The 60,948-nt window shown below is 35.2% G+C and overlaps 3 protein-coding genes across 11 annotated transcripts in view; all 3 read right to left on the reverse strand.

The window, feature by feature from the left end:
* The window catches only part of LOC109109487 (Down syndrome cell adhesion molecule-like protein 1 homolog), a 130,693-nt gene extending 130,190 nt beyond the window's left edge, over window positions 1–503 (reverse strand). For 3 of the 8 annotated variants that reach the window (XM_042739189.1, XM_042739187.1, XM_042739185.1), the window contains exon 1: window positions 1–499. This exon is cut by the window's left edge and continues 213 nt beyond it. In XM_042739189.1, coding sequence (XP_042595123.1) covers window positions 1–37 — 37 coding nt within the window. In that variant the 5' untranslated portion in view covers window positions 38–499. The other 5 variants (XM_042739191.1, XM_042739190.1, XM_042739186.1 and 2 more) reach the window with 4 other exon arrangements.
* Window positions 504–29,987: 29,484 nt separating this feature from the next.
* On the reverse strand, window positions 29,988–43,944 carry LOC109063421 (FXYD domain-containing ion transport regulator 6-like). The gene is made up of 10 exons (XM_042739195.1): window positions 43,783–43,944; window positions 43,577–43,675; window positions 35,930–35,983; window positions 32,767–32,790; window positions 32,621–32,656; window positions 31,226–31,300; window positions 30,783–30,819; window positions 30,639–30,688; window positions 30,513–30,551; window positions 29,988–30,410 (listed from the first exon to the last, which is right to left on the reverse strand). Exons 3-9 carry the CDS (start codon window positions 35,976–35,978, stop codon window positions 30,523–30,525), a joined length of 300 nt encoding a protein of 99 aa, XP_042595129.1. The 5' UTR covers window positions 35,979–35,983; window positions 43,577–43,675; window positions 43,783–43,944; the 3' UTR covers window positions 29,988–30,410; window positions 30,513–30,522.
* Window positions 43,945–44,712: 768 nt separating this feature from the next.
* LOC109066621 (transmembrane protease serine 13-like) lies at window positions 44,713–59,086 on the reverse strand. Of its 2 annotated transcripts, XM_042739193.1 has the most exons (14): window positions 58,930–59,086; window positions 55,505–55,685; window positions 52,529–52,636; window positions 52,220–52,420; window positions 52,028–52,177; window positions 51,400–51,526; window positions 50,958–51,053; window positions 50,814–50,857; window positions 50,447–50,609; window positions 49,390–49,559; window positions 49,100–49,198; window positions 48,081–48,223; window positions 45,605–45,760; window positions 44,713–45,495 (listed from the first exon to the last, which is right to left on the reverse strand). In XM_042739193.1, exons 1-14 carry the CDS (start codon window positions 58,945–58,947, stop codon window positions 45,481–45,483), a joined length of 1,671 nt encoding a protein of 556 aa, XP_042595127.1. In that variant the 5' UTR covers window positions 58,948–59,086; the 3' UTR covers window positions 44,713–45,480. The 2 variants fall into 2 exon arrangements, with proteins under 2 accessions (XP_042595127.1, XP_042595126.1); XM_042739192.1 differs by having other exon boundaries at window positions 52,028–52,420.
* Between the last annotated feature and the right edge of the window lie 1,862 nt (window positions 59,087–60,948).

Below are 60,948 nucleotides of genomic sequence, written 5' to 3' on the forward strand. Positions count from 1 at the left end.
CCCGCCTCTCGTACCCTCCCCTCCGCGGGACCGTCATCCGAGCGGCCCCTCCTTCGGTAGTCTAATGGTATGGCGAGATGGAGAGGTGCTGGTGCGGGGCCAGAGAGAGACGCGGCGAGGACGGCGCGCGGAGTTTTGTTGGTGGGGGTGGGTTGAGTGCATCAGGGAGGACAGGACTTAACATGTTGTTGTTGTTGTTGTGAGCGGTCCACGTGGCTGGAGACAGCCGGGGCATTCTGTGGCACTCAGTGTTACCATAGCGCACCTGGGAACTTAATGGCTTCTTTTTACGCACATCACTTTTCGCGATGACAACGGCTTCCTTTTACCTTTTACCGCCAGAAATCTTACACTGATGCAACGCTGCTGACAAAAACTGTTTAAATCTTGTCCGTTCTCCTAGCGTGATCTGTTGACTGGTTTTAGGCACTTTTCAACAGATCAGGACGGAAAAGTCCAGACTGGGAGACCACCTTAAACCATTTAAGACCCGCGGATCATATTTAAGCTGTTTCAAAGTTCGTCCAAATGTTGTGAGTAAAAAGCCTCCGCGTACGTTCTTTTATGTCACTGTTCACTGAGTGACACGCGTGCGTCCTTAGAGACTCTGCACGAGACCCTGTCACGGTCTCTCTATGCGTTAATGTATGCGAATGAGGGAGAACGCGTGCTTCAGAGGCGCACTGATGAATGTCTGAATCGCCGGCATTGTTCCGTGCTTAAAATAAGAGGAATGACATGTGAGGGGCGTATCATGTATTGTCTCGAGTAGCGGAAAACGCTTACAGACAACCCCGGCTTTGTCGGTCTGTCGACTATGTCTTTCTACACCACCCAAGTCTGCAAAAAGAAATATTCATAGGAATAAATTTAATTAAACAGCGGAAATTGTAATTGGACAGCATTGTTAAACCCTTATAATTCAGATAAAACAAATCTGTACAGCATTTGACAGTTTTTGTTTGTGGAAATTGGCAAACCCTTCATCCTAAAAGGAAAAAAAGCAGTCTGATGGATTTCTATGGATTATTTTGACAATGATACGTAACAATGCCAGAGTACATGTCTGGGTGTAAAATTACAGTATGGCACACTATCCCCAGGGCAACTTAAGAAATGACAACAATGTGTAGAGAGATAGTTTGCTACCAATGGTTACAGTGTTTGGCTTGATGGTTCCGCTCCAGCGCTCTCTGGCTTCACACACCCACATCCACTTCGGGTAATTATTGAACTGTAACGTGCTGTACTGCTATTGATTACAGGCTATGTGCAGCCCTGTCAGAGAATCAACCGATACAGAAATCCATCAAACTGACATGTGATTCTACACATAATGACAGCGATGTATCCTTATCCAGCCCCAGACACAGGCTATGCCTGACCAGTGGGCAACAGAACAGTTCATCTAATGGCATTTCATCCAGTTATTTCAGATCATTTAAATGGAATAATCATTATTGAAGATATGTTGTCATTGCAGAACCTTTCATGCTGTAATTAAGTGGACAAGGCAAGGGTACATCAAATGTAAATTATGACTACTCTGCTAAAACTCTAGGTAACTTAGTTTGTGCCCACAGAAATTTTTTTTTACAAAATCTGAACATTTTAAAAAGTTGCATATTTTGGTTAATTTCATTATGTATGTAAAAAATATGAGCAGTGTTAATTCAGTTCTGCAAAGGTTTATTTATTTATTTATTTTTTCCTATTTGGGAAAAGTTTGCATATTGGAGAGTACAAAATTCACTGCATGAAAATAGTTAGTTGTAAAGAGTTAAATGTAAAAATTTCCCGACAAAAAAGTAAAGCAAATTTCCAGACAAAGCCAAATACCTCACATGTACATTTTTGGGAATCAGTAAAACCTGGGTTTTAAGTGGAATAAAGTTGAAGTCTAAACAATTAAATCACTTTTAACAAAAATCAGTAGGTTCAGTGACCCAACTGCCATCTGGTTTGCGACAATGTCATTGTAAATACTACATCGGGGCCTGGGACAATTTTTTTTTCTATCACCCAGTGATGCTATACCATAGAGTAACTTTGCAGGCCAAAAGAAAATTTTGGAAATTGTAGAACTACTTAACACAGGGGCAGTACCTTCAAAGAGTTCACAGTAGTACCTTGATTATACTTTGAAGTAATAACATGTGCCTTTTTAGGTTAGATAAGGTGCTAATATGTACTTTTGAGGGTAATGCCCCAACAAGCGAAAGGTACAATTTTTTTTTTTTTTTCTTTTTTTTTCTGAGAGTGATGTGGCCACAACATTCATTGCTGTCCTCACCTGATAACTACCCTAGCTTTGGGTTGGGTTAAGTTTGAGAGCAACAAATCCAGTTTGAAATGAATGACCAAAAGGGTCAAGCACAGTGGCACAAAGATTTGGAATACATATGACACTTTTGTGTTATAGGGTACAACTCCTGACAAAACACCTTGGGGCAGAGGTGTCCAGAGGTGCCACTGTCTTGCAGAGTTAATCTCCAACACCATTTAAACACTCTTGAACCAGCTAATCAAGGTCTTTCTAGGTATTTTGGAAACTTCCAGGCAGGTTTTTTTAGGCAAGTTGGAGCTACTGTAACTCTACAAGACAGTGGCTGTCCAGTGCCCTTGCCTTTCCATTAGGGGTCACTTGTCCAGTGTCGTAGTCTAGACCAGCTCATTCGAGTCCAAGTCAAGATCGAGTAGAGAGTTTGGTCCGAGTCTGGGCAGATTCAACATGATCATGTGTTCTGCTATTAGAAAGAGCTGTTCTCAAGTACAACTCTGCACTTGGCCATTACACAGAGGTTTACCTTGGCTACACGCATTGGAATGATCCTGTTAGTAAGCTCCTGGATACCTCTGAAATTCAGAAATGTATGCTGAAGATTGCCGGTCAAGATTCCTGTATTGGTTTGTATGGAATAGAATAAGCAGAGAAGAGAGCAGTTGAGCAGATCAGCCGGACTCTTTGTTTCCTACCGAGGCCTCTCTCTACCACTCCTCTCAACTCTTATGTAACAAGTGGAAATATAGAAGATGGAATGCTACCCTTACCCTCCCACACACTTATGGAGAAACACACACACACTCAGAAAGAAAGTACAAGCCACACTGGCTGAAAGAAATCTAGATACTGTGTATATATCTACACAATGTGCATCAGAGAGGAAGTGACCACTGACTTGCAGGCAGGCAGCTACTGCTGAAATCATTGCTAATACAAATCATCTGCATCACTCTCTCTCATCTGTTGCCTGGAGAAAAGCAGAAAATGAGAGAGAGAGTACGCCAATGAGGAAAAGGAAGGAGAGAGCGCGGAGACGGCAGAAGCGGGTGGGCTAATGAGAACGGTAATGCTAATACGCAGACAATCAGAGTCCCCCCTCAGGCCACGGCTACATGGTAGAATCATATTAACGCTAATGTATCTGGTATTAATGCAGAGAGCCCCCTCCCTAACCAAATGCCTACAAGGTCACTGAGGGTAGAGGGTGGTAGCGGTGTGTAAAGGAGGGGGCAAGGGATGGCGCCTTCCCACCTCAGCCACACGCAGGTAACAGGAGGGCACTAAATGCTAGTCTTCTGTAATGGTGGCTAACGTGCTCGTTTCAGTTCCTCCTGCAGTACGGGCTGCCTATTAGAGTGCTCTATGCAAACTAGCGCCATGCAGATCCAAAATGGCGGCCGAGGAGGCCCAGATGGTGAGCTGCTTTGGTTTAGCATGGCGGCGCAGTGGTGCACGGCTTGCCCAGTTTTGCTGGAGCTGCACTGGCACTAATTAGTCAGCCTGATACAGAACCGTACGCCATGTTGCGCTCGCCAGCATTAGTCAAATGAGTCAGTGAGCTGCACCAAGTCAGTCAGCTGAGGGAGGGACCTGTGCATCTGCGGCTGCGCGCCAGTCTGTTTTTTACAAGACCAAATGTTTTTATTTCGTAATGTTTCTTTTTCTTTCTTTTTTTTTTTTTTTGCATGCTGAGGAGGGTTTTGTTTTGCATTAGCAGAGATGAGACTGTTGAACCCGAGCTTTCGGGATGAATTTGGTGTAATAGAGGGTGGGTGTGATTGTATCTATGTGCATGAGGGAGTAAGTGAATGAACGTGTGTGGAAACAGGAGGATATTTCTGGATTTCTCTCTCTCTCCCTGCAGCCTGTTGAGGGGGGGAGAGATTGGGGGGAAGAGGAAGGTGGTGAAGCGAGACGTCAGGGGGGTGTTAATTTATTCAAATGAGCAAGGGAGGATAATGAGAGAGAGAGGGAAAGAAAGAGAAGAAGAGGAAAAAAGAGAAATGGGGGGTTGGTTGTTTCGCTTTGCAAATCTCTCATCTCCTGATCTTCCTTTTTTTTCATGTGTTTATCTTACAAGAATCTCTCACCATTATGGACAGCAGAAACAGTGTAGCAGGAACTGGAGAAAAGGAGGAGAAAAGTCAGAAAAAGGTGAAGCTGGGAATTTGTGGATATGCAATTAAAATAATGTTTAAGCTGATTTATAAATTCTAAAGAATATATATATATATATATATATATATATATATATATATATATATATATATATATATATATATATATATATATATATATATATACTGTATATTGAGTCATAAAATTTGAAGTCTTATAAAAATACACAGCAGATTTAGCCTTAAAAATGTGGATGATCATTCATCATTCTGATGATGAATGAGAATTTATCATCAGAAAATGTGATGATTATACCTTGATTAATTAATTTGAAAGGCATGGACTTCTCTGACCACAGAGGACCTAGTGTATGATCTTTTATATCTTTGCAAATCAAATTAATTTAAGTATTCTTATCACAAAATGGGATCTTTTTCTTGCTGATGAGGTCAAAACAGGATATTTTTTTTTAACTATGTTTTTTCTTTCTTTCCCTGGACTGGGTGTGTATGTGAAAGTGAGTGATAAGATATGCAGTGCATTTGAATGAATTAGAATACTTACTGACATCTAGTGGGAAGATCGTACAATGCATATTCTATCTATCTATCTATCTATCTATCTATCTATCTATCTATCTATCTATCTATCTATCTATCTATCTATCTATCTATCTATCTGGAATAACAACATTCATATTCATTAAGCCTTGTGCTTCAATCAGGGCTCCAATCAGTTATCTTTTGCAGTACGATGTTCTTTCCATCCACAGTGCAAGTTTCCATCCAGACCGGCGTGTTCAGATTGTATCTCCATTCCCATGCTAAAGTCGCCCCCCCCCCATAACTCCCCCCCCCTCCAAATTAACAAAGCCAAACAAGTGGATTTATTTTCACTATGTTGAACCAGTATATCCTTAAGCTCTAAGCTGGGGTGTTAAAATGCTGACCAACTGCAACAAGACCCAGTGCACTCATGTGTACTCTTTAGGCTTGAACACCACTCTGTGTGTGGGAACATACAGGTACTGACCCTCTCACCATTACGTAAGCAGACCACTATTTACACTTTATTCTGCAAGCTCATTGAGATGTGGTCACATCAAAACTGCAACACTTTTTAAGGTTAGAAATACTTGTTTCAGCTTATTTCCATTGCAAAATTGTAGAAAAATAACGAATTTGTTCTCTTTAAAATTATATGCTCATGGAATGTGTATTGTATTCTTGATATGCAACGTGCTTGGAGATATGAAATGGGTAGTTCACCCAAAAATTCATGTACTCATGAATCATCATGTACTCGTTCCATCATGTACTCGTTCCAAACCTGTATGAGTTTCTTATTTCTGTTGAGCACAAATGTTTGAATAAATAAATAAATTACTATGGAAGTTAATGGCTACATCAACATTTTGTTTACCAACATTCTTCAAAATGTTCAACAGAAGAAACTCATAAATGTTTGAAAAAAAGTGGAGGGTGAGTAAATGATGATAGAATTATTATTATTATTATTATTATTATTTGGGTAAACTATTACTTTAAATATACTCAAAATATAGTCAATTGTACCTTGTTTTGTGCCATTAATTTTTACAGATACTAGGTTGTCGTTTTGATAAGATTGGTAAGTCAGTAGAAATAATAAGACAACGTCTAACACTGGGCTAAAATAAATTTGAAAACCAGAAGTGACTATTACATAATGAAAAACTATGTATATATATATATATATATATATATATATATATATATATATATATATAAAGCTACAATTCAGTTATATAAACATGTTTATTTACAGTTTTAATATAATGGTAATTGAAAGTTTTTATATATTTTTATTTTAAAAATGTACATTTTTAACACTATAATTTGTATCATATCACCTTTGCATCAAAATACAATAAATAAAGTTCTCTCTTCTGGCTGCCATTCTCAGTCCCTCTCAAAGCCCCCCCCCCCCCCCCCATACCCCCCACCCACGATGAAAAAACTATCGTGGAGATTATCTTGTGCTATTTGAGCAAATGAGAATGCAACACATACATCTGTGGTACTCTCCCATTCACTGCTCTTCAAGTTAACCCTAAAGCCCTATTCGCATGGGATTAGTATTATCTGGGGACCTTGTGTGATTTAGAAATTCCCCCCTTCAGCCCCCCTAAAACTATCTGAACGATCAGGCCAGTGCTGCTTCCTCTAAATTTATCATTCGCATGTGTTTTAAGGCTTGTCAGTTTAAACATTTTAAGCTATTCAAGCACAAGATGGCATGAAAGCCATTAGTCCAACACAAATCTCAATGCGGTTCTTGCGCGCTTTTATAGTGTAGATCATCTCTGTTCGTGCACACACCTGAAGTGCGCACACAAGGAATTCGTCTCTCGGACAGCAAGCAAATACCAAACTAAGTTATTTTTCACGTCTTGAGCAAATTAGCTAATTTATCTCTGAATGGCTGTTTTGACAAGTATCAACATAAAAACTGTCTTAAGCTAACATAAATAGAAACATAACATAAATAAACCTTTAATGGATATTTGTGTATATTTACTCCATACAATTTAGGTAATTTGGCTATCTATCTAATAGTCTGTCTGAGGGCTCAGCTGCCTGTGGATTCAATCCTAGATCCGCCCCTGTGTAGCGATATGACCCAAAACCCAAAATACTATCAAAACACTCCAACACAGCCTCCATTCTTCTGTAAAGATTGATAAGGAGCACATGAAACAAAAACCTTGAAAAATTATATACTGTACGACCCCGCAAAATCACAGAGATGCGATTTGCATGGGACTAATATTATCACAGTGTTCCTCAGTGTTTGGTGAAATATGGTAGGTTATTTGCGGGGGAATTTTTACTTACAATTTACAGACATGGCTGATTTGCACAGGATTAAGATCACAGACAACCTCCGCAATTATTATACATGACTAGAGGTCACCAGGTAACACTAATCCCATGCAAATAGGGTTTATGACGACTTCCGCTGCCGAGAAATCCGGAAATGTGAAAGAAAAGGTCCGACTGGGCTATTTACACAGAGTGGCTCCTTTCACAGTAAATGCTGCTCCACACCAACTGTTGTCATTTACATGTGTGGATCCTTTCAAACTCCATCATCTCTGCATATTTTTGTGAGTTTGGGTTTATTATAATGTTCATCTGGGAGCACAACGTGCGCCATTTCATCATATTTGTAAGGTAAATAAATAAACCTACACACACACACACACACACACAGGAGAATACATCAGTATCTTTCTCAACATGCTTACATGCTCAAACATTCGCTCTGAGTTTACAGGTTATTGATGTCCACAGCTATTCAAGAAATTACGTGGCTGTAGCATTTCTGTCATAAATAAATGGCCAAATATTAAAGATTAAGCGTACATTTGAATTAATTGTGGTTTAGTCGATATTAAACAAGCATTAGATCACGCTAAAGTGTAAAAACAATGGTCAGGCCATTGGCGCCCTCTGCAGTTATTTGTTATAATGCATAATTTAGCAGTTTTGTTAAAACCATACTTGCTTTTGATACTTTATTTAAACTATTTACCTCATTGATATTAAATGTATTTTAAGCCTAATTTTAAAGGCTATTGTTAGCTTAGGTCTATTTTTATCATTACAAAGACTGTAATTATAAATATCTGATTACTCTTTTAATTATCAGAATAACTGTCCGATTACTCCATAACCAAAATAATAATTTGCGCCAGTCCTTATTTATTTATTTATTTATTTATTTATTTATTTATTTATTTATCTGTTCTTTCTTGTCCTTGTATCTGATTGGCTGATAAGAATGTTGATGTTACAGTCCAACAGAACTCCAACAGGCGTTTCACCATTTGTATCACACTGTTTGCCAAAGTTACCGTATTTCTCAGAGCGATTGTCATGACGGACATCCAAATACACTATACTCTTAAAGATAATACTGTTTTGCTGTTCATTTTCACGAAATGTAGTTTTAAAGGTGTAATTAATGTGTTTATGCATTTTAAGGTTTAAAAAACACATTATTTTCCACATACTGTACATTATTGTTTCTCCTCTATCCCCCTCTATCTTTCTGAAATGCATAGATTTTTACAAAGCTAATCGTTCTGGAAAGCGAGGTGTGCTCTGATTGGCCAGGTATCTAGTGTGTTGTGATTGGCCGAATACCTCAAGCGTGTGATGGAAATGTTACACCCCTTACCATACTGTGATGCTGTGTCCCGGTGCGACTAAACAAAAACAATAAAACCCATTGCAAACGAGGCATTTGTTGTATCCAGTGGTGACAAAATTATGGATTATAATGACTTATATTGTCTTTTTCATTTGGGCGGTGTTATGCAAATCTTCCCCCACACAATGATGTAGACATGTGGGGGGCGTGTCTACATTTTAGGAAAAAGCATTTTAGGAGGGCATAGACGAGTCTTAACTTTTATAAAAAATATCTCTTTGGGTTTGAGACTTCAGTCTTTGCAACTTTAGGGATCTTATCTATGCACAAACAGCTTGTAACACTCCAAAGAGAAAGGAAAACTTCAAATCGCATCATACGACCCCTTAAGTACTAACAATAAGTGCTCTCTCTATATTCAAAGTGCAAATAGAGACCAATTTTTTTCAAGCATGATGCAGAGCTATAGACAACTACAAAACATATTATAGCCTACATATTAATTACAGCCTAGATACAGTATGTTATGTATAGCCTAATTTGCACGTATCAGTGAGTCAATCTCTAAATGAGGGGTTTTCAAATTTATGCTTATACAGTCATGGCCAAAAATATCAGCACCCTTGGTAAATATGATCAAAGAAGGCTGTGAAAATTCATCTGCATTGTTAATCCTTTTGATCTTTTATTAAAAAAAATTCACAAAAATCTATCCTTTCGTGGTATAATAAAAATTTGAAATGGGGGGAAATATCACTATGAAATAAATGTTTTTCTCAAATACACGTTGGACACAATTATTGGCACCCCTAGAAATTCTTATGAGTAAAATATCTCTATAAGTATTCCCATTCATATTCACAATTTTGAGTACTCCAGTGTGATTATGAACATTAAATTATCCAGCCATGGCTTCCTGTTTCACAGACATATAAAGAGGAGGGAAAACAAAGCCCAAATTCCCTTAATCATCCATCACAATAAAAAAAAAAAAAAAAAAAAAAAAAAAAAAAAGAATATATTTCTGATGTGCAGCAAAATATATTTGAGCTTCACAAATTAGTGAAGTGGTTTTAAGAAAAGAGCCAGAGCAGTGAAAATTCCCATTTCCACCATCAGGGCAATAATTAAGAATTTCCAATCAACAGAAAATGTTACGATACTGCCCGTAAGAGGACGTGTGTCTATATCGTCTTAATGCACGCTGAGAAGGAGAGTTTGAGTGGCTAAAAACTCTTCAAGGACCACATGGGGAGAATTGCAGAAAAATAGTTGAGTCTCGGGGTCAGAAAACCTTAAAAAAAATGTCAAACAGCTCCTACATCGCCACATGTTGTTTGGGAGGGTTTCAAAAATTCTCCTAGCTCATCCAAAAACAAACTCCAGCATATTCAGTTATCAGACATGAATGAAACTTCAAATGGGACTGGCTTCTATTGTCAGATGAAACTAAAAAATGAGCTTTTCTGCAGCAAACACTCACGATGGGTTTGGTGAACACAGATAAAAAAAGTACCCCATGTGTACAATGAAATATACTGCTGTATTTTTGATGTTGTGGGCCTATATTTCTGCTGGAGGTCCTGGACATCTTGTTTAGACACATGGCATCATGGATTTTATCAAATACCAACAGATAAAAAATCAATAAATGACTGACTCTGTTAGAAATCTTATAATGGGCCATGTTTGGATCTTCCAACCGTACAATAACCATAATACAAACCTCAAAAACAACACAAAAATGGGTCACTGGGGAGCTGTTAAACTGGCAAATGGAGGTTTAAAAAAGTATTGAATAAAAGGGTGCCGTTAATTGTGGCCAATGTGTATTAGAGAAAAACATTTATTTCATAATGATATTTCCCCCATTTTAAATTCTTATTATCCAGTGAAACGTTAGATTTGTGTGATTTTTTTTTAAATAAAAGATCAAAAGAAATTACCAATGCAGATTAATTTTCACAGCTGCCTTTGATCATATTTACCAAGGGTGCCGATATTTTTGGCCATTACTGTATTTAATAATAATAATAATAATAATAAAAACACTTTTAAATGCGCATGCATGTTTTACTTTCGGTTTTCATGCTGAGCGTGCATTCTACAATACAAGACATTTTTTTTTTTTTGACACTGCAACGAATCCTCCTTTAAAGTTTCTTGTGGGCCAATGACTTTCCGGCCAATCCGAGGCCCCTGCACCAAGAGCTAGGCAAGCCTGTGCGTTAATCCGTGCCTGCTAATGGCAGTCTTTGGTCTCATTAATCTGTTATTTGTTCCGTAGCAATTAGTTTTGGCAAAATCTCATTATGTTTATGTAACTTCGATGCTGTTTATCAGAGTGCTGCCTTTGTAAATATATATCAGAGGTGGGAGTAAATAAATAAAAATGAAAACTACATAGCCTAAGATGTAAATATAACTGAAATTAGTCCAACATAAAACAATGAAAAGTATTTAGATACAGCTGTTTCAATATGCCTCAAACATTGAAGAAAACCATGAAAAAGTATTTAATTAACGTAAAATGGTTTCTATGCCACCAAATGGCATTCTTCAAACAGACATCACCTTTATGGGACATGAACATATCATTAAAGGGATACTCCACCCCAAAATAAAAATTTTAGTCATTAATCACTTACCCCCATGTTCTTCCAAACCCGTAAAAAAAAGCTTTGTTCATCTCCGGAACACAATTTAAGATATTTTGGCCATTTTTTAGAATATGAGCTGAACTCAAACTGTGTACGCTCTTCTGTATCAGCCACGCTGCACTGATGCGCTGTATTCTTTCAAATCAAAGCATAAATACATGTAAAAAAAAACTATCCTTGTGTCGCGGCTGACCAGTGGTGTAATGTAACGAAGTAATGATACTTTGTTACAGTACTTAAGTATTTTATGGGAGTATCTGTACTTTACTTGAGTTTTTATATTTCAGCCAACTTTTACTTTTACTCCACTACATTTCCTAATTAAAATGTATACTTTTACTCCGATACATTTCCCTGAAGCATATTCGTTACTTAATACAAAATAGTCAGAAGTCAGAAGAACATGCACTGCAGGAAAGCAGGTTTGACGAATCAGTGGTCTGGCATCTGCAAGTTAGACTCCTAAAAACACCTTTGCTCATGTGCAAACAAGTGTGCGCACAACCGCGGATGATTCAATTTTCACTCATGTAGGGTCTGCAATATACAGCATTGCCTGCGATAATATGGTAAGAGTTGTTGTAATGATGTGTGATCTGACATTATCAAGTAGGCTATATCGCCAAATCACACAGAGTGCACACATGTTGATTTATTAGTAGTATCACTCAATAACATAGTTAAACGCTTTGATCCTGAATGAATCAGCCGCTTGTAGGAATCGGTTGAATCACAATGACTCACTCATTAACAGTCACTTGTTGTCACCTACTGGCAGTTTTAATTTCACAGTTGTACTATTTTTTATGTTTTAAATAATTTCAAATATTAGTATTCAAAGTTTTATGTTAAAAACAAAACATTATTTATGCATCTGTAACTGCAGTTTAAATGCATCCATGTCCCCTCTGAGATACATTAAAATGTGTAAATACATCTAAATGCTATTTCAGATGCAGATTCCAAAAATGTTTTCTTATGTTGGAATGAAAGAGTACCGGATGAAGTATTATTCTTATCAAAAAATACAAAATGGAAGAAAGATTTAAAACTGAACACAAGATTGCTACTCAAGCTTCTCATCATTTTATAAATATTGTGAGCCATGTCCTGGGCACCTATCAGCATCGCCCTGGCAACGAGGGAGATTCACCTGCACGCAATCACAGCGGGCTGATCGGTCCCAGCTGAAGCGGATGAGGAGAGGACTATAAACGCTGCGCCTGAAGGTGACACAAGGAAGAGAGGATCTTCAGATGACTGAAACTAACGTTGTGTCTCTTGTCCCTCCAGAAAGCTGCGGATCGACCAGCCCGCCACCCGAGCACCGGACACCAAGTCCCCTTGCACTCAGCCGGCCGGCAAACAGGATCACGTGGCACCGAGGACGAGCACTGGACACCACAGGATTCAGCACAAATCAAAGCACCTGTCAATAAATACACCCTCCGGGGCTTCACTTTTGCACTAAACCCTGTCGTGTGATTCTTCAGCCCGTGACAATATACACTGAAAAAAATTATAAACGTTTATAATTTTGTTCAGTGTATTTATTTGCTTCTTTTCCATTTTGCATTAACTTGTACTTTTACTTTCAATACTTATGTTTAAGATAAAAAAAAAAAATACTTTTCATACTTAAGTACAATAACTATCACATACTTTAAGACTTTGACTCAAGTAATATTCTAAACGGGGACTTAAACTTCTACCAAAGTCATTTTCTGGTAAGATATCTGTACTTTTACTTGAGTATGGCTTTCAGGTACCTTATACACCACTGAGGCTCACACAGTAGAGTGTAAGATACCTGCATTCAGCTCATATTCTCCAAAATGGCGCTACGGTAATGTGGAGAGACACAGAGGAGACGACTTGTTGAATAAAGCTGTTATTTTTGTTTTCTTAGTGTACAAAAAAGTATTCTCGTCGCTTCATAATGTTACGATTGAACCACTGATAGCAGTGTCTTTCATACTTTTCTGGACCTTGACAGTGTAATTTACTTGGCTGTCTACGGGACAATCACAGGCCTCCCAGTTTTCATCCAAATTATCTTAAATTGTGTTCTGAAGACGAACAAAGTTTTTATGGGTTTGGAATGACATGGGGGTAAGTGATTAATGACTAAATTTTCATTTTGGGCTGGAGTATCCCTTTAAGTTAGATCCTTCATTTTTAACAAAAGAATAACAACAACAAGAAAAAAATATATAAATAATTGAATCACACAAACCTTGCACCTGTTTATAATGTACATTATTAATCTGTGTGTGTTTGTATGTGTGTGTTTGTGTATGTGTGTGTGTGTGTGTGTGTGTGTGTGTGTGTGTGTGTGTGAGTGTGAGAGAGAGAGAGGTGATTTAAGTGAGTGTGATGTATTAATATTTGTGAGTGAATGTGTGTGCACATGTATGTGTGCATGGTTGTATTTGCAAGTTTTTTTTGTTTTGTTTTTTTCGCAGCCGTAAGATTTTTTTTTTCTTTTATGCATCCCCATAAATTATCCATAGGCTTTTCTCTCAAAGAGTAACGCTGAAGACCAATTATATATTATATATATATATATATATATATATATATATATAATATATATATATATATATATTATACATAATATTTATATAATGTAGTTATCTATTATATATTTGAAAGAATTAAAATAACCGTTTCATGTATATCCTTGTATCATTAACTTGTCGAGGTTGATATAGGATTAAGAAAGTAATTAGTAATAAGTAATTAAATACTCTTTGGAGAGAGTAATTCATACAGTAATCTAATTACACTGTTGATGATGTAATTAGTAACTAGTAATCAATTACTTTAGAGTAACTTACCCAACTGTAACAGACACGCCAGGTTCCATCACCAACCAATCACAGCACACTCCCTCACCTAAGTACTAATCACTCTCACCTGCTCCTCATCCACCGGCAATCATCACTCCCCATAAAAACCACACACGCACCCAGTCAGCGTCCGGTCTCGTTTGCAACAAGGTCTTATATAATTATATATGTAAAATTATATGTTATATAATTTTAAAATTATATGATAAAAAATACAAAAGTTTAATACTTTTAATACTAAATTTACTAAAAATAAGAGAGAACCAACTACAATTTTCTGAATGAAACCTAGGCCTTTCTGGGGAAAGAAGGAAAAGTGTAAGAAAAAGATGAAGGTGACCCAAGCAGGGTGCTTCAGCTCATGAGCTCGGCTGACAGGCCCCGTCTCAGCCTTTAATGACTTATTTATTCAAGCATAATTAAGCTCAGGCCTGGAGCAGTGATTAATGCTCTTTGTCAGCTTGCAGAACAATACTTCAAACTTCCTGCACCCTGGCTCATCTCCAGCTCTTCTTTTCTTTCTGTTTGTCTAGCCATGCAGTTCTTTACATCTGAAGTGGCAATGACCAAAACTGTCATGTACAGCATGATATATGTGATGTAGATGGCACTGGGGTAAGATGAGCCACTGTCGTTCAATATGATTTTAAATCATTTTTACATTGTTGATTATTATTTAGAACTGATATTGCTAGACATTGAACAAAGGAACAACCAACAAATCTTTAAGGAAAAACAGACCTCTGAAAATAAGAGTTTTCCATGAACTTCCATGCTGAAGAAAAAACAACTGATGGATGAAATTTCACAGCCTTGCATGGACATCTGCTGAATATATATATCCGATACATTTATATATATATATATATATATATATATATATATATATATATATATATATATAATATAACTTTCTCTTAATCAAAATATTAAGTTACACATTACAAATATTAAAACATATTTAAAATATTTAAAATAAATTAGATTGTTACATTTTCTTAGTGTGAGAATAACAAAATAAGAATAACAGATCAATAATAATAATAATAATAATAATAATACTTTAAAAAGTTTATGTTTAAAAATTTTATAATTCATTTTTATAATTTATTTTTGTCAAAATATGCTATATTGCTTTCTAATTGTTTGAGTTGATCTGAGACATCTGGAAATATACTTTGTGCTAGACCCTTATTTTTATGTGGACAGCTTAGAGTTACAAATGTTTATGCAATACTATGCAGTCATAGATATTTTACAGTACATTACTATAATGCTAAAATAGTCATTAGATAGTTGCATACCTGTTCTCATTTCTGAAGGTTTGAATTATGGACGCCACTGTAAATCGACTCAAGTTGGGATGGACTCTCAGTCCAACCTCTCTCATGGTCAAACCGTGGTTGATTACATGATCAACAATTGTTGCCCTAATCTCATCAGAGATGGCTCTCCTTCCTTCTCTTATTTACCCTCGTCCTCTTCTTCCTCTTCCTCTTCCCCTGCCTCTTCCTCCTCCTCCTCTTCCTCCTCCTCTTGGTATTTGTCCTCGTTGTCCCCTGCCTCTTCCTCCTACTCCTCTTGCTCTCTGTTCATTGTTAGCATCCATTGTTCAAAACAGGTAATCTGACCTTTGACCTATTTATAGGCCTATCTATACTACTGTAAAGTAAAGCAGTGATTGGTTAGTGATCAGTTTAGCAATTAGTGTTTGCACATGTGAGGAGTGTGTCTGTGTGACCTTGCGAATAAGTGTAGCATTTTGATTGGTTGTGTTTGGAAAAGGAAAGCAAGTCACTTCCTGATAGATCTTTGTGTTTTAGGTAGAGAATTGTGTGTAGTGTTTTTGAAAAAAGTGTTTTATGCAATTGAAAACTGAGTCAAAGGCTGAGAAATAGCTTATGGTTTTGACATGGATTTGGCATGTAGTTTTGCACTTTGAGTGAGAGGTTTCAAAAATCATGTGACATGTAAAGATTTTGTGTGTAAGCAGTTGGTAAAAACTGTAAGTGGAAATGAACCAGTTACAGAAGGATTTAAAGAAGAAGATGAAGTATTAATATGCTTGGATATAGCAAATGTAACAGAAACAGCCATGTTAGTTAGAATATACCAACAAAAACTACTGTTAATATGTATGTATATGTATATAGATATATATATAATATATATATATACACGTGTGTGTGTGAAACATTATGTGTAACATTTTCTTCATCACATTAAAACCTAAGAAGCAATTAAATTCTAATTCTAAAATTAAAACCAAGTACTAATTAAATCAAGTATTATTACTGCACATAAAACACTTGGAAGAAAAGTTTAAATGTACAATATGTTCAACAACTGATTTTGGGTGGAAGGTTGTATCCCAAAAGCTGAGATTTGCTGCCCTCTAGTGTTTAATATTTGATTTTATCAGAAGGTTGTATGGCAAAGAATGTATTAATAAATTAGTAAAGAACAATAACAAATGTTTCCATGGTGATAGGCCTGTACTCTACACACACACACACACACACACACATATATATATATATATATATATATATATATATATAAAAAAACTATGGGACCGTTGAATGCTTGAATCTGATTGGCTGACGAACGTTCTAAGGTGTGCAATTATTTTCCATATCACTTCGCCAGATGATTTCAGTTGTTTCTGCTGATCTAAATATAAATACATTTTTCATATTTTCCATATTTTTTAAGGTGTGAAATTATACAGTTCAACATGATTTCAGTTATTTCCACTGATCTTAATATAAATACATTTTTCTATTATAGATCAGTGGTTATTTCAAAGGAGGTCATGGCCTAATGGTTAGAGAGTCAGACTCGTAACCCAAAGGTTGCATTTTTGAGTCTCATACCGGCAGGGATTGAAGGTGGGGGGAGTGAATGTACAGTACTCTCTCCCACCTTCAGTATCATGATTGAGGTGCCCTTGAGCAAGACACCGAACCCCCAACTGCTCCCTGGGCACAGCAGCAAAAAAATAATAATAATAAAAAAATGGCTGCCCACTGCTCCTTGTGTGTGTTCACTCTAGTGTGTGTGCACTTTGGATGGGATAAATGCAGAGCAGTAATTCCGAGTATGGGTCACCATACTTGGCCACATGTCATGTCACTTTCACTTACATCACTAAAATGACAGAACATTTCCATGTTTTATTATAAAGCATGTACTCTATATTCCCGCTCTTTCCCTTACAGACCCACACATGGAAACATAATAGTAACGTTGTTAGCGCTAATTTGATGATTTTATCAGTAAAATAGTTTAGCAACTTAAGAGCAACATTTGTGTGGGGATGAACAAAGGCCTTCTGTGGTGATGCATTTTTGTAAGAAAAATATCCATATTCAAAACGTAATAATCACTTGAATCTAGCTTGTGCTTAGTGTTGTAAACAGAAGCAGTTCTGCGAGGATGACGTACTGTATGAGGTCCCCTATCAGGGATGTTATATTCTATAGCAATTGAGCCACATTTACTCAAATTGAAAAAGGTTTTAACGGGTGTTACACTGTGTGGTGAACAGAAATTATATTTGTCTGCATATGCAGATGATGTAATGGTGGCTGTTACAGGAAAAGATGATTTAAAAGGAATGAAAATGGTTGTGGAAAACTATGGAAAATTATCATAAGCTAAAGTAAATTGGAGTAAATGCGCTGCTTTAGGAATAGGTGGGTAGAAGGAGGGGAAACCTAAATTTCCAGGAGGATTAAAGTGGGTTTCAGGTAGAATCAAGTATTTAGGAGTATTTATTTATTTTTATTTTTTTTGATGAGCAGCATGTATAAAAATAAATAAATAAATAAATAAATAAAATTGGGAGGGGGTAGTAGAAAATGATTGAAGGAAAATTAAGAAGGTTGAAATGGTCACTACTGGCAAGATTGGACATTTGCGAAAAGTCTTTCTCTGGAATAACCCAATTGTTGGATATTTGTGGATGCGACTTTGACAGTTGATGCAATGCTACAGTTTCTGGGAATAAAATCAAGGATAGTGAGGATAGTTGGAGCTTTCTTGGATAGAGTTAAAAAACTTTTAACTGAAGAAGAGATGAGTTTAATAATGGCATACAATATTGGATGTGCACCTGATAACGATGACTCTTTCCCTATTATGGAGGGTTCTTCAGATTTTGCAGAAGAAGATTTTTCTTGCCCATTGCTTAATGATATGAGAGAAAAGAGTTTGGAAATATGCTCAGTTGTGAAAAAAAAAAGAAAAACTTAATAAGATGACTGTTAAAGTGTTGAACAAGGATAAGCTCAAGAGTAAAATAGATATCCATTGGAAATCACACTTTGGGGTTGATGACAATTGTAAACCAGAATGGAGAATATTATATAAACCACCATTGACCAAAATGACTGGAGACTTGCAATGGAAATTATTACATGGAATTGTGGCTTTGAATGCATTTGTAAGTATTATTAATCGGCCAGTTGAAAGTAATAGCCCTTTCTATTTCAATTGTTTTTTGTAATAGATCGAATCTTCTTTTTTTAAGACTTCAAGAAATTTGTGTAGGTTTCAAGGTTGTTGTTTTTTTTTTCCAATGTTGGTTTTATTTATGGTTTTAAATATTGTAAAGAAAGTAGAAAAAAAAGGGGCTTTTATTAAATTTTATTTTTGGCCAAGCAAAGACCGCAATTGTTCTAACTAGAAGTCAAAAAGTAGAAGGGAAGGAAGAAAATGATGTTGATGGCACTTTCATAAGTCTTGTTAAAGCAAGAAGAAGATGATTTTATGTTTTATAAATGGATGAATAATATTGAGGGTTGTAAAGATGTATGGAATTACGAAGATGTTTTGTGCACTGCTATAGATGACTAATTATTTTTCTCAAGCTGCACTGAATAATATATTTGTTGTTTTGTGTGGATTTTATTTAAGATGGATTATTTGTTGATAGAATTGTTAAATAAAGTAGCTTTATTTAATGATGGGTCCTAATAATGGGAATTGTTAAATAAAGTAGCATTATTTAATGATGGGTCCTATCCAAGCACAAGTAAAGCTAATGTGGATTTACGGAGTGCAGGTATTCATTGTGTATCCAATATAAAGACAGAAGTGTTTACTTGCGACGAGAGACCTAGAATAGAATGTTTTGTTTTGACAGGAATGGGCTCAGAAAAGGGAGGAAAAAAATGATATGCCTGAAACTGCAGTATCTGATGAAAAACATTCAAAACTTCCTGAAAGAGAAGAGAATGTGGTACTACTGGAAATGATGATACGCAGGTTGAACAGAAAAGGAGTGAAATTGATTGTGTGGATTCGGAATTTGGAAATGCAGACAGAAGCAGAGAGTTTCAAAATACCTTAAAACAGTTAACCCCTCAAATTATTTTTCCTAGTCTGCAGCATTTCCTCCATCAATGTGTTTCTTGTAACATTAAAATATCAAGATTCTTCTGTTTCATTAATTCATTTCACATTAATCTTTTCTTAAAGGGGTAATATTATGCTCTTATACAAAGTCTTGATTTTGTTTTGGGGGTGTACTAGAACAGGCTCTCATACTAGGTTGTTCAAAAAACACATTCTTTTTTCACATATTTTACATTATTACAACACCTCTCTCCCCAGTCTGGCACTTCACTCTTTATTTGTGTAGCATTCCTCAGCCATTAAACTTTTAGTTTTCTTAACAAACTGTTAAGTTAGGGAAGTACTCTTGTACACACACACACCTTTCTTGTTCTTTGGCGAGACACTGCAGGTGAATAGGGTAAAAAAATAAAAAATAAAAAAAACTATTATTTATTACCTTACTTACCAAGTTGATTGATTACATTGATAATTGCGGACATTTTTTGTATTACAAGTTTTTAAAAAGGTTATGTTTAAATATGCAAATGAGGCATTATTTAATGAACTATGCACTAATTTGCATACATTCCTAGTATAAAAATCTGAACACTGGATAAAGTTCTTGTTTAATTATTTTGACATATTAGAGTCAATTGTTTTTAAAGAGGGAATTCTGGGTATCTCTTTTTGTCACTGCATAATTCAGAAAATAATTTGAACAGCTAGAAAACAATATATTTTCACAATTTTGAGGGGAATAAAATGTATATAATCAAGAAAATTATATATGAACAAATCCCTCTGTAAAAACCTTCAGAATATAGACAGGAATAAATATGTAAAGTGCGGTGTGTGTAAGTGCCACTAAAGTGGAGAAAACTCATTTTGAGAAAACGGCCTTTAAAAATATGTATTGTAATTGAAATCAATTGACACAAATAGATAAAGTGCTATAAAAGAAACACTTAACAGTGTATTTTGGATGTTTTTTTCCGAAAATGTTTGGAAATGTTCTGAAAAAACACTTTATGAAAAGCCTTTTTTTTTTTTTTTTTGATGTTTTCACAGATATGTGTAAACACAAATTGTTTTGAAAACATTGTGTATATGTGAATTTTTTTTAAAAACGCAAAGGAACAACTTTTCGGTTTTTGACTACATTATTGTCAAAAACGAACTACTGTATGTGATATTTGGAGGCAGTTGAATGGAAATGTAAGACAATGTACATGGGTTCATATGAGGGATAATATGCCATCTCTTGCCAGTTTACACTGATTATATGGTTTTAAACATCATCTTAATATTTAAATAATTGCTTTATCATCCCAGTAGGTTTTTCTGATCACAGAATGGTGCAATGTGGTTTTATTTTAAAATCTATTAAACCTAGAAGTGCTTATTGGCATTTTAATATTTCTTTACTGAGTGATAGCGTTTTTAGAAATTCCTTTAAGTACTTCTGGGAGAATTATAGAAAATCCAAGTCTAATTTGAAATCAGTACAACAGTGGTGGGACATTGGTATAGTCCACATTAGACAACTGTGTCAACAATAGACCAATCCTACTGTGCTCCCCGCAGATCCATTGTTGACAATATTTCTCTAATTCATGATGCATTGGAAGTGTCAAAAATGCTTAATTTAGATTTTCGACTGATTCCACTGGAACAAGAGAAAGCGTTTGATTGAGTTGAACACTTTTATTTGTGGAAAAAAATTAAAGGAAGTTTGGAGAAATGGAAATTTCTGCTTTCTAGAATGTCATACAGAGGACACATTCTTGTCATTTATAACCTGGTCGCTTCTTCATTGTGGCATAAGTTGGCATGCTTGGAGCCCATCTTGATCCGTCTCTCTTTCTTTAATGAATTTGAAATCTACTTTAACAGTAGAAGAGAGCCTAATGATGAAAGATTATGTTTCTGGAGTGTCTGTGACTGATGAAAATAATTTTTCCCTTGTCTAATGCTTTTACCAAACTTTGATGGATTTAAAGTGTTTTTTTTTTTTTTTTTTTTTTTTTTTTTAATGTGGAACTTGAAGTGGTTGGATTTATTATCTACCAAAGGAAATATATTGTATAGACTTTATGTGATAGTTTTTAAGAAGAATAATCTTGCTAAGTAATCAGATACACCGTGGAGATTTTTCTTTGGTTAAAACTAAAGTGTAAAACCAGACTTACAGTATATATAAACCGCCATTATCAAAAAAAAAAAAAAAAAAAAAAAAAATTGGTTACTTGCAATGGAGAATACTTCATGAGATTTTAGCTGTTAATTCTTTTGTTAAAGATAGATATGAATGATTTGTTTACCTTTGAGGAGATTTGGTGTTGTAATGGAGCTCTTTGTATGATTTCTAAAAATTATTTAACTTTTGCCTTGTAAAATATATAGTTGTATAGTATATTTGGTAAATTGTTTGTAAATATGATTATGAAAAAGTTCTGTTTTAAATTCAATTCTCTCTCTCTCTCTCTCTCTCTCTCTCTCTCTCTCTCTCTCTCTCATAAGTTGGTTATTAGCTGCATTAGTCTGCTGTCAACCGCAAAGTCCTCCGTTACTAGGTCTAAAAGGATGATGAGGCGATTAAGAGATTAATTCTACTCACAGGAGCATTTTAAGTACAAAAACCTGATGGATGCCTTGAAATATATCACATATCTCCGCTTTGCATCATGGCTGCATCACCACCTCGGGTGTGCATTATTTCTTGAATAATCAAGTGGCCCGTCGTCAATTATTCCCTTACATCTTCTTCTTTCTATTCTGCTGTCTGTATATGTATGTATGTATGTATGTATGTATGTATGTGTGTGTGTGTGTGTGTGTGTGTGTGTGTGTATATATATATATATATATATATATATATACATATATATATAAAAAAAAATAAAAAAAACAAAACGTGAAATATAACCTCCATATATCCTTTTTTAGTCTTCGACACCATACCTAAACAGTTTTTCCAAATCAATGTTTTAATGAAATGTTTAACAATTAAATCAAAAATGTAAGTGTTTACTTAAACATAATAATATGACTTTTTTCAAATTTACAGGCCGTTCACATCTTAAATCCATCCAGTATAGAAATGAGCCATCTTAAATTTCTTCATCCACATGCTTCGACTGACACACACACAAAAACAGAAACATTTAAAAACTGTCAGCTCAGATCAAAGTCATACACTTAATATACAAATATTTGATATTTATTTTTACTACTACAGTTACAGTAATATGTTGAACAAAACACTAAAAGCAATGCACTGTGTTCTCTGTGTTCACTGTGAAAAGGACATTTTCTCTTATTTCTCTATGTGTGTTTTACATATGTGTATTTATTACATTACGGTCAATTTCAAATTAAACCTACTCCAGTAAATATATCTAGCAGTAAAAAGTGACAATGTTTGTACTAAACACTGACCACTAGATGTCACCAGAAACACATCAGTAAGTTAAGGGTGCTTACCTTACGCTTGCCACACCGTCTGATGCGGTTACCTACAGGCCCAGACATTCATTACACATCAGGGATTTGATATGACTCATATGACACACACACACACACACACACACACACACACACACACACACACACACACACACACACAGAGGCTAAAACGTACCTGTCAGGAGGAGGACCGATAGTACCACAATGACCCCAGCAAAGATCAGGCCTCCAATGCGCAGATTCTCATAGTCTGTGAAGCAGAGGTAGAACAACTTATGAATAAGGATATTCTGATTAAGGAAAACATGAAAACATTCTTAAAATAATTTAAATGATATAGTTCTTCTGTGTCAGATGTGGGACCTGGCTATTCTAATGAATTAGAATTATTAAAAAAAATAAATCAATCTATCTATCTATCTATCTATCTATCTATCTATCTATCTATCTATCTATCTATCTATCTATCTATCTATCTATCTATCTATCTATCTATCTATCTATCTATCTATCTATTTCACTTGGTCTTAATGGGACTTGTAGAATTTGGAATATCTTATCCTGGATATTAAGAATATGACCATCTTCTAGTATTAATAGGTAATCAGATTATTCTTGTCCACATACACAGAAAACTGTATTATTCAAGAGGAATTTGCTCATCCTTACCATAGTAAAAGTCAGCATCAGATTCTACTGTAGGGGCTGGAAACAGAGAGACAGAATAAAATCAAATGAAATAAGGCATAATTAAGGAAATCAGTGAAGATAATCACACTTCACACCACTTTTACGATGTTTACACTGTTTTAGATCTAGGGATGTGTGTAACGACTAATTTAAAAGCAATTTTGTAACTGACTTATCGACTAGTCTAAAGTAAGAATCCCTCAGAAGGCATCAAAAAACTTTGTGTATATGCAATCCATCTGGAATACTTATCCTATCAATCAAACAAACAGTCAAACAATTCCAGATACCTTATTATCTGAGTAGTTCCTAATTTCCATCAAACCATTACAATTTAAAACAATGATGGCAGTGTTGGGGGGAGTAGCTAGTTACATGTAACAGAACTACGTAATTTAATTGTAAAATAAAGGTAACTGTAATCTTTTACTGTTACCGAGAAAAAAAAAGAAGAAAAAAGTGAAAAAATGTGTGCTTCACACACACACACATTTTGTTGTTTTTTGTTTTTTCTTTCCCAAATTGCATCGGCTGCTCTAAAATATGAGGCACCAATGTTTCAGTAGTTTAAGACTCAGAATAAGACATGCTTATGAAATAACTGTTTTATTTCTTATTCATGTATGTTTATTATTTTATATAAATTTATTTATTTTTAAGATTAACTGTTGTTTTTCCAAAGTATTTTTAGATGCCAGTGTTTCCTGCCATAGCTATGAAAATATTTGATTTTGAAAATAGTATCATAGCTATTAAACTATATCCTATGATTTAACTTGTTTTAAATATAACAATTAAAAATTTAAATTTAAATATTTTAAGTTTAAATTGTTAACTTGTTATCTGTATCCTATTACATTACCAAAGTAACCTTCCCAGCACTGATTGAGGGAGCTGCAGATGTCCTCAATGACAATGCAAATTAACTCCCTGACTTCCTAACTCCCTAAAATGGCTCTTTTGGAAAAAAAGCAGAAACATCCTGTAAACAACACAGACTTGCTCTTATGTGTACTATTTTAATTGGCATTATATGGAGATTATATATATATATATATATATATATATATATATATATATATATATATATATATATATATATATATATATTATATATATATATATATATAAGCCAATTAAATATTTCTAAAGAAAGTCAGGTGCCTTTCATTTATAATGTCATCTCGTCTTCCTAGAGGACATTTCTGAGCAGACACTGTGTGACGAAAAAAAATAAAAAAATAAAAAAAAACATGCATGCAAGTTCTGAGGTGAAATTAATTTGTTATTTGTTATTATTTATTTGTTGTTGTTGTTGTTTTTACAAAAGTAAAACCACTACAATGTACACATATATATATATATATATATATATATATAATATATATATATATATATATATATATATATATATCTATATATCTATTATATTTTTTTTTTTTTTTACATGCACACATAACTACATTTTGACTAGTCAACTAGTATTTCCAATGGCTACTAGCAGCAGCAAAGTCAACTTGTTGGTTATTCTCACACATCCCTAGTTATAACGTTCAATAAAATCAGATTACTTGGGGACCGTTTACACATCACCATTTTCAGCTAAGAATGTAAAACTTCATTTAGACTACAACAATGTTTTGGGGCCTGAAAATGCTAACTTAATTCAAATTGCACATTTTTGAAAACTATACTATTATAGGCTCTGTGTAAACTACAAAAACATGAATTTAGATGTTTAATGATTAAGTACCCCCAGGGCATACGGGGTATGTGATTTCCCAAAAGGATTTAGTTCTGTTTTTGTTTGATGGTCTAGACATGCCCTACTTCTGCCCAGAGGTGATGACAGTAACAGAGTTAAAAGAGGAAATCAAGGTCTGCAGGGAAAATGTGGCATAACTGTAATTTTGAGTTTCAAAATTTGAATGCACAATTGGTGCAATAGCATACCATAAACCCACAATGCTGTGATTGTTTTCAAATGTTTTATTCTATATTTATATCACAGCACAGTCTCTCTGTCTGAGACAGTCTCCCAGTGGGACACATTCTCTCTCCAGCTCTCATTAACAGTCTGAAGGAGAGAGCAGAATACAAGTACAACAGTGCAACTAAACTCTTAAAAATGAGACTCACCTGCTCCAGAAGACATGGCTGCTGTCTGTGGGTCACGGTGTGGAATGGCAAAACTGGTAATGTAAATCATAATAACGCATTATAATCCAACAGTCCTTAATTACTTAGTGCTTAAAGTAACTGCATGCAGTTCAGTGTATTTGAGTTGAGTTCACTGTAGTGAATAATATCACGTTAATTTGTTGCTGCTGAAAAGCAATAATCCCCTTTTCTCATAATTTCATAAACGTTCACTAAAATTCCACATAGCTTTTTATGCACTGTCCTCGCTGACTTCTAGCCTGTCATTGACTCGGATGTACTTCATTGTTTTCGTTTCACAAGTGCCCACTACTGGAGGAACTCATGTATGGAAGGTGGATGGGGGCAAAAGTCTTTAAATGGGACATGTGAAATTTGTCAACGCAGCAATTTTTAACATGTTTCTTTTATATGTGTAGACAATTACATTCTGGCTGTGTTTAGGTGTTAGTTTTAGCCCCATTTCTCATATGTGTATAGACGGACAGATTCATCATGTTAAGATGCCGAATTTAAACGTGCCTCTCAATGCACACACATTCTGGCCGTGTTTGAACGTGTAATACTTTTAAAATCAGTTTTACCTTTAGATTTATCCACATATGAATTATTTATTTTCTTTATTGTGCTATTGCTTTACTGATATCTACTGTGCTAGAGTAATTTAATTAAAGTTACAATGTAAATTAAGACTTTTCGACCTACATTCTAAAAAATGCTGGACTAACTCGACTTTTGGGTTAAAAATTTATTGTCAAAATTTAACCCAACAGCTGGGTTAGTCCAAATCTGACCCAAAGTTGGGCGAAACAACCCAGCATATTTTAGAGTGTAAGAAAGAATGTTAAACAACTAAAAAGAAAAAGACAAATCATGATATAAAACTGATATCACCCACAATTTACAAATCAAATAATTATCCATCAGATAATGGAACAAATATACAATCTGATGTTTGCATACAAGCATACCAGTATACCATTAAGACATCTGATGTTTGTATACATATATACCAATGTACCACAATACCGCACATGCAAATATTTCATTGGCTGCTCTGCGTATTGTTCCGTTAATGCAGAGAAAAAAAAAAACAGTGTGTGCTGACAGTCAAATTTCACGCCTTCCATTTAATTATTTTGGCCCCATCTGCCTTCCATACCCTTGCAATGGGTTTAACCCTCATAATGCATTCAAAATCTGCACCCAGTTTTATACTAATACTATTTTCATTTAGTCTGTATACTATATAATAAAATGCATCAGAAGCACAAACGATTCTATTTTTTTTTATTTTTAAGAACCCTGAAACCAATACACATCTGAAGTACATAAAGAATCATACAGCTCAACTCAAAAACAGCCATACAGTCAAAAATGTTTTTCTAAGAAAGGTTTATTTGGAGACCCTCGACATTTCTCTCATTTCAGTTCATCCAGGCTTTCTTAAGGATATATATTTCTTATATTGATTCCTTTCCCAATCCATATCTCATGAGTAATGATTAACTCATGTTTCTTTAAAGAGAATGTGACTCATAAAGCCTCAATCAGGGCAGTTTGCTTTTAAATTCTCCATGCAGATCTTGTCAGACAAACAAACACTTCAGGTCCATGACATTAACCTTTTGTAATACTTTGAATTTTGACAAGAACATGCAACCTAACATTCCCCAAATGTCCCAAACCATTATGCAGAAATCCATAACACAGTTACAATCTCAGCTCACCTGTACTGTGGAAAGCTCCCCTTCCTCCTGAGGTCCTGACTACTGTGAGAGTGTGTCTTTAGTCCAGGTGTATTTCATCCCTCTACCCCTCCCTGCCTCCTAGAACATTCATAAATCTGACCGCCCAACCATTCTTTGAAACACATTTATTAGCCCATAAACACTGGCCTTCAAACTTTGATAAAATACCGCTGAGCCCAACCTTTGGAGTCATTGCCCAAGGGAAGTCCAATTACATCACAGAATAAAACGCTGGGAGTGATCGTGGCCTTATTCTGTCTCGACTTTGAAGTAGGCTATAAGCAACGGACCTCAGAGAGCTTTCAGACGTCTGTAATTGACTTCAGATCCTCATTTTTAGTTGACAACATGGTACAAGACACTACAATGGCGTCAAATCGATCATTCTGATGGATAACCAAGTCAAAACGGTCTTTAATAAAATTTTACCTTATGTACTGAAGAGAGACATCTTTTTCTGGCAGGTGATGTATGACCTTTTTTAAAGAACCAGAAGAAGAGAGATTGACTAAGGCTTGGCATCTCTGTTCAGATGCTTCAAAAAACAAAAACAAAACCACACACCGATGCCTGTGTTAGACAAAGACTTTATTTATTTCGAAGCACAAAGAGCGGCCATACACAGTAGTTGCACAGCGATGAGACAAATATGTATTAAATTCCTCTCTAATAGCGAAGCATCTCTAGCGTTAGACTGTGTTATTGAATACATGTGATTAATATTCTGTGAAACGCTTCTCTCTTTATAAACTGACCTACATTTCTACAGCTCTCATAGGTTTATCACAACAAGTGATGTGTGGAACAACACACACACACACTCATATACATACGCAGACGCACACAAATGCAAGGTTGGTCTCTTTAGAGGCCGACATTTTGGTCCCATTGAACAGTGTTTATAAATATGAGTGAAAAAGAAAAAGAGTTAGTCCACCTAAAGATCAATATTCTGTCATTGTTTACTCAACCTCATGTAATTTGAAAGCCAAATTCACCATAGCTCTGGAGTGTCAGATCGAAATTTAAGTAGCTTGCTGAAAACTTGCCCATCCATCTCATTCACGCTGGCTTATGTTAAAATATGGTGCAGAGTTGATCAAGCAAAATGCGCACACTAACGTAGAAGAACGCCGAAAGAGATTTGAGAGATACATTGGAGATTTTCAGTAAATAATGATTTAAATTTCAATCTGTTCCTTGCAAATATACATCATCATATGAAATACAAGTCATATGAAATACTTTTATGATAGTTTTCTGGTTCTTTTTGTTTGCACCAAAGCCCCACCCTTACAAAAATTAACCACAGTTTTACTAAAAAAAAAAAAATCATGGTTACCACAAATTAACCATGGTTTTGCTACAAAAACTATAATGTAACCATGGTACAGTATTTGTAGTAAAATTTGTGTTATACAAATGCAACTCAATACATAATAAGAAACGACTTTCAAAATACTTTTTTCTTTTTTGTTGCTCGTAACTTTTAGATAGACATAGCACAGACACTAAACAATTATGAAACTTCCCTTGTGCGCATGTGTTAACTAACTGCATTCACAAACAAATAAAGTTCGGCTGCACATGCGCTAGTATACTTTATGCTTTACCTTACTGTATGGAAAACAGCTGCTTGGACATTAAGCAAAATATCTCCTTTTGTGCTCCACATAACAACAACCATCTTGTTTGTTAAGTTTTAAAGACATGAGGGTGAGTAGACGATAATAAAATATTTACATTTCTGGGTGAACTATTCCTTTAAGAAAGTGAATACATAGGCTACAGAAGATGTGTGATAGTAAAGGTAAAGGACACATGTTTGTGGCACTATGGTCTCGCTCTGAGGCCGCAGACGGTTAGACTGTGGGACCGAATGGGGGCTTTGAGCCCGGCAGTGTTGCAGCTGATCATAGGACAGTGGTATAGCCCCCCCTTGGTACATTGGTGGTACTGTGTTGTTTTTGTGCTTGGTCGGGGTAAAATGATCGAGAGATTGTCAGGAGGAGGAGCCCTGAATGTGGGCGTACACGCACACACACACACACACACACACACACACACACACACACACACACACACACACACACACACACACACACACACACACACACACACACACACATTTATACAAGCTCTCTACAGGATTTATTCATACACACGCACACATGCATACACTGTATATGCAAATATATATTCTGCATCACATATGAATCAATACTTATATTAAATACTTTAAATATGTGTGCATATAATCTATACATTCTACAAGAGAAAAAACAGCAGGTGCGACACAAATGACAATAACAAGTGGTCTCACCAACAATAACAGTAACAGTTATTTACTGTTCGATTTTAAAGCAAAATTGTTTTAAAGAGACAGTTCATCCAAAAATTAAAACTATGGTGTTTTTTTTTTACTCTTTTTCTTAGGCTTTGTCATTATATAATAAGGGATACATAAATTATCTCTTTTTGTGTTCAACATAAAAATAAATAAATAACTGCATACAGGTTTGGAATGAAATGAGAATATTCATTTTTGGGTGAACTGTTCCTTTTAACCGCACACACAAGTTTGATTGGGGAGGAGCCAAAAATGTTAAGAATGATCTGCAGAAAGTGGCTAGTTTTGCTAAAACAACTCGCTCAAGACGGACTGTTGCAAAAGGGCACAGACGAAAAGACGGTTACGGTTACTGTTCACGTGACAGGACTATAGGTCTACGTACAAGACACTGGCCCATTAAAATTCCAAGTCATCGTCGCCTCCCCCCACAAATCTCTGTCTCCTCTCTATCCTCTCATAGCCATGGTCTGGAATCAGCTTCATCATCATCCGCAGCATCAGTGAAGTCGTTCAGCCACAGCTATGTCTTCAACAGCACTGAGAAGAAATAAAGCCAATATTACATAATATAACAAGCCCTCTGCATTTTTGGTCATTTCTGATTCCATAATCACACTTTCATGAGGAAAGTCTCTGTACCTGGATTGTTTCAGTTCTCTGTTTTAGGGGTCTCCTTGGCTTTATAAAGAAGAATAATAAAAGAACAGTTCAAATTGTTCTTAAAGATGACCAATGTGTATTACAAAAGATAGTACTGAATCTCACCCTTGGAGACCATGAGGTTCTCTGCTTGAGCTTCTTCATCTCCCGGAGCCCTGGGAAAATATATAGTACAAAGAAAATTATAACTGATGGTTATAAACACATGCAACACATGACAGAGAATAATAGAGGCTCTATAGAACTAACCTGGGCTTCTGGTTGATACTGCAGCGGCATCTGCGGCCTACAGAGTGCACACAAGCAAAACGATTTAGATCAAACGGATGAATGTCAAACCATACAAACGACCTGTCAGGTTTTATTTTGTGATAATGACTGGGATAATAAGGGATAATAATCCCTTACATATGTTATTCTTGTAACCCGAATGAAATGTTGATAGCAAGCATGTCTTCATTTATATCTCTGCCACTGAGTGTGACATAAATTCATGCATCTCTATTTCATAATAGAACTTCATCTCATGCTCAGTTGAATAAAAGCACTGCTGTATGATTGTTATCTATTGTGCGGCAGCTCAGTTTAGCTATTGTGCGCTGATCTCTTTTGTTTTACACAAATTTCTGCACTATTTAGCTTCTGAATGATGATGATGAATTAAAAATAATAAATAAAAAGATATTTCTTACTGAGAATAAGGAGCACTCCCAGAGCAAACAGCACCACAGCAAACGCCAAACCCCCGATCCTCAAACTCTCATAGTCTGGTTGAGAAATACAGGATTTAAATTTTTGGAGCTTTCTTTGAAGAAAGACTCAAGCTTATGTGGAAAACACACACACACACACACACACACACACACACACACACACACACACACACACACACACACACACACACACACACACACACACACACACACTTTCAGTTTGCAAACCAGTTTACTTGTATAATACAACATTCTCAGATGAAACGGGATATTCAAAGATTAAAAAAAAAAGAATAGGATGGGACTTTAAATGGTATTTTATCAGGGATAATTATTTAGTGCATTTTAATTAAAAGTTATGAAGAAATGTAATTTTTTTTTTTTTTAAAAAAAAAAATATATATATATATCTAAAATTCTAAATCTAAATCTAAAACCTGGAATATTACATGTAGACAGAAATGGAAAGTAACACATTGAATTAAACATTACATTTTGAAGTAGGAAAACTGAAATTATATCTTATAAAAATGATACTCCAATAATTTTTATTTTATTTAAAACAATTTTTTTTTCTTTTTTTGCATCACATCACTTCCTAAAATAAAATCATTAATTTAATTATTCCCTCACAAACAAACACATGGCTGAATGAAATAAAATAAGCCATTCTCATGCATTTACACACATGCAACTTTCTGGTTACCAGCCCCGAACTTTCAATGCCACAGAACGCCCCAGGCCAGTGTTGGTTATTAGTTATTCTGCAGATACTTAAATTCAATATCCAAAGCACTTTTCCAAAGAAAACCCCTGGAGCAATTTGGGGTTAAGGTAACATGCTCAACTGTAACTTTAACCACTGAGTTCCTACCATCCATGGGTGTTAAGCTAAATTTTTGTTTCTGAATTTTGTTACTCCAAAAGAATCTGTCTGCAGATTGCAGGTTTTTTGCTTCTAGCAAACTCGAGGCATGATGTTGTAATTGTGGTCTCACTCAGAAGTGGCTTGCCTCTAGCCACTCTCCAAAAGAGGCCAAACCTGTGTAGTGCTAAAGTGGTTGTTAATGTCTGGGCAGACGAAGACCTCTGGAGCTCTGTCAGTTAGAAACTGGCCTTTAGGTTTCTTCCCTAAAATCTAATTTAGATCTCATTTTGATATAATGCATCAGGGTGTAACTGCATTCAGAAGGCACAGATGAATATGACTGTATGAAGTGTGGCTATACAGGTAATGGAAGCCAAGATATCAATTATATTCCACTGTCTTTGGGTACCCGATGTTTGTGAAGTATGTTCCTTTTAAAGTGACATAATCCTTGTTATGTAAGTAAATACTGACCTGTGTAAGTTTTTGTAAGTATTGATTCTTACCGTATACAAATGGTTCCAATCCATTTTCTTTTCCATCTGATGGAAAACAATAAGAAATTATGCATGAAGCCATTTGCTTACTATACATATATATGGTAAAATAGCAATATGTAGTGGTGTGGTAAATTAAATAAAGCATAACTTGCCTTGAACAGCAGATTCAGACAAAGCTAAGACAGAAGATCAATACCGAAGCAGAAACCCATTATGAGAAAAGAGAAAAAACAGAGAGCAATCATTAGTATTATGGATCTTTATATTCACAAAAACATCCAATAACTGAATCCAAACTACTTGTTTGTGGTGGGTGTTTTTGCTTGTTGAGAAAGATCACAGAGCCCTAAGCTAGATGCAATATTGGCAGGAATATGACATTGCCTAATCCGATTCAGGCATAATAACAGGGTTTTGACAGGGTTGATACAATTTGTTGTATATCAAACACTAAGAATCCATTAGACTAAATCGATGCCAGTGAGACAGGAGGGAAAACTCATAATGATTAACATCTTACTGATTTGTCTTCTCTGTAGTACTTAAATGAGTTTAAAAATTATTTTCAGAAAGGAGAATAACTGACTGTAGCACTCTTTTTCAGATAAACAAGTATGTTAACTCAGCATGTTTCTTAAATACCTGCAAACATATTTTGGTATTTTTATGCTTTAGTAGAGTCAAAAACTCACATACAGCACCTTTAAAATTGTCAACTTACGCCAAATGTTGTTACAATAGAGTTGATTGCATACTAGACTAGAATCACCATCAAACTGGAATAAGCATTTAAGGAATTAACAGTCTTAAATAAAAGGCTGGAAGTTTATTATATCAAATAATCTATTAACAAATCTCTTAATATGTCATTCAGCAGTTGATAATTTGACAGATGAAGGTATTTATAGCTTTATTGCTCTGTTGATCAATTGACTTTGAGAAATGAAATGACATATTTCCTTTTTTTACTCATCCTCACACAAGATGAGACAGGGATAGAGCAAGGTCAGAGGAACTTTATGGAACACAAAAACAGGCAATGAAAAAAGACAGGAAGTGAAAGACTGAATGTACATAAAAGGCTGATGGAAAATAACATTCTGTACATATAATGGAAAGAATGAAGAAAGAATGAAGGGAAGAAAAGGACAGTGAAGGATGGATGGACAGATTGATGGAAGGAAGAATGAAAAATGAATGGAAGAAAAGGACAATCAATGAAGGAAGGATGGAAAGATGGATGGAAGAAAGAATGAAGAGAAGAATCAATGGAAGAAGGATGGAAGGGGTGAAAAGGAAGGAAGGAAGGATGGATGGAAGGAAGAAGGATGGAAGGGGTGAAAAGGAGAGTGAAGGAAGGAAGGAATGATGGAAGGATAAATAGATGGATGGAAGGAAGGAAGAATAAATGGTAGAAAAGGACAGTGAAGGAAGGTTGGATGGTTTGGTGGATGGATTGGAGGAAGAATGAAGGGTAGAAAAGGACAGTGAAGGAAGGATGGAAGGAGGGAATAATGAAGGGAAGAAAATGACAGTGGAGGAAAGATGGATGGATTGAACAAAGAATGAAAAGAAGAAAAAGACAGTGAAGGAAGGAAGGGATGAAGGATGGATGGAAGGAAGGAAGGAAAGAATGAAGGAAGGAAGAGAGAATCGAACAAAAGGACAGTGAAGGAAGGAAGGAAGGCAGGAAGGATGAAGGGAAAGAAGGAGAATGCAGGAAGAAATAAGGAAGAAAAAAGAATAATGAAGGGGAGGAAGTGACAAAGAAGGGAAAAAAATAAAGGGAATAAAGGGACAGAGAAGGACAAAATAAAGAAAATTGATGGATAGAAGGAAGGGTCCATGCAGGAAGAAGGAATGAAGAATGGAAGGAAGAAACAATGTGGGAATAAAGAAGGAAGAACCAATAAAAGGAAGAAAGGGACAGTGAAGGGAAAAAAATAAAGAAGGGAAAAAGGAAGGAGCTTAAAAGAGGGGAGAAAATTAAAAGAGGAGAAAAAAGAACGAAGATCAGGAGGAGACCATGAGAGGCTTTCACATGTACAAACTGTGTTGGGAAATGACTGGTACATTACCGTTTTGAGATCATGTTTAAACAGGATCTTTAATTTCTGTCAGTTTTCTAAGATGAGAAATGGTAAAATTACCAGTAAATTGCCATTTTGATGCTTTTTGTGAACAAAGCATAAGATTCCAGATGAGCATGTACAAAGTCAGGAAACAGTGACATCTGCTTCAGGACTCTGCTTTGGACCAATTATAACATAAAAGGAAATCTTTACTACTGAAGAATGGATAATGAACCACACAAATTTGCTGAACAGTAGTAAATGTGACTGCAAAAAGAAAGAAAGCCATTGCTTCTGATAACATTACTGGAATCTATATATGGTTCCATAAAGAACCTGAAGAACTTTTCTGTTGCACAAAACATTCTTTAACTGGAAAAATTATTAAGATTATTTAAATGATCCTCACACATATATATATATATATATATATATTGTATCTTATGCATTTTGCAGATTAATTTAATAAATAAAATTGTGAAAAAGAAAATTGTATATAAATAATATACCAGAAAAGTCAATCTGTCATTTTCATGCTAATTTACAGAGTTTGGAAGGAAAGAAGAAAGGAACCATGAAGGAAAGAAGAAAAAAGAAAAAAAAAATGAATAGAAGGAATGGAAAAAAGAGGGAGGGAAGAATAGACGGAACCTTGTGGTTGCAGTGTGAAAGATAACCAGATAAAAACAAGTCTGACGGTCAGCAGTGCTTTTAGCGGTGGTCTGTTGACAGAGCTGAAGGATAATTTTTTTTTTTACCAGTGTAGAGAGCTGTGTGTGTGTGTGTGTGTGTGTGTGTGTGTGTGTGTGTGTGTGTGTGTGTGTATGTGTGTGTGTGTGTGTATGAGAGAGTTTGAATCTACACATGTGCTGGCAGTTTCAGGTGGCCTAATTGTGGGTAGGGTGGAGTCTCTCAGAGGACTGAGAAGGATGGGAGTGTTATTTAAATGGATGCTCTCATTTCACAAATGAAGTTTGTTTGGCAAAAGCAGGACAGCAATTTCACAGAAATGTAAAAGCACATATTCCACATAGTCCACTGAAGAACTACAGAGAGCACACACACACACAAACAGAGAGACATACATGTGATTTCGAATTAGAGAGGTCACTGATCAAATTCTCAGTAAAGAACTCTAGGATGGCGCTAATGTGTCATGTCATGGCTTTTCCCCATGCTTTTCCAGTTCTTTCCAATCCCAGCGGACACAGGGAGCCTGGAGTGAAATGGAGGGGGCACTTACCCGCCACATAGACTAGGAGGGAAACAAGGAAGAACAGAACAGTTTCCATGGCAACTGCAATGGGGAGAGAGAGAGAGAGAGAAAGAGAGTGAGTGAGAAAGAGATAGTAAATAAAGTGAGAATCGGTGTTAGTGGGTTACATGCTTACCACGTACAGAAAGATTAGAGTTCTCACAAGCTTATGTTATTTATAATCATGATTATGCTCTGTCCTTGACTGGCATGTTGTCATTGTACCTATGCAATATTGAAAAAGCACAGTCAGAAAACCTGACTACAGGTTGAATTTAGACTGCTGACTCATAAATCACAAATATGCATCTTGTGGTTTTTGAAAACTGTTCCCTCTTTCTTTCTTTTTTTCTGCCATTTTATGAAATGTCTTGTCAAACAATAGTCAGGATTGACTAGTATGTCCAAAATATTTATCACATTTTGAGTAATTATATTATATTTCACAATATAAACACAGACACTGTCACAATTAATAGCATGACTGAATCGTATAACCACCCTCTATAAGAGTAATCAGTTTTATCTGTCACATTAATAACTACTTTTAATCATTCATCCTGTCACTGATCCTATGTCCCGCAAATTAATATATTCTTCATATTGATATATAATTTGATATTAAACCTTCAACAGTGATCCCATTAGTATTTTGCAAAATGTTTACACATGCAGTTATATATTTTGGATAGACAATGAATTGCACTTGCTTTAAAATGCAAAATATAAAGGCTTTTAGTTTAGAGAAGTAGCCTATATTTATATTTACAAAATTCATCCCATTTTATTATAAATAAAATCAGTCTATTAATTCCTTCAATTCAATATTCTACAAACTTCAAAGAAACTGTAAGCATTTTTGCATCTCTTATTTTAATATGTTAATATTGTACAGCTCAGAATCAGTGGAAACGTGCAAAATGCTAGAACCACACTTCACAAACTAATGTGCCTTCAAAATGAGCTGTCTTACTGTCTCTATTGGCTTTTTTGTTTTTTTTTTTGCCTTTTGACTTTCTGTCAGTGAGTGCTGTACTAACACTTATTATAGAAGGACAAAGTCGTTTGTTCTGTGTCATGGGCAGGATATTGCTGGATTCTGCCGGCAGTCCCACAATCCCTATGACAGCTTTCAGGGACCCGGTCAGAGCAGTGTCATTTACTAGAACATTAAGCATTGGAGAGCCATCGACAAGAAAATGAAACGAGGTAGAGCAGATTAACTGCCCTTGACCACAGGAAGGACATTTATCCTTCTTCTCTGAGTGTTTCAAGAAATGGATTGTGTCACAGGAACAATATTTTCAGATGGAATTCATTTACCAAATCACAACACAGCCATTGAGCTCAGCTTTCAAATTTTTAAAAATCTAGCCATCACTCCAGCATGTGACAATTCTAGTTTTTTTTTTTTTTTTTTTTTTTACATCTTTAAGTCATTATGACAGGTTATGGATATTCCTTCACCCATATGGGTTTCCTCACACACAAGACAAATACATGTTTAAAACTAAAAATACCAAACAACCCTGCTGCTTCTCAAACCTTTAGAGCCAAATTGCCATCGCCACCCTGCTGTTAAGTAGGGCACCATCATCTCGAAATGGTGTCATGGTCAACCTGTAAAGGGAACAGGGTCATCCTGAGAAAATGTTGTTCCCAGGACTAACTGATGAAATTAACATGATGCTGCTAATTCACACTGTGCACACCTAACTCAATTTAGTGTGCAATGCAACACATATGACCATATTACAAAACAGTTATATTTGTGTCTTTTATTTTGAGAAGACAGTGGAGGGATGACAGGAAAGTATTGGGAGGAGAGAGAGGAATAAAAAAAAAAAAGGTAATTGCGACTTTTTATCTCACAATTTTTTACATCTCAGAATTGCTTCATATAAACTTCATACCTCACAATTCTGACTTTATAACTCACAATTTCAAGTTTACATCATGCAATTCTGAGGAAAAAAAGGCAGAATTGGCCGTTTGTATCTCACCATTCTGACTTAATTTCTCACAACTGCGAGTTTACAAAAAAAAGTCAGAATTCTCAGTTTGTTTCAGGCGATTGTGAGAAAAAAAGTGAGAACTTTGAGATAAAATATTCATGATAACCTTTTTTATTATTATTATATGGAGCAAACGGGCTTCGATAACAGACTGACAGTTTGTCTAGAATGATACAAAGGAACACAGACGAGAAAAACCTTTGTGACCTTGTTTATGCAGATTTTTAGAGAAAACACAAAATTTTGTCTTGTTCCTGTTCTATTCAACTCTGTTATCCTGTGACATTCCCACTCTAAAATACATATTTGACCCTTCTGACATCATATTTAAGGAAGTGGCATCTCTTTATCAGTGTTTCATTTCGACTGCACGTACACTGACCTTGTGAAATGCAATATTTGAACTTCCAGCATATTGCAGACAAAACAGTGGCGCTACCAGAATTACCTACTAAACAACCTAAACTCAAATTATACCATTCAAAAAAAAAACTCAGACAGTATACTTATTGGACAACACTGTGAACATGGGACATATTAGTGTTTCGATTAATGGGATTTTCTGTCTGTAGAGTAATTATATTCAATGCAATACTGTCTCATAATGTTGTACTCATTAGAGCCATCATTTTACAGATATAGCAGACCTCTTGGCTACCAGATGTCCAAACAGCAGAAGGAGCAAATAAGCCAGAACTACAAGGAAATGATGGTCATCTGGGAAATATCGTTCTGAGTCTACCATCTTGGATAGCTCATGTTCTTTTCAACTATATCTAGAGACACATGGCTCTACAGCTACCTTATGTGTGATAATGTTAACACAGCGTAATAACTCCCTTATCTTAGTCTTTTTTAAGAGCTTCAGTCTTATCAGCATGTCACCCATTCTAGAGGCACTGCAGTCTGCTAATGGACAATATCAGACTCAGTGAATTCACAAGGAGAAGAAGTGTTTGGAATGAGCTGATAACAACAATAAAGTTGTTATTCCGTTTAACCAGTTCAATCTCACTTGAAAATGCAGCCTTGTGTCACGATACTCAAACATGGTAGCAGTATTACTAAAGGCTATTACAAACTTTCTATCATGTGATGTACTGTAACATGGTATTGTGGGTATATTGTAAACAACAGACATTGTCTGTTAGATCAGCTTGAGTCCTCTACTCCCAACGGCAAGCAGTCCCTTAGAGACATGAGCAGAAACCATCCACACTTGTGTTTCAATATCCATCACAGTAATGAGTGCCCACCCATAAAAATCATGCCAAGTGAATTTTATTGATGGCACTGATTATAAGGAATTATTGGTAGGTATAGAGTTAGGATTATGTTTTTTGTTTTTGTTTTTTCTCACAGGAATATACTTGGATAAATCACTGGTGCCTTATTGGCCTCAAATCATTTTCTTTGTGGCTTGAAAATCAATAAGCAGTTGATGCTTGACTAGACGCCTGTTAATGGTCTCTATACAAGTGTGGTCTGTACAGTAGGCCTACATGATATTTTCTCTTCTTTTTTCAGAATTGTTTGAAATGGAGGGAAACATTTTGAAAGTATTGTTGTTAAATATGTTTTTGAAATAAGCCCTTATACCCTCATTCACTATTGCCTACATTAGAGCTCAAACAAAGTTTCGTGAATGAGTGAACTCGACGTCCATTATGGTTTCAGAAACCATCACTGGACAAACTACTGTAACGCCAAATAACGCCAAATAGTACAGAAAAGGGTGGGCATCACTGGACCCTAGTAATGGGAAAAAAGGGTGGGCAATTTCAGAGATAAAAACCATAGACATTGATCCATTGAGTTCTTCCATTCACAACTAAATAAAAGTATATTTCAGACATAAAAACCATAGACATTGATCCATTGAGTTCTTCCATTCACTACTAAATGTACATTTAATGTTAATTTTCATTCAACAGTGTACTGGAGCAGTGTTTCAATTTTTCAATAGACTGAAGTCAGGTGTTTTTCACAGCTTTCACATATTTGCTCTCTCAAATACCATTCACTAAAAACTAATTATGAAAAGCATACATGTATGCGACTTATTTCCCATTTTCTTGGGGATGCATAGTATTCTTAAGGTTGGGATCCATTTGCGCTGCACCTTTTGAACTACAAGTGAGTAGAAGCCAGTTTGTCAACTCATGGACGCCAGGAGACGAGACTTGTCTGGCTTTAATTATCAAACACAGCCTCTGACCTCAGCAGACATATTGACAGAGCGCTATAGTTAGATGCACCAATTCATTTCTCCTTCCGAGTTAAAGCCTCCCCAGTCAGTCACTGACCCGTGTAATTCACCCTTAAAGTCAACTGAGACCATGTTGTCGGCCACAGATATTTTCTGTGTGTTCCCTGGAGGACAAAAGGAAGACTGTCTCTATATCTGGACGGCTTGCGAACGAGACAAAACATAATTCACTCCCAATGACTGTCATATGAATTATGGATTTCTATACTTACGAGTAGCAAATACAAACAAACCACTGCCTGCACAAACTCACAAAGGGACTGGTAGAGTCAACCAAATAGTTTTTTTGTTTGTTGTATTTTTTTTTTTTTTTTAACTCTATAGTTTTGAGTTTTAGTTTTAGGTGCTTGCACTGTTACACTGTTTTTGAGTGTCCTGTCAAGAACACCACATTTTGAACATAAGAGCATCTTATGTAAGACGCCATCCAGTCACAAACGAAGTGCATATGTTGTTGTGCTATTTTTGTCGGACTGGTTTCGTCATCAAATACTGCTTGATCGTGTAAGCAGTAGGTACTAGACTATATGTCAGAAGCTGAGAGAATCTGACCTCATTAATATGACTCGCGCTATGAATGAGAGCAAATAATATCATCAACAGAGCCTGGCACCGGCTGAGAGCTCTCATGACTAGGTGTAAGAGGAGTGCAAGTGTTTACACACATTTATTCTGCCAGAACTGGAGCAGTTTCTCTCCCCATCTAATTAGCTCTCTTTTTTACGCTCTTTAGGCCCACTAAAAACTCCAGCTAGGAGAGAAACTTCCCATGCCAGTTGCCATCTCTATTTTAGGCAGAATGTGTTGGGAAATATATGCAGGTGAGATCAATATTTATTTTCACTGACTTTTACACAAAGTGGTAATGTGATATTTCTGTTTTAAGAAAATGTATGTACCCTGGATTTACCTGGATTTCTGTATAAATTGGTCATTAAACAACTAAAAATGCTAAGATAACATGGTGCAAATGGGTACTGTAGATCACATAATGCTAAAATAGCACAGTGTAACAACAACAACAAAATATGGTTCTTCTGTAATGCTGTGGTGCTAATTATGATTGTACTGCATTTTTTTTTTAAAGACACTTTGCTATTGCAAGGATGGGAACATAGAAGTTTCTGTAACATTCTGTAGTATTCTGTAAAATGCTAGTGCTTTCTGGAACATTACAGCTTGGTCATGGAACATTCCTTCTGAAGAGACACAGTAACCAGCATGTCAAACTTCATAAAGAAACATTAAAAATAAAATCAAAATAACAGATTATTTATTTAAGTTTTCATGAGCACTGTTAATGATAAACAAAAAGTAATCAGCATGTCAAACTTCATAAAGAAACATTAAAAATGAAAGCAAAACATTTTTTTATTATAAAAAAAATCACAATGTAACCTTATTAAAAATTAACTAAAAATGACAAAAAAATAATATGAAAACACCATAATGCCCATAAATAATAATAATAATAATAATAATAATTATTATTATTATTATTATTATTATTTAGAGTGCATCTATCATAATTTTACATCCAGCACAAACTTCAGTATTTGCCATGAGTTTAGAATAGTGTGCCTGTTTTCCTTCCCTCCCTCTGTTTTTATGTGCAAAATTATATCTGATCTCTTTGTGATCAATTAAATTGCATTTTTTTTATTTTTATTTTTTTTTTGGAAATAATGTGACACAGCATAAGTAAACTGCTGAAACGTCTGCAGGGGTGCTGATGACAGAAAATGCTAGTATACAATAAACTGCAAAACCACATTGAAGCACTGTATACTCTGTCTTTTCTTTTTGGTAAGCTCATATGATTTCTGATTAATACACCAGCTGTCAAATGCAGTGTCACCCATAATAAATCCTTACCATATTTCATCAGAGCAATATATTTATATTCAGAAGATTGTTTGTAACAGATCCAGGATCTCAGTGTATTGAATAACATTTCATTGTGAATAACAGGTCATCGTTGACTGTTTAAGGTGAGACTCCTTCAGCCTTTCATCACAACCACAACGAGGGTAAATTGTATCCATGACAACAAAGCTTTCATTGGCGCGCTGCCAGACGCGCCTCTACCAGGGTGCAAAAATATTGCTATGGCAACTGTATCCGTCAGGTGATTACGATTATGAGTACAGAAAGCTGGCTGTAGTTTTGGAAGAGATAGTGATGGCACCCTAGAAACTGAAAATGATCTCTATCATTGTTTGATAAAGGGCAGGGCAATTCCTGGCCTAGACATTCTGGCAAATCAGACATTATTTCGAAACGCGATAGCATTCGGTGCATAATAGCACGTCATAAAAATCATATAAACGCGGGACATACGATGCAATTAATAAATGTATAAGTTGTAAGGGACGAGTACAATTAGATAATCATTTCCCAAAATAATAATGATCACCTTGCCTTGTGTCACCCTGAAGGGGTTTGTTTGTGTACATTATTCGACTTATTACACGACTACTTACCAAAAATGAACATGACATTTTGTTATGAATTGCAATAACATGATTATATTTTGGAATAAATATGTCATAACAGTCATTATTAAGAAATATGTAACCACTGACCAATCAGAATCAAGTATTCCAGAGCGCGCCGCGTAATGAGCGCTTTAACTCTGCGCCCTCCGTTAACGTATCGATCAGAAACCGAAGATAACGCGCTACCTGTTGTGCGCGGAGCTCAGTCGTGGTCATCATCGGACCCCTCCCAACCTGTGGATTTCCTTCAGCACGCATACTAAAAGCTCATTTCCCCACAATTTGTATTTATTTATTTATTTTCAAGCGCTGATACATTTTCCCTTCAGTAATTAAACTCTAATCCGCTCGCGCGCCGTCACCATTTCCCCTCTCATTCCAGACGAAGAATTTCACACATTTTCACTATTATTACACAAATAAATCCCTCCAATAATAATATGCCAAAACATAACACAAATAATGCATAAATGATATGTAAATAATAATTTAACGCTTTAATGAGGCAAAAACGCACAAAGCAACTCGGGCACACCCTCGCGCAACAATAATAGCGCGCTGTGTCATTCTTCAGCCATTTATATTCATACATTTGTCCAACAAACTCCGAATTCACTTATGCGTTATGCGTTGTTATGTGTGAACTACATTATGCATCTCAAAATGAAATCTATGAAATCCGTTTATGAAATGTTTACATTACTTAGTCTGATGATGTCATTGGAGTAAAAGCGAGGTTTGACGCACACCATTCCAAAATACCTTCTTTATAAAACGGAAACATCAAGCAACATCTCTAAGACTATAAAACAACAGCACGCGCCCTAGTTGAGTAAGTGACTTCATACCCTACCTCGTCTCGTCTCCTTAAGGGTACTTGTAAGTGGATGGGCAACAGTGGGTCAAATGCTGCTTCACGATCCGCACGATTGTGGGGTCCTCAAGTCGCTGTCTGTTAAGTGGATTTTTTAGCGTTTTGAAATGGAACGAAAAGTTATGAATGGTTAAAAATCCACTTAAACGAGCGTTTGATGTTGTATAGCAGTCAACAAGGTTCACCTCCTCTTTTCTGGTATAAATATATTGACTGTTGGTTTGTCCCTAGTCTCTTCTCTCCAGCTCTCTCGGTTCCCGCCCCGACACGCGCGCAGTGAGGGACACCGCGCGCGTTGGTCACGAGTAGTGGTTGGTTGGTCTTTATAAGCATGGACGGGAACAGAACACACGTCTTCAAAGCGTATTTAAAAGTCTATGCAGCCTTTCGCAGTGACTCCACAAAATTGTTATTATTTTTCGGCGTTCTCACAAATGCGATATCTTTCTTTTGGTTTTCTTAAACAGCAATTACAGAGTTATAATGCAAAACAAATCGGAACTTTTACTGGACTCTTCAGCTTCTCAGATGATTCTCCTGAGAAAAAGACCAGCGTGCGACCTCACATTCAGAGGAGATCTAAAAATATCTCAAATTTGTGCTCAAATTTGGATTGATATCTAAGACAGTCAATCAAAATTCTGGGATGTCAGTATGAACATTCTCCCAAGACCAAAACTATGTTAGCAACATCATTGCTTTATCATAATGTAGGCTATATCAACAGTTATAAGTTGTCTCTCTCTTTTTTATTTTAAAGTTGTTTTAGGAGAACCATCTGGGACAAAGGTGATTCTGCAATAATATTTTACCCAGGATCGGGGTGGCCAAAAAAACAACCACACATAGGCCTACTAGTTGAGAAACTTGAAAGTCAGTTGCTGCATAAATACATAACTGAATGCCTAGTGAAACTTTCAAAAAGTCATGATATTAACTCTTACTTTGACTTCTTTGACTTTTGTGCTCAACACACTGAAAATGGTTCTGTTATTATTATTATAATTTTTTTTTTAATGTCACATTCAGCTGCATTACATTAATCACTTAAATTATATATTTTAATTCAAAATTGCAAAATTTGACAAAAGTAGTGTAGCTTGCATAACTGTATATTAGTCTTGGTTGTGTAACATTTTTATTGTAAATAGTTACCAAATATTAAGTGTTTACATATATTATACATCACACTCTTTCAGCTCAAGTGTTGCACTGGAAATCTGAATGTGCCATCATAGTGGTTATGGCCCAATGAGATATGCATTTTTTTTATAGCTAGCCCCATTATCCCCTATATTAATTTGTTGAAATCAGAGAATAAAGCACAAACTGTATCCATTTTGGTGTGATTTATAAAGAAACAGTATGAATCATAAATAGAAAAGGACAGACTCTTCACATAGGCTAAAACAATACAACCACATTTTATCAAACATTATAGACACTGATTTTCAAACAAAATTAAAACCCCTTTGGTTATTAAATACATATTTTCAGAATACTCCCAATATTATTTTGTAGAATCAGGGCAAGGATACCAAGTACCAAGGATACCAATACAAAGAGGCAACAAAGGCTCAGATTCAGTAGCTGTGCCCTTAACTGACAGTAAAAATGCAAAGAAAAGAATGAGAAAAGCCCAGCGGCAGAAGGGGACCCCAGGGTCCTCAATGCCTGCCGCTCTGCTTTCCCAGGTTGAGTTGTTTTATTGTTTTCTTACTTGAGAATGTGGGATTAATAAAGTCTGTTTTTTTTCTTTGTCCAGTTGTGGCTACGTATATTGCAACATTGTCCCATGTCAAAGTGCATTGCTCTGTCCTTAATTTTTTTCACTGTGTCCACTGTTGTCCCCAGGAATGGACACATCATACAGAAAGGAGACATCAGGGCTTCTCTTGCTAAGATAACAAGATATAGCCAGGTTAAAAGAAAGTATGGTTGTGAAAGAACAATATCATGAATTAACAAACTATGCAGCCTCATGTTGGACCATGCTGTCCAGCTTACCTGCATCTTGCTGTAGATCCAGGGGAGAAGGCTGGTCACTCTGCTATATACTCCTGGTCTTTGTCTTTCTCCACATCCAGCTCCCCAACTCGTAATTCCAGCCAGATACCAGCGGTTATTATCCCCTTTGCATACCAGCGGACCTCCACTGTCCCCCTGAGACCAATGACAAGGACAGAGAGGAAGCAAATGAAACATGCATGCTAACAAGCATGTATAACAATGATTTAAAAAAGTACATAGTATAAAATAAATAAACAGCTCTTTGAAAAACAATTTTCAGTCTACACTACCAGTCAAACATTTTTGAACAGTAAGATTATTTATTTATCTTTTTCAAGAATTCTCTTCTGCTCACTAAGGCTGCATTTATTTGATCAAAAATACAGCAAAAGCAGTATATGTATGTATGTATGTATATATATATATATATATATATATATATATATATATATATATATATATACATATGTGTGTGTGTGTGTGTGTATATTTATATTTATATATAAGTAAGTAAAGTTTATTTATATAGCACATTTATGACCAAAGCGCTGAACAAAGTCAAAGATAAACATAAAATAAATAAAACAGATGATACAGTAAAACAATGGAACATAGATAAAATCCAATTTAAAAATGCCTGGGAATAAAGATATGTTTTCAACTTCATTTTAAAAGTTGTGATAGAAGGTGCAAGGCGAATGTCCAGTGGAAGTTGGTTCCAGAAACAGGGGGCCGCAATAGAAAAAGCCCTATCACCCTTTGTTTTTAGGCGTGAACGAGGGACAACTAAAAGAGCTCTATCAGAAGACCTTAGGGATCTGGAGGATGAAACAGGAATAAGATGATCTGAGAGATAAGATGGGGCTTGACCATTAAGAGCTTTAAAAACAAACAACAAAATTTTTAATTGAATTCTAAAATAGACAGGAAGCCAATGAAGAGAGGCTAAAACAGGTGTAATGTGATCTGTTTTCTTTCCCCCGGTCAACAGCCTTGCAGCAGCATTGTGTACCATCTGCAAGTGTGCAATGGATGACTGAGGAAGACCCAAATATAATGAATTACAGTAGTCAAGGCAGGAGGTAATAAAAGCATGAATGACTTTCTCCAGGTCATTAAAAGTTAAAAACGATTTCATTCTCAAGATGATCCGTAACTGATAAAAAACTGTTCTTGACAACTGTATTAATTTGTTTAGTTAAGCAAAGTTCAGAGTCCAGAATGACACCAAGATTTCTGACGTGGGAGGAGACTGAGGGGAATTGCTTGCCAAGCTCATTTACTTCTCAGCTTAGGGGGGCCAAAAAAATTACTTCCGTTTTATTTCCATTAAGTCTAAGAAAGCTATTGGAAAGCCATATGTATACATGTGTGTATATATATATAATATGCATATATATATATATATATATATATATATATATTTATATATAATATGCATATTATTATTATTGTTGTTGTAAGTTGTAGTTTGAAGTTGTAGTTTGATGTTGTTGGTTAAAATCAATAATTTAAAAAACTTATTTTTTTCAGGATTCAATAATGAACATAAATACTTCAGGATTAAATAAATTAAATTAAAAACTGATGGGGGAAATAATAATGAAATGAATACTTTTAATTGAACAGTTTATTTATCAGGGGAAAATAAAGTTTATTTTTTTTTCTATTAAGATAAACGCTGATTAACTTTTTGCTGTACTTTGAATCAAATAAATGCAGACTTGGTGAGCAGAAGAAACTTAAAAAAAAATAAAAAAAAATAAAATGTACTGTTCAAAAACAGTTACAGATAGTGTTGACAGTTGCATTCTTTTTTTTTTTTTTTTATTTTTGCTGTACTTTGGAGATATATATAGACTATATATAAACTTATATAAAAATACTGTTCATAAACAGTATAGATATGTACATATCTTTTTTCTTTTTTTTTTTGGAGATATATATATATATATTTTTTTTTTAATTTAAGCAAAGTATTTTATATAAATTATTTTATATAAAAAGTTTTTAAAACAATTATAACCAATTATTTAATGAAAATCCATATGTCTGTGTGGAGTTGCACCACGTGACATTTTGCACCATGTGACATAATAAGGTCAAATTTAGAGACTTATTGACATTGCTCCTCCTGTTGATGTCTTTCCCTGTTTTATGTTACATTACATATCTTCTTAAGTTTTTTTTTTTTTCTTTTCTTTTGAATAATTAACAAGACAGATAAATTGGGTGTAATGCCATTGACTCATTATAATTTTTATAGAAAGTAGTTCTTAAAGCAAATTTCATCATGGACTACATACTTGGTTGAATTAAAAACAGTTGTAGCACTGTGAACAACAGCATAAAGCATTTGCCCAAACCAGAATAAATCAATGTCATGAGACAAAGAAGCATTGGGCGAGACTTGGCCAGTGAATAATGTATTTGCCTGAGGTCACTTGTGCTCTAGTAGCTGAGGTAGACACACCTGACAGGAGTCCCGGCCCCCATTCATATCACCAGCACATATCATATTCTTGGTGATGGCCCCACTGTACACCTGACTGCTGTTACATAGAAGCGTGTTGACGATATTCACTGTCACTTCCATGAGGCTTGTAGAGGCATGGTCTGTGAGAGCAAAGGAAAGGCTCACAGTCAGAGGTCAGCTAAAAGCTCCAAAGAAGATAAAAACATTGAAAGCTGTAACATGGGCAGATTTCTAAGATCAAATCTGCATTTTCAAACTGTAAAGTATGAAGAAAAAAAAAGTAAAAATAATTTTTTGGTAACACTTTAAGCTTTAAAATAATGCTAAAATAATGCTGAACGTGTGTTGTTAATTTTTAGTTCATTTTAACTAACGCATTAACGACATCATTAACTAGTTAATCTGTTAATGTGAAGAGATGCATTAGTAAATGTGTAAGTTAGTTAAAACATTAAAAAAAAAAAAAAAAAAAAAAAAAACATTAAGTAATCCAGAAGAGTGGAGTTGTTCATTGTTAGTTCATGTTAACTAATGCATTAACTAACATTAACTAATACAACCTTATGGTAAAGTGTTTTCTTTCTTTGTATTTGACATTATCTTTATGACTGTGATAATTTACCACCCAATTTCTAATGACCGTAATGTGTTCAGATGCTTTACATTTTAATTTATTGGTAATTCTCATTATTTTCAATAATGATTGTTATTATTCTCATCAAAATTGTCCTACTTGGAACAATAAATAAATGAATAATAATAATAATAATAATAATAATAATAATAATATATTACAACATCAGTATTATTATTTAAAGGCAACACAATACTATTACTATATATACTATATATATTTAAATCCAGCTTCTTGTGAATCACTTAATGTTCAGTGTTTACTTTCTGTATGACACTGTCCTGTTTAGGGAAATTATAATCATACAGTACACGGTGTTACACTTTGTCTTATTTCTCCTCCTCTTCCGTTTTCACACATTCTCATTTTTATCTGACTGTACCTGCTCCCTCTTGTGTTGTCCCAAAGCCAGATGTCCAGCACTCTGATCCTTCAGAAAAGGTTTGGTCAAATGTAGGAAAGCAAACTGGCTGCACAGTGCCTGGAATGAGAAGAGAAGTGTTACTATAGAATATCTGGAATATAGAGTATATATAGAATCATACACCATAAATGCTATATTTGTGGTACTTTATGGGTGTTAAATGGTTTCACTGTAGAAATAAGAAAAAAAGAAAAAAATAGGAAGTGCTTTTTCAGGGGCAACTATTTCATCAAGAAAACCCAACTCACTGGAGAAGGTAACAGGACTACTGAGTTTCAGCAAGGCGACATCATAATCACTGCTGTCACTGTTGTAGTTCTCATTCACTATGATCTTCTTCACAAGATAGGGTGTCTGAAGGGCACTCTGGGAAATAGACCCAGCATAGACAAGCCAATTTTCAGAATTCCCTGTTGAGCTGTGATCAAGAAAAAAAAAATCATGTTACTTTCAATAAATGTTATAATGGAGAGACACAAAAATATATTAAAATAAGTTCTAAATACTTGCTAAAAATCAATGCAACTAAAAATAATAAACATTTGCTATTGAACATGTTAGTTCCTGTTGCTAAACTTCTAGAACATTAGATTAGCAACACCAGTGTGTTCAGTTCCAAGGGATATGCACATGCAGGCTAAATTCAATGCTTAAAGGGGTCATGAACTGAGAAATCAAAATCCCCTTGATCTTTTGAAATGTAAGAGGTCATTGTGCTATAAACACACACACACACACACACACACAAAAAAAAAAAAAAAAAAAAAAAAAAACATAATTCATACAAATTACCCATCTTGTAAAATACATACTAATTGGTCACGAGATAGTGTTGGAGTGTCTGATGGTTTTAACTGATTTTGGATACGTTTTATAGTGTAGGTTCATTTTAATTAATTTAATTAGAATACTTTTTCACATATATTACACAAAAGGAGAATTATATTTGATTGCTTCTAATTGACAGTTTCCCAAACACACACACACACACACACACACACACACACACACACACACACACACACACACACACACACACGCAACATTATATAAAACCTCTATATGGTACTTAATTATTTACAGATTACATTAAATTGATTTTTCACGAAAACATTTGCATTTGATTTGTAAAAGGTGTCATTATACATGTTTGGGATGAGTTTTCATTGCATTTACACCATTTTAACCTTTGGTGTTTTCTGCATTTTGAAGCAGTGAATCATTTTGTAAAGCAATTGGTTAGTTGATTTAGAGTTTTGAAAAACTTTGTTCCTCCCATCACTAGCTGAATGAGTGAATACCAACCCTTCAAAGCAATGGGCAGCTGACACAACAAAGTCTGGAGAGACGAGTGATCCACCGCAAACATGGCTTCCAGTGTAATGCAGGCTAACCTGCCAAGGCCACTGGCCAAGCTGAGAGGCACTGCCCCCTATGATCCTGGAGTCACTTTGCTGCTTGCCACAGTCTGAAAAAAAAAGAAAAAACCTCTTAATTCCATAGTTCAGCATGTAAAGATTCATCCGTTATCTCATCCACACAATGTCTCATTAACAAATATAGGTAATAAGGTTTACGCTGATGTATCACATGTATCATTTAGTTATGCATCACAGTAATTAGACATAAACTGAGACTAAATATGACCGGTGGTTTAAAAAAATATTCCTACCTGTGCATTCCAGTGAGACTGCTTTCTCATTCTGACAGCCCAAACTGAACGAACAAACAAAAATCACAAAAGACATTATGTACTATTGAGGGGACTGTTATCTTGACAAAACAAAACATCTGCTCTGAGATAAGCTAGTCTTACCTGACATTGACCACACCCTGTATTAGTTTGGCTGATCTCGGTCCTACAGTAAGGGCTACAGACGTCTTGCTATCCACTGGATTTGATGCATAAGACCTAAGGAACAGAAAGACGATGCATCAGTTATATTAAAATAGTTGTTGTTGGGACAAGATTCATATTTGGTCATATCTGGACCACTGAGTTCAGATCCATTTGCGCATTAAGGTGACAGTTCACCCAGAAATGATAAATCTCTTATCATTTTTGCTCATATTGTTCCAAACCTGTATGGCCTTTATTTTCTACCATGGAACAGAATAAAAATTCAATAAATAAATAAAAAGTGCAAGTCATATGGACTATTCTACAAAAGATAATGATTTGAGATGAGATGAATGAAATCATTTTTGGGTGAAATAATCTTGTTAGTTTTTTTTTTGTTTTTTTTAAATATGTTTACCTTCTAAAGCCCAGCTGTTCACAGATCTGGTCAGCATAACTCTGATCCAATCCCTGATAACACACTGGAAGGAATCGACCATCCTGAGTAGTTCTGACCTGCAACACTCCACCTTCACCAAATCTCACTGAGAATATTGAAGAGGAACATTAAAACAATGGAATTACATTTCCTTGATTAGTATTTTTGTCATGTTTTACTGCAACAACATTTATTTTATCTCAGTTTAATAATTTAAGGCATTTATTTCAGGAATTAATCCAAGATATATTCTTTACTTAATGCAATATGGTCTCTCACACAATTTTGTTTCTAAATATCCAAAAGTAAATGATGTTGTTTTAAATTTTTTTTTTTGCAGTGTAACCAGCAGTGTAGCTTTCAACAATGTGTCATAATACAGTAAATAGAGGCCTCACTGTGTACAGTAAATGCTTTTCTCAGAGCAGTACGGTTTCTCGCTAATCTTGAAATCTAGTTTCCTTATATAGACATGTCATCCTTGTAGTTTCACTTTAAAGCCAAAGCACTATCTGAAACACTCAACCACTAATCTCTCTGTGTTGTGTCCTGAGAGAATCAATTACATCTGATTGTCAGCCTCTTAGAAGGAAGAAAGTCTTCTCACCACAGTTTGTCTCATCGGCAGCCTGTTGGCAGTCTTGGATGCCATCACACTGCTTGGAGGAGTTGGAGCAGGTGTCAGGTACACTCGTGCCATCTTGCATCTTGTGGTGTTCTTGTTCCTTGCAGTCTTTTCCTCTGCAGTCACTGTCATGTTCCTGTTCCTCGCAGTCTTCTCCTCTGCAGTCGCTGTCATGTTCCTGTTCCTCGCAGTCTTCTCCTCTGCAGTCGCTGTCATGTTCCTGTTCCTCGCAGTCTTCTCCTCTGCAGTCGCTGTCATGTTCCTGTTCCTTGCAGTCTTCTCCTCTGCACTCACTGCTATGTTCCTGTTCTTTGCAATCTTGTCCCCTGCAGTCATTCTCATAATGTCCAGAATTCGACTTGGATCCATAACGCACTATCCACACAAGTGAGAGTGGTAAAGAGAAAAAAGAGCAGAGGGGTTTAGATACAAGGTTAGCATTAAAGGTGTGTCCTGTCATTACAGAATCATCCCCTCCCTTACCTCCAAGCCAGATGGCCAGTCCAATGAGAACCAACACCAGCAGCGCACCTACCCATCCACCCCAACACTTGGCACTCCGTCCACAAGACTTCTGCTTTTTTATAGGAGCTAAAGGAACAAGAGCAATTCATACTCAGTTAACCTCTCACATTTACGATTGAAAGTATGTAGCGCTGTAATTGTAGTCAAGTCAAGGACTGTTCATTTATTTAAAAAAAAATGCATCTTAGTGCAGTTTATAAAGACAAATATGAAACTTGTCTTTCATGAACATGTTTTCAAGTTTTCTTTTCTTTTTATGTAAATTGAAATGAAAGTCTTTTTTGTTGGGTTTGAAGTAAAAATGTGTAGGTGGTGTAATTGTCTAGAGAATATAATGTAGATAATAGTTTGTAATATAATAGTAGATATTAGTAGATAATAATTTGGCATAATCTTTCATTTAAAGGGGTGGTCCAAATTTTTTATTTTTTTTTCTAGGCTTGATTGTGTTTGTGGGGTGCAGTCTAACATGTCTTAATGCTTCTTTAAAAAACAACAACAACAACAACAACAAAAAAAAACGCATTATTTTTCACATAATTTACCTTTATTCCACACCGCTCTGTCCCTTCTCTGAGAAATGCGCTGATCATTTCCTGCTTTTATGAAGCCCCTTCCTCAGAAATAGGCAATGGGCTCTGATTAGTTAGCTAGCCCAGTGTGTTGTGATTGGCTAAACCGCCTCTAATGCACGTCTAAACGTCCCGCCCCTCACCTCAGCGGCACGTGCTCCGGTTGTATAACAACGGCGTCATTAATATTGCTTATAAGTTTGAGCCCGATTGAGAAGCAGAAGATATTATTGAAGAGGATCGTGCAGAACCTGTGCAAGCACAGCTTTTAATGGTAGGCATATGTTGTTGTTGTTTTTTATATGTATGGTTTTATCCTGATTAAAGCTTTAATACAGTATGGCAGCTGCACGCGTGTCCATGTTTAACGCTTCTCATAGCTATGTGAAAATAATTGTATGATTAGAACAGTTCATTGTTGGAGCTGATCTGAATGAGAGAGAGAGAGAGAGAGAGAGAGATGCAAGGAACAGTATTAAGTTGAAAATTAAATTTGAAACTTGTGAATCCATTAGAATCATTAGAATACAGAATTGCGATTCATATATGAATAAATTTTTACGTGCAGCTCTAGTTTTCTCTTCCTCTTCTCTAAAGCAGCACAGCATGGCCTTGCCACCTTTGCTATCTTTTCCGGGGGTGGTGTTTATCTGGGTTTGTTACATCAGGAACCCGGGAAGTAACTTGCTGTAGTCCCTACCAGCTATTTTTGTAGGCATTAAACTGCCAGAATTTTGAAATATGATATCTCCATTTGCATTGAACTTTCAGCTTCTTATCTTTGCAGATATTGTTTATGCTCAAACAGCAAAATTACACACTAACTAACTAACATTAAAAAAGTGAAATCACAATGAACCACCCCTTTAAAAAAATCTCTGATGAAGTTTTAAAATATAATTAATGTTTCATATAAAAAGATAAATAGAGATTAACTGACATGTTAGATCAGGTTTTAAGAAGGTACAACTTTTATATGGCTTCACCACTTGACATTGTGTGTGTATCTATATAGTGAAAGAAGAAGAATATAAACAGTACATTTCTAAAAAAAAAACAAACAAAAAAAAAACAGCTGAACCTTCACCGGGAGTTTGATTGACAGGTGATCTGACCAATCACAATGCTGCATCTGCCATGTTATCCGCCAAACAGACCAGAAAGGAGAGAAGATTAATGTTGGTGGGCTTGACCTTGAGTGAATAGTTCCTAGGGCTGGGTTTTTACTCAAATTTCACGATTCGATTAAGACTCACAAGACTTCTATTTGATATGATTTCCAATTTGATTTAATTCCGTATTGATTATTTTGGATATATATCAGGTACAGTACATGCTAAAGGAAAAAAAAAAAAAATCTCTCAACTAATGCTGTAAGATATAATTGAGAACCAGTTGGTACTACATTACTAAAATATTGAAGGTTAAAATTAATTAAATGTATATACAAATGCTTAAATTACACTCAGTGATGTTTTTATAATAATAAAGTTACAGTTACATAATCATATTTCTATTCCATTTTTATATATAAACATTTAAATGGTTGCTGTCATGGAAACTTATTCAAACATAAACACTTAAGAACAGTAAAAAAATCAAATGAATAGGCTATCTTATTTGATGCATACATTTAGCAAAATATTTAGCCAAAAAAAAAAAAAAAAAAACTTTTATCTAGCTGACTAGTGAGTTTATGTTCAAGGTTTTTTTTTTTTTTTTTTTTCTTTTTTTAATGAGGTAAATATGATGTTACACGACATTTTTTTACAAGCTTTTATACAGTATTAGCGTCTTTCCGTGGTTGAAACACTGACTGAGTGATTACATGAGACAGGATACAGACTTTGGTAAGTTGTACTCCTTCTTTTAACATACCTTCTGATGTTTACTCTTGTTTATTTTGTGCTGAATCTGGTAATAAAGCGATCAGAGATCAGTTCACGCACTTCACGCTGCTGCTTCTCTTGAAGCTATATGTTTTTTTGCAGTTTAAACAAGATACCTTCTGATGTTCATTCATGTTTATTTCATGCTGTAACAAGTAAAGAGGAAGAGATGATTGGTTCACATGCCACTTGAACTGAGGTGCTGCAGCGATCTGTCACAATATTTAAAGAGCCAAAAAATGGTATTGTTTGAGTTTATTAAAAAGGGTACAAAATACAGATTCTGCATTATGACTGGTCAGATTGCCTTTCATTCAAACTCCCGTTAAAGGGTCAGCCACCCTCTCTGTTTTGATTTTGATCAATTTGTAAAAACAGTTTGCAGATATAAGATTCAATTAGCAAAAACAGATTACATAGGAAGCTATTTTTAACAGTAGCACCAAACTGGAGCGAAGAGGTTCAGTACATACCAACATGCTGTGTAGTGATGATGACGGCGTCTACCTGTACTGGTGCTGGATCCTTTGGAACATAGTACGGCACAGGTTTCTGTGTGAACCCATATTTGTCTTGATGAATTACCTCCTCATAGGTCATAGGAGGCGTCTGTGGGTCCGCTGCCACAGAGTAGTATGGTGGCGGAGGGTCCTTCTACAAAATAAAAAGTGAAAGTTTTCATGAATGATTATAAACTTTTCCATTAGCTCTATTATGGTTGGTGTGGTTTGACAAGTTCATTGTTAAGCATTATCATTTTAAAACACAAAAGATGCCACACAATTCTCTTACAATTTGATTGTGTACCTTGGCCTAAACAATCAAAATGCCTTGACTTTCCTCCCATACCAGAATTCTTTGAGTTCTACATTCTAATCAAATGCCATAACAAATACGTCAATATACTTGTATTTCTGGTCTACTTTTGTTTTGTTTCGTTTTACCGTAACCTTGATAATAGTTTGAAAAATCTCTTTAAAAAAAGACATGCTTTAAGAATCATGTCTTTTTTTAAGGCGCTATTTTCTGGGAAAGACTTTGTCTTGAGGAAAGCCTGACAGGTTGCCTTTGACAAAGCGTTGATGTCTCTATGCTGATCTGTCACCTACATAAACAGTTTGGTCACTAGGATAAAATGGATTGCTTCCTTGTGAGCACAACAATGAAAAAAAAAAAAAAAAGATTACAGTGTCTTTTCTTCTGGATGTAAATCATTACAGGAAGTATTTATATTTACAGGAATAGTTCTGTAAAAGTATATTGTTTTCATTGTCATGTCATTTCAAACTCGTGTAACTTCTTTCTTCTGTGGAACACAAAATGAGCATTTCTGACGATGACTTTAAAAATTAAGCAAATAAAAGTGGTCCAGTCCAGTATTCCCTCTAGGGAGTTTTTCAATGTTGCGAGCAAATCAATAAGTCAATGAGCTGAACTCGAGAATCAAATCTTTCCACAATTAAATTAACAAAAACTGGATTCAAAAGAATTATTCTAGATTTTCTCGTTGATATAATTGGTTTTCCCCAAAAAATTAAGGATGTGGACAACACACCACATGAACTGGATCTCGAACAGTTCAAGATATTTAACCTACTAAATATATTTGCATCTGCGAGGCATTGGTGTGTCTCTATAAGTGTAACAATTGTCTCTCGCACGATCGAGCACTGATTCAGGTTTTTGCAACTGACACTATTGTCTCGGGTAATGACTCTAGTAAAATTATTTCATAGCACTTCAGTATTTACGTAAAATTGTCGTGACAGTGTTTGCTAGTCCTAAACACTCTTTCACAGGTTATTAACCCTTACAAAAGTTAATCATGTTTTTGTTTGTTTGTTTGTTTAATTTGTCGTAAAACTATGGTTAATTTTGACTGGCTTGGCTGTCTATTCATGTTATGCCCTGTATTTGCAGTAGGCCTACACCTTCGGAGACTATGCAGTTGAACGAGATGCTTTCAATTATGTACAGTAGTATGGACTTGTTTATTTGTGACTGATGTATTTTGAAGGCCACAGACTACCACACTTGAATTTCCATTTCAATAGCCGCTTTCTCTGTCACTTTCAGAAGATGTTCCTCTGCAGTCCAGTGAGTAGATGTGTAAGTCCTTCTAACTTTTTGACCAAATAAAAACAATAAACCTGTTTGTTTACACTCACCATGTCACTGCAATGGTGCGGGTTTCACACCTTGCCAGGATTTGGTAGGTGTGTCTTCTGGCCTTTTAAATGTATATTGAATTCATGTAGTTCACATACACCATAGAAACCAATCTTTAAGTATCACAATTCGATCAGGAATCTGGTTTCTGATTACTACCTGCTTGCCTAATACTTTTTTTTTGCCTATTCATCCTGACCAGTCACCAAAAATAGACCAGACCAGTGACATTTTTGGTGTAGTGCCAACTTGATGATGTCAAATATGAATCTAATTTTAAACCCCAGTTAAACTGTCTTGAGTATTACTTTTATTAAACCTAGTTAACTAGTAACATTTCTGGAATAATGAGTCATAGTCTGACATACTGTACCAAAACAATACTGTCCCCAGGATAAGTTTTTAGTCCAGAATGAATAGTGTTTCTCTCTGACATGTAGGATAATGAGAGTGTTATTTAACTACCTCAACATACCAGATTTCTTTAAATACATTTTTAAATTCAGTTGGCTTTAAAACAAGTCCTTTCTCTGCAGCTGATCTACTTTAGACAGCTGAAATATTCCAGTTTCAGGTTAAACACCCTCAAACAATAATACTTAGGGTTTGCGTCTGCATTTGAAAAATGATACGTGGTTTAGGTCTCGCTTTGTTGTGTCTGTTGCTGAAATAGAGAATGAGAATGTTTTTATTTCAATGTGGAGGAACTGGTTTGTCAAAACTCTCATCCTTATCTACAGTAAAAGAGAGAAACTAGCATTTATATAAAGCAATTAGCAGCAAGCCATGGCAGTAAATAATAAATGAAATATAGTCTTTTAATGCATTACCTTTCACTTTTTATAGTAAGATTGTATATGAGCAGTAGATTATCACCATATTTTTACATAAATCTAATCATATAGGTAACTCTTTACAATAAAGTTAAATTAGTTAACAATGGTTAATGCATTAACTAACAATGTGCAGTATATATTCACCTTTGATAATGTAAGTTAATATATATATCTCAGATCCATTAAGTAACTGATACCATTTTTGATTTTAATAAAATATTAGTACATGATGGATTTAACATTAACTAAGATTAATAAATGCTTTTAAAGTACTGTTAATTGTTATTTTATTTTAACTAATATTATAGTAAACTAGTGCTAACAAATAGATCCTTATGGTAAATTGTTACTATTATATAATATATCAATATATACTCTCTTATTATGATTCAATTTAAAATGGTATGTTAGATACAGTAATACATTCATTAATAACTCAAATATTTTTTGATCAGTAAATAGGCCTAAAAATGAAGTAGTAAAATGCATGAAATGAGTTAACGCAACATGCATAATCAATTAAAGTCCCACTTTATGAAACTAAAAGCCTTTAGTGTCACCTATTGGTACTTTTAACGCTTCCTAACTAAAATCATGAGGTTAAGTACACTTAATTATTTCAGTTACTTGACTGGCATTTTTTTTTTAAGTTGTAAATTCAGTTTCAATGTTTTAACAAACCAAAACCAGCTCAAGCATCTCTTGAGTGCTTGAGACCCCTACGATACATGCAAGCCTAGACTCATGCAAATGCATTTATATAAACCATTGAAATAGACCACACAATACACAATATAGAAGTTTAACATGTCATACATGCATAAAAAACATACAAGGTCAAATAAAACTGAAAGCTTTCACTTTGCAGCCAAAACTCTGTGATGCTATCTTACCGTGTCATTGTCTGCCATTAGACACAGGAGTGAGGAATATGGTTAGATCCAAAGTGTCAATGTATTAGGGCGGCCGGGATTTCAACCTGTTTCTACAATCCCAAAGGAAAAATTATACCCTCTTTTATATTTCTGACCTGCATTTCAAGACATAGTTAGGACTGCCCTCTTATCCTCCCTCTTGTAGTGTCACTGGAGGAATGCCAGTGTCATACAGTATCTACCTGTCCGACCAGTTTCACGACATAGAGCCCAGTACGCACTACCCTCACCTCCCCTCTGGCTCACGTGGAAACAATGAGCTATCCACATAACTTCCATGTTATTAAAATGTTATTAAAAGAGAATCACTGCTGTGAAATAGGCAGACCAAATGAATATTGTAAAACAATGGCAATTTACTACAACACCGTGTTAACTCCACCCTCATTTGTACAAACAGATTATATATGAAACTGGGCCAGTTTAACATTAAATCTCTGCTATTTGCAACCTTTGTGACTTTTTTTTTCAGAATCACTGTAAGCATGAGAACATTCTCCAGCACAGCAGTGGTCAACTGAAAGAGGTGTTCATCATCATGTGATCATCTGTTCATCAACACTGAACAGGAAATGTTCCACTGACACCTCACAGAGAGAGAATGACAAGGCAGAAAAGGCAGCTGTAATTCAACATCTCTCTCCACCACAGGTAGCATTGTTCAGTCATCCACTGTCACTGAGCTTCTTTTCATCCAACTCCCCATGAATACGCCTCTGGTCAAGAAAAATAAAAAATAAAATAAATAAAATAAATAAAATCTTAGAATTTATTTTACCTTTCTTATATTGATATCTTGCTTGTATGGTACAGTATGTTTAACCATGAACACTCTCTGTGAACACATCTCTATATATGTCAAACATGAGACAACCTTGATTTATTGAATTATGGAATCCAATATAAACCAAACAATGAATTCTAGAAAATTTAACAAAGTAGAGCAGAATATAATGAAGGCAAAACATAGGTTACATCACATCTTTCATTGGCTATTTGTGTTGTAACACAAAGCTTAAAACACAGTAAGATAAAAAATGTATATTCAACAATTTATTTTTATCAACAAAAGAGAAAAGTGATAAAAGCTACATTTGAAACGAGGATCCACATGGTTTGACTGAAAACATGACTGTTTCTCTGACTCACTGAAACTGTCAATTTATACATTAAGTGCTCTAGATGTGCACTTCAGTATCGGGGCTATTTATTTATTGAAAGTTATTAATTCCATTATTCAGCAGGGATGCATAACATTGGTTAAAGTGAATCAAAAGTCACATTTTAAAATACATTCAAACAGAAAACTGTTATTGTAAGTATAATAATAATAATTCACAATAATACTTTTTTATTGTATTTTGACAGGGCTAGTTTTTAGAGAACTTCAAACCAAAAATGTAAAGCTTACAATTTAATAAAATCATGTTGTAAATTTGGATAAAACTGCACAGAAAATCTAAGTATTTAAATACATATGGATTGGCCACATTCACTTCAACTGTACATTAAATGCCTTATTATAACTCCTTTTTTAAAGAAGGGTGGACAAGTCTAAATATTTATGTTATCAACATTATGCCACAAATAAACATAACTTGCTGCACCTGGAATATTTTCTTAGCCCCAAGCACTGACAGCAGAGGCAATGACGCACATATTTCTTTCTTCTGTAGCAATGATCCATGATCAAACAGGGTGAGCGAATACATGCCTGGTAGTGCTTCACTGATTTATACCAAAAGATCATGTACAAATACTTTGTGTCACATATTTAATTACAGTTTGTTGCTGTCATTATATCTGTTATTTACAGTAACTAGTGTGATGTCACACACGTGATGCAGCACACATTACACTTGCTCTATAATATTTTTTTTTTTTTTTATATAGTTATTTAATATATCAAATAAATAACAGTTTGACAGTGTAAAGTATTATCATTTTAACGTTTCAAAGACCACACATTCAGTAATG

Source organism: Cyprinus carpio, chromosome B15, assembly GCF_018340385.1.
Source record: "Cyprinus carpio isolate SPL01 chromosome B15, ASM1834038v1, whole genome shotgun sequence".
Classification (NCBI taxonomy): domain Eukaryota; kingdom Metazoa; phylum Chordata; class Actinopteri; order Cypriniformes; family Cyprinidae; genus Cyprinus; species Cyprinus carpio.

Bases quoted from the DNA above. Each gene is read 5' to 3' on its own strand.
- LOC109063421 (XM_042739195.1), bottom strand. From the start codon at position 35,978: ATGGAAACTGTTCTGTTCTTCCTTGTTTCCCTCCTAGTCTATGTGGCG. The intron at 31,301-32,620 runs GTAAGAATCAAT...TTTCTCAACCAG, and splicing joins ATTGGAACCATTTGTATACG to ACTATGAGAGTTTGAGGATC. The intron at 30,820-31,225 runs GTAAGAAATATC...TGCACTCTGTAG, and splicing joins GGGAGTGCTCCTTATTCTCA to GCCGCAGATGCCGCTGCAGT.
- LOC109066621 (XM_042739192.1), bottom strand. The intron at 51,054-51,399 runs GTAAACATATTT...TCTGTTCCTTAG, and splicing joins GAACAGCTGGGCTTTAGAAG to GTCTTATGCATCAAATCCAG. The intron at 49,560-50,446 runs GTTGGTATTCAC...TCTTGATCACAG, and splicing joins GCTGCCCATTGCTTTGAAGG to CTCAACAGGGAATTCTGAAA.